This window comes from Diadema antillarum, unplaced genomic scaffold (genome assembly GCF_040938485.1).
Source record: "Diadema antillarum isolate AM-2024a unplaced genomic scaffold, OU_Dant_1.0 seq00001066_RagTag, whole genome shotgun sequence".
NCBI lineage: Eukaryota > Metazoa > Echinodermata > Echinoidea > Diadematoida > Diadematidae > Diadema > Diadema antillarum.
The window spans coordinates 95924-168012 of record NW_027271892.1 but is presented as its reverse complement, the minus strand read 5'-3'; the positions used below and the strand labels follow the sequence as shown (position 1 = coordinate 168012).

Here is a 72089-nt window from a genome sequence, read left to right as displayed (position 1 = left end):
CCATTGGTACACGTTTTTAATTTGTCTTTGTGTAATGGAGTTGTCCCTGAGGATATGAAAATTTCTAAAGTAATTCCCATTTATAAAAATGGGGATAGGGAAGATGTTCGTAACTATCGACCTATATCTTTGTTGACTTCTATATCGAAATTACTTGAAAAAGTTGTTCATTCTAGATTATTAAAGTTTTTGGATATTCATAAAATAATTTCTGATTATCAGTTTGGTTTTCGACAAAACCACAATACATCCCATGCAATACTTACCTTTCTAGATAAAGTTTCAAAAGCTATATTGATCAGTTTCATCATACAATCGGCGTTTTCCTGGACTACTCCAAGGCCTTTGATACCATTGACCATAATATACTCCTTTATAAGTTATCACATTATGGTATCCGAGGAAAGGCCTTGGAGTGGTTCAGGAGTTACCTTTCTAGCCGAAAGCAATTTGTGTATGTTAACGGACATACATCAGTCATGCAAAATGTCAATTGTGGAGTGCCTCAAGGAAGTTTGCTTGGCCCTCTTTTATTTATCCTTTACATTAACGACATGCCGAATTCATCAAGTATTCTTTCTTTTCTATTATTTGCTGATGATTCTAATGTTTTTTTATCACATTCTGATCCTAACATGTTAATTGATGTTTTAAATGTTGAATTGGATAAATTACTTCAATGGATAAGAGCAAATAAATTGTCAATAGATATCAAAAAAACTAAATGTATGATTTTTAGTAACTCTTTGGAAAATGTGCCAAGGAATGTTTATCTGAATGACACAGTTATTGAAGAAGTTTTTTCAATCAAATTTTTAGGTTTGACTATTGACCGTAAACTCACTTGGAATTTACATATTGATTCCATAAGCCGTATTATTTCAAGAAATATAGGTGTTATGAATAAAGTTAAATTCTATTTACCCAAAAACGCTCTTTTAATGTTATATTCATCTTTGATTTTACCTTATTTGAATTATGGTATACTCGCCTGGGGAAACACACATTCTTCTCATTTGGAAAGACTACTTTTGTTACAGAAGAAAGCTCTTCGTATTATTTGCAATGAATCGTGGAGAAGTCACACTGATGTGTTATTTCAAGAAAACAAAATCTTAAAGGTAAAGGATTTGTATTTTCTACACCTCGGACAATTCATGTACAAATTTATCAATAATTCTCTCCCATTTGTGTTTGAGTCCATGTTCACTAAAAATAGAACTGTTCATCTGTATCCTACCCGGCAATCCAACTCATTTCATTTGCCATTAACTAGGACTATGTTTGCTAAATCTATATTTTCCTTTACTTGCCCCAAATTCTGGAACTCTCTCGATGATAGTATGAAACAAGTTTTAAGTTTAAATACATTTACATTCAAATTGAAGAAGTTGTTCATAAATTCGTATATAGTTGAATGAGTTATATCTTAGTTACCCTTAATTTTGAGCTTCCTTTTTATTCGTTATACTCATTCTTTTCTTTAATCTATTCCCTCCTACATTATGTACATATACCTCGGTGATCCATCGCACCATGTACCTCGCGTGTGCTGGTATAGACCCTTCATCATCTTCATCTCTTCTCCTTTCTCGCCTTTTCCTGTCCTCTTGTCTCTTTCTGTTTCTTCCTTCAAAATAATTTCCTCTTCTCCTCCTTTTCCTTCACTGTGTTTTGTTTTTCTCTCTATATCTTTCTCTTTACAAGAGAGGTTGCTTGTGTTTGTTTGTCCGTCTGTTTGTTTGTTTGCTTGTTGTTTGTTTATTTGTATAGGATTGTATGTGTTGCGCACCGTTTATGTCCAGCTAATTGCCTTTCGATGTTATTTAGTCTTTTTGTTCACGAGGAGACTGCAAAATACAAGCTTTGCTTTTTAGCATGTCTCCTCCATTTCCTGCAACTTTAGTTTTGATTCAATATTCTCTTGCTTTTTTTCATGCGTATTATTGTTAACTTCATGTATTTTTCTTTGTTACGACATTGTATTGATGTTGTGTTATTTTGTGTATGAAAATGTTGTTGGAAATGAAATAAATGAAATGAAATGAAATGGATTGGAGTCTAAGCCAAGAACGTTCGGAAATTATCAACTCAGAGAGAGATAAAGTTAAAAGAAAATTTGAATTTTAGGAACACTTTTTTGCTCTGTTGCTGCACTGCTTGCACTCGAGGATAATACATTGCGTTGTCTCAATGCTCTTTCGCCATCAAAATGCCCCCCCCCCTCCCCCCCCCCCCCAAAAAAAAATCTTGAATATCTCAAACCCCTCCGGGATTCATTAGTCGCATCACCCAGAATCGGATTCAGCACCCTCAAAATAGGGTCGCACCATCAAATCTTTAAAAAATTTTCACCATTTATTAGAAAATATAGCTACGGGAATTTTCATTTTTGGTTGTCATCTTTGCAATATCTCAAAATCCTCAAGAATGCAAAAGCTGCATCATTGATAGCCTAGGTATACACATTCAGATTAAGCACCCTCAAAGTATAGGGTTTTTTTTTTTTTTTTGTCGACTACTCAGACTAATCGGCATCTTTATTTATTCGAAAAAAATCCTCCAACTATATTGCATTGTATTCTTAAAGTTACACATAAAATCACCGCAACATAAATCAAGCTTATCTCAAAATGGTTATTTCTACGAAATTTCACAAAATATTTTCACATGTTAGGCCTAGTAGTTAGTTCCCTTTTTAGATTGTGTGTATGTATATCATTCTGTGCGTGTGTGTTGAATCTTTTAATATCATTTTTCCCTGCTGAAAGATTTATTAATGGTTCGCTCGGTACTTAGACGTATACATAATATTTGTGGGCATTATATTAATCGGTACAACATCTTGACCAGCAGTCTGCTAGCTGCTGTTGTGACGTTGGTGTGCCATGGGTGAAAGATGGCGCTTTTCACGATCAGCTCGGTCAGTGCGCTTGATGCCACCAGGGAGGTGAGACAAAACATCTCCCTGAGGCCACCTTCTGTGGTCGCCATTCAGTCTCCTGTGTTCCATATGGATACAGAGACTCCAACTCTCCCGTTTTCGACGGGAGATCTCCCGCCGAAAGCCCATTTTTGCAAAATCTCTCGTTCGAGATTTAATTTCTCCCACCCTGGCTCTGTGTCTCCCGCTTGAAATGATTTCTTACTTGATATCATTGTTTGTTGACAAATAAGCCTTACATAACACGAGAGAGCATCTAGAACCCTAGAGCTTCCAGGGCCCGCTTAAGGGCCCTGGACCCCGGCCGCAAGGAACTTCGCGCTTCGCACATCAAATTGGAGTCTCCCGTTTGCTAGCTAGGGGTCTCAGGCGGGAAAATCTCCCGATCAGAAGGTGCTTGGGGTTGGAGTCTCTGTGGATAACGTTACGCATGCAGGCACTCTGTGTGGGAGAAAGTTGAAAGTTGAAAGTTTGTTATATACACGAGTACTCAACAACTCATATCTTGGGTATCGGAGTCCAATGTAAAAACATATTTCACATTATCTATTCAATAATACAGTGAGTTTCAAATTACTTGAAAACTTAAGTGTACAATGAAGTATACAAGAGTGAAACACGATCGATGAAGAGGAAAAAAAAAAGAAGAAGAAAATGTAGGCCTACAGGATATGAAGAGTTTGTTTGCAAAAACCGATAAGTCAATTTTTGAAGATTTTGAAGTACGGTCTCTGTCATTAAGTACAAAATAATACCTTTTAAATGATATATTGATCACTACATATAAAGGTATATTTTTTAAGTTATGGTCAAAAAAGCAAAAATTTTCTTGTTATTCTCTTTATTTTTCTTGACCTTTGAATCGCAAATATCTCCATTTGACAATAACGTATGGACTTATCGGTTTTCTGCAAACAAACTCTTCATATATATATTATACGATACAAAAAAAAGCAACGGAACGAAAATATGATGAGAGAGAGAGAGAGAGAAGGGGAAGAAATGGAGGGAAGGAGCCGCAGGGAAGAGTAAAAAAAAAAAAAGATGCACAAAAAGGGTGCGAGTGACATGTAAATTCAGAAAAAGAAAATGGGGGAAAAAACAAAACAAAAATGCAAAGATGTACGGAAGTATGTATACTGTATACCTACATACGATAAGTTGAACGAAGAATGACGAGAATACGGAGAAGGCGGCGAGAGTAGAGCACAGAACTCCGTAGAGTTCTGTGGAGTAGAGAGGGGAGAGTGCATTGAGCAAGACCTTTGTTGATACTATGGAACGCCATACTGTGCAAAAATTAGAAATAGAAAGAGGGAGAGGGGGAGGGGGAGAGAGGGAGAGAGAAAAAAAACAACAAACAAACAAACACAGTTCTTGTTCATTGAAAGCGACTACTTAGTATAAACTCCTGACCAGGGTTTGAACTCTGCACTTCAAATGAAACATGAAACTGATGTTGAGTAGTTTTGACTTTGCACACTCTGAGCGTAGATCCCTTATCAGGATTTTCTATCCAAATACACATAGCTAAACCCCTGATCAGTAATTTCATGAAATCATCAAAAGAAATTGAATATCGTCGACATTCACTAACCTTTGATATGAAGAGTCAACATACCTCACCCCATATATATTCATCAGGATTAATGCTGATGATAAACGCAGTAGCCTATATTTTGTTTTGCCATGGAGGGACCCATTGATTCTTTAAAGTCATTTGAATCTCAATGCTATATGGCATTTTACCTGGAATAACATTGATAATGCATGAGATTTGTATACAGCGCAATTATCCACTTTGGTTAAGAACTTCATGACATAACAAAAGAAAAACTTACAGAAAAAATAACAAGAGAATTTCCATTCACAACAGCGAGTGGACACACAGTCATATAGGTTCTCCAAATACAGTATATCCCCTGCAGGGGCGGATTCAGGAATTCCGTGAAGGGGAGGGGCACACACACACACGCACACACACACACACACACACACACACACAATGTATGGTGCTACTTCCAGGGCCCTCTTGCATAAAACCCTTACCGCTGGAGTTACCGCTCCTTTCTAGCGGTAAGTCTTCAAATTAGCGGTAAATTTTATAATCCTTGATGCTGATTGGCTGTGACGCCTAATTTTGACGGTAGTTACCATTGAAATTCAATGGTAAGTTTTATGCAACGGGCCCCAGGTTTCACAGTTTCATTTTGTTCTTTTTATCTAATTTGTTTTAACAAAAAAAGGGGGTCGCACTTGGTGCACCCCCACCAGTGCCGTATATAAAGAGAGTCTGGCCTACTCGGTTTTCGGCTTACGAGATTTGAAGCCTGTGATTGGTCAAAAGCTGGTCCCGTGATCTACAGGCGCCATGTCGTTACCAAAGTCAATTACGCGGGCGCGAGCACAGCTCACACGCAGTGCCCATTGTTCATTACGCGCAGCTACGCGCTAATATTGCTTGCCTTTGGGGATAATTGCCGTTGTCTATTTTACTGAAGTAGAAGGTATACACGAAAGAGATATTTTGATATCTTACCGTCATAAACGACCTGGCTCAAGTGTAATGACGCACCGCTTTCCGACAGATCAAAAAGGAAGGAAAAAGTGAGAAATCAGAGTGCGACGAGAAAACTGGTCAACGAGTAGCAACTCGTTTCTGTGCCAGGTGAGAATCATTATACAGGTCAAAGGATCAATGTCAGGTAAAATGTTGAAATTATACTATCTATTGTTGAAATATCATTACACAGTTCCTTCATATACCTTGGAGATTACCCAATGCATAAAAAACACGGTATATTTGCATGCCACAATTACTCCACAATGACGCGTAGGGAAAGATTTGGGCTATGATGGTCAAAAGTCAAGTGAAATACTAAAATGACGGAATTTTTCCCATAATTTTAAAATGACCGCTCAAAGTATTGTCATGAAAATAGATTGGTCAAAGTGAAAATGCTCAAATTCCTTGTCTTGCTCAGTCTACGAGTCTTTAACAATAAAAGTCTATCCATTCACACCTAGTTTAAGGAAAGTAAACACTCGACGCATTCAATTTTGTGACAAACATGCCATTTTTTTCTGCCAAGTATGTGATACTGTCGTGTAACATTGTCAAGACGTACTCCAGACCTGTTAAGAGAACAATATGGCGGAGGTATAATAGTCGCCATTAGGACATTTTAATTTGGTTTTATTTTTGATTACTTACTTCATATCTATTCAATGGTCATGGTCATATAGTTCTAATTTGGTGTGGATGTCACCGAGGATATCCCTCATAATGTAATCTAGGTGCTTGTGCTTTAGTTCAATTCCAGGTCTTTCTTTTTTAATTATTTTTAAACAATTTGAGATCTTACATACCTTAATACGCAATTGACGTTGTCATGCTGTACAATACATTGTACATAGGTGTATTCCTTTTGAACTACTAGTAGGCAGGCCTTCATGTCAGTTTCATGGGAGTAAATAGGATGGCAATTGATGGTTATGTACGTGCGAAACTACTGTGGAATTCGTTTATTGTCCGTGCACAGCTGGAATTTTACATTTATATATCATTTTGTTGTACGATAATCTTGTTACCTGGACAACTTGCTGAATACAATATAAAGCATACAGTCTAGTGAAAGTTTACGACACGGCATACGGCATTCGTCTTTTATTTTTCCAGCAATAATTTATCAACCCAACCGACACCCTTTCTCTCTCTCTCTCTCTCTCTCTGTAAAAAAGAAAGTAACACAGTGCCTTGCGCTTTTAGGACACTTGCGCGTACACGCTAACCCCCAAGCGCACACGCTACAACCACAAGCGCACTGTACGCTGGGTATTGACATGGCGTTCAATTTATGAGTTGGCCAGACTCTCTTTATATACGGCACTGACCCCCACCAGGATCCGCCACAACCTCCTGTAAAGGGAGGGTGAGGGTGGGCGGGGGGGGGGGGGGGGGGGGGGATTCAACTCAACTCCCCAGCACTCATCAGGTAGGGTAATTGCCATGGTGTCAGGATCTTGACTACTACTTTTTAAATAATGAGGTGTCCAAGAGAACCAATTCTTATGATTCGTGTTTTCAGAAAATCTGCTAATGGGTCCATCTGATGCAGATTTGCTCAATCACACTAAACCAGTTCATAGTAATACGTGTCACTTTGAAAACAAGTGACAGGGCCGGCAGAACCGGGGGGGGGGGGGAGGGGGATCGCCCCCCTTTTTTTTTACCATACAAAGGAATACATAAGGTGTCACCACTTTGGGCCCCCACTTTTTTTTTTTACCCCGGAAGTATACAAGAAAGAAATAGATAGAAACCTCTAACTGTGAGCGCGGTAAGTTTCTTCTTTTCTTTCGCGGTAAAGTTTCTTTATAAATAAGACTTATATATATTTAGTTATACTTATTTTACGGGAAAAAAAAGACTCAACAAACAAACATTTGTATAATCTATCGTACGATTGATGATACCTCGCATACAGTGTACGGCTTATCAATAATTTATAGGAAATTTAACATTAATACCTGTCTCTTAGTTGTATTCTAATTTCTGTAACTACTGTCTCATTTTGTAAATCACAATTATAATTGCATTTCCTTAATTACACCCATAGTGTAGCAGGGAGCTTCCTCTGGTATCATTGCTAATGTTTTGCATTGTTTTTTTCAGTACATGTACATGCCCAGACGTTGCCCATGGCCTTGTGTACCATCCGTAACGATGTTGATTTTGTTTCATGTGTGTTCATATTCGTCTCCTTTTTTTGTGTGTGTGTTTCATATTTCTCTTTACGCATTTCGGTTTCCTTTCTTCTTCTAGGTCTGCATACCCCCATGTAGCTGCTGAGTTAGGTCCAGGCGGGAAGCCAGCTATTAACTCCCGAATGTTTTATTATAACCATGACCACAACAAATTTCGTTTTTAATTCCTTGAATAGTGATGAATTTTATGACACAGTAAGGCACTCTGAATCTGATCATGCAAATATTATTCCCAGTTCGTATGAAGATTACATATCCAATAAATACAATACCTCAGCACAAGAATTTGAATATAATTTTGACTCAAATGATCCAGTTCAGAGTCCAGCATGTGTCTATGACTGAAAATCAATATAAAAATCGTATTATGAATACAGTCGATGAAACATTTTTGTTAGCTCACTTAAACATACGCAGTATCAACAGAAACTTTGACAAGTTGCGTTTACTCCTAGAAAACCCAGATCAAAAATCTTGCTCCATCATGGCTAACAGAAACATGGTTGAACTCCAACATCAGTCATTTATTTTCTTTACCCGGATTTGAATTTGCATTTAGAAATAGAAACAACAAAGTCGGTGGTGGAGTTGGTTTGTACATCTCGAAAAAAATTAAATATATTATACATGAGGAGATTAGTGTTATATATACGAGCGATATACTCGAATCCCTTTTCATTGAATTAATAAATCCACATGGAAAAAACATTGTTATTGGCGTAATTTACAGACCCCCTCGGTCGAATTCGAATGATTTTCTGGCATATTTGCAGGATTTAGTACAAAATCCCATTATACTTAACAAAGATAGGCCTACATTTTTAATGGGCGATTTTGATGTTGATCTCATGAAATGTAACTCCCAAAACAACCCACAAGAATTTATAGAAACATTAATGTCTGCTTCGTTTTTACCATTAATTTCCAAGCCTTATACCCGTGTCGCCAGTCAATCGGCTACCCTCATAGACAACATTTTTTTGTAACGTTCTTCCACTTCCTGAGTCTGGTATCGTCCTCTCAGACATCACTGACCATTATCCTATATTTGCCCAGGTTCCAATTAAATTGACTAAGCATAATAAATATTATAAGCGACATAAGATTACTGCAGATAATCTTACAAGTCTCCAAAACAGCCTAAAAGAAATCGACTGGTCTTTTGTGTACAACACTACCGATGTCAACTTGTCTTATGACTACTTCATAATTATCTACTATTACCTCCGAAATCGATAACCATATTCCCCAGCGTATAACATAAAAGATAGATATAAGCACATTCCAAGACTCCCGTGGATAACCCAGTCTATATGACGATCTATAAATAGGAAAAATAATCTATTTTATAAATACAGATGTAACCCTACTAAAAAAAATAAGAAAAAATATGTTTCATACAAAAACACACTCACCAAATTATTACGTACGCAGAAGAAAATTTTTTAATGTAAATCAGATAAGTAAATATAAAGATGATATTAAAAACACATGGAAAACAATAAAAAATGCTATGAATACACCCAACAATTCATCTAATATTTCTGAAGTTCGATGGGGCAATGCCTCCAGCAACACTCCCGCCGGCATGGCTGAAATTTTCAATGGCTTCTTCTCTTCAATTGGACAAAATCTTTCTCAAAATATTCCTCTTTCTAGTAAAACTTTTAGTGATTTTTTAGATACACCTAACTCCAAAACTATATTTTTTGACCCTACATATAAAGAAGAAATAACAAAGATCGTTGCCAATTTGAAAGAAGGAAAAAGTCCTGGCCACGACGGAATTGACAACCATTTAACATAATTCCCCAAATAGTGGATCCCTTAGTACACATTATCAACTCATCGCTTACAACTGGCCATGTGCCAAATAGCATGAAAATTGCGAAAGTAATTCCTATTTACAAGAAAGGGGAGAAGTATGATGTCAATAATTATAGACCCATATCTTTATTATCTTCTATTTCTAAGATTTTTGAAAAAAAAATAGTTTGTATCCGGACAGTACGTTTTCTTAAAACCTGCGACATATTTTCAAACTTTCAATTTGGATTCAAGGAAAATCACAACACAACACACGCATTACTCGCCCTCATCGACAAAGTCACACACGCACTCGACACATTTTCACACACAATATAGGTATCTTCTTGGACTTCTCCAAGGCCTTTGACACGATTAACCATGGAATACTTCTCGCCAAAGAAAGAAAGAAAGAAAGAAAGAAAGAAAGAAAGAAAGAAAGAAAGAAAGAAAGAAAGAAAGAAAGAGAGAAAGAAAGAAAGAAAGAAAGAAAGAAAGAAAGAAAGAAAGAAAGAAAGAAAGAAAGAAAGAAAGAAAGAAAGAAAGAAAGAAAGAAAGAAAGAAAGAAAGAAAGAAAGAAAGAAAGAAAGAAAGAAAGAAAGAAGGAAAGAAAGAAAGAAAGAAAGAAAGATCAAATAAAAAGGGGCTCGATTTTTGGAACATATGGCGTTCCATAAGATACAAGGTGGTAGTTATTACAGCTAAACCCGTACAACGTTTGCTTTGGTACATACAGTGTACGTACATTTCACGGGCGCTTAGGATTCACACTCACAGGGCTTGCGATTGCTTGCTGTAAATATTCTCCAGATTTGTTTCGTCGATTTTTCATCTATTCTGGTAAGTGAAAACTTGCATTCTTGTTTTATTGTGCATATGATTTTTGCAACTGGATGTTTGTTTACTCGTTGCCGCTACTAAAATGCTATTGATGACATCAGGTTCCGCTTGCTTGCAGCTGGGATTGTGCAGACCGAACGTGATCTTTTCTGCCTGCCTCGGTTCTAGTGGGCGTCAGCTCAGCCACGTCGCTGCATCCACGTACAGCCGGTAGCGTGGCGGGCAGATCAATGAGATCTGACGTAGACTGAGGCACGCCAGCATAGCGGCGTAGTACAACTGGTCAACACCGTTAGTTTTACTGAAATACATGTCTAGCCATTGCACATTCATGAGCAAGATGCAGCCATCTGTTTCTCTGGCTTGTTATACACGAGACGTCAACTCTTCATAAGGTGTACAGGAAACCGATTGAAGTCACAGACAGGTACAACTACAACCACGTCCCGCGCATCCACAGCGCATGACAACTGACTGTCTAGATTATGGTAGAGTCATCTTAGAGAGAAACCCCTGACCTGGGGCCTAAAGTGCTGTTCAATTTCTACTGTAAGACTGAAAGAGACATATGCTGGGAGACCTCAACTCAAACTGCTGATTCTAAGGCCAGGGAGTGCTGTATCTGTAACCTTGTTATCTAATAGGTAGAAGTATAAAATCGAGATCAAGTGAAAAAAAAAAAAAAATGTGTTATTTCTCCTGTTCATTTTGTATTTGAGTGCACTGTGATTCATTTTTCTCTTTTGCAGCTAATATTGATGGTGAGACTCAGAGTCAGCCATAATTGTGTGTTAACTGTGAGAAGTAGACTCTACCATAGATGCAGAATATAGGCCAGTATCTACAAGTTGTAACTTGTAGCTATAGAATGGTGCGATAATAATTACCTCCGCCAAGGCCCAGGGGGGAGGTTCATGTTTTCGTTACCGTTTGTTTTTCCATGTGCAAATAATCAAAAAGTTGGGAACGGATTTAGACGAAACTTGCAGGGAAGGTTGAGAATGACACAAGGAACAAATTATTAAGTTTTGGTAGTAATCCAGAAGCTTTTATGGATTTTATCAAGGATTTTTGATATTTTGATAGGTAGGGTCAATGAACTTAAGAGTTCAAGCTGTGCATTTTTGAGGTTTTCATACACGCAATAAAGTACGTGCTCTAGTTTCTGGTAGGGCGAGGCGTGCCGTGCAGTAGAGGGTTTATGACGTAACAAAGGCTTCTATATGGGGAAATAGGGCGATGGATGTAACTAAGCTGTGTGGATGGAAATCACTGATCACTATAGATGAGCAAGATCATCGGAAATTAGCTGCTTGGCGGAGGTCTGCACTCTCAGAGTGCTTTTCTAGTCGTTGTAATGCAGGAGAAATGGACATGGAGACAATAATATTTTTGCTTATAATTTTTATTGGGTGGAAATTCAATTCAGTGACAGCATGCAGTCACCGTAATCTTATCCAGATCTCTCCTTCGTCCACTGTCTATCAGTGGCTTGGTCACATATAATTTGCTGCTGTGCATTCCCTCCACTTACAAAGGGACTTTGTATAACGTGGACTTGAGAGTTCATACTAGTGCTTGATAGTCCAATGTAGGAACTAGGATTTGCAGTTCACTCTTGGAAAAACAAACAAACAAACAAACCTAATAAACAGTCTGTTTCAAAAGTGTTGCCTATGTTTACAACACTCATGGCCGAATATCCAATTGTGTCCGTTTGAAGTTTGCTCACTTTGTTACTTGTAGACATTGCACAAATATTTATGCCTTTCCACCCACATTTTCCACAGTAAGATACCTCATAAAGGCATACTGTCTACATGTAAGTATCAAATTCCTGTAATGTGCAGCATTCAGGTGAGAGAGAAGAGTTACTCACCCTAGCTTAATATTCGCATCAATGGAGACGTACAAGTGTAGCCTACTGTACATAAGTTTGATGGAATACCATTTTGGAAATTACTGTATGAGATGATGAGAATTGCTTTCAAATTGCAATATTGCATGATCCAGACCCCTTCCAACTGTCGTGTGGTAAATGTTGTGTTCATTTCTACTTAGTAGGCGTAGAATTCTACAGTTTTCAGATGTGTTTCTACTCTGTTTATATTTTCAGGTTCAGGCACGGATCGTGCAGTTGATTAGTCATGTCTACGAGGGTAAGTTACACTGTACCTTACCAAACTTTACACTAAGTCTGAATGTATATGATGTGCATGTAGTTTGCTTCGACTGTCAATAATAGCTTTGTTCATGTTTTGTTTTGTTTTGTTTTGTTTTTTGGCTTTTTTTTGTGGGGTGTTTGTGGGGGGTTAGGCTGGGGAAGATGAGGTTTGTTGTTGTTGTTGTTGGGTTTTTTTTTGTGTGTGTGAACAAGTTTCAAGCCAAACTAACAATATGAGAAGTTAGGTGTTAAATTAATAGAATGGAGATTCAGCTCAGTGTAATAGTAAAATTGTGCCTCTCTACTGAGTACTGTGTGTTGACTGCTTCTGCATATGAATTCCATTTCTGGATCTGGATGTGTAGAGTGCATGACCGTTGTGGTATACAGCATTTTTCTTTCCCCCCACACACAAAAAGACTCAAGCTCTGAAGAGAAAGTGCCAGTGCCAATTTGTTTTTGTTTTTTGAAGCAGCATATCGTCGCTGGGGTGACAAGACCTTGTATCTGCAATTTTGGTGAAAATGACTTTCTTTTGATTAATGGTCAAAAAATCAGTTAAGTGATGTCCTGTTCAAATCCTAAGTGTCTTAACCCAAAAATGAAGCCACCACAGCATTTCCAAGGAAAGGCTATCCCATTCGCTGTAGTGCTTTGGCCGCCATGTTTTTTGGCTCCCCTGAACACTTGACTTTTTTAGATACGAGGTCTTGTCACCTCAGTGACGATACACTTGCTCCTCATCAACAGCCAAGTCTTTTTTTTTCTTTTTTTTTTAAAATCTGTCTGTTTTACTTGAATTTGTTACTCTGCATTGGTTTTGTCTTTCAGTGGTTTTTTGTTTGTTTGTTTTTTTGTGTTTGTTTTGATGAGCTCAGAGATTGCATCTACGCTTGCAATGAATATTTTAGATATTTAGGCAATTTTGAGATCATCTGGTGATTTTGTAGAGTGCATGGAGCGATTGCATTTAGCATGTACATCAAATGGATGGAATTAATTCATTTCAGTGTCACTTTTGTATGAATATTGTAAGGTCATCCTGTACTGGTGCAATTCATTGACTGGCAAGTATGGAGATCTAATAGGCAATAGATTCAATGTATGACATACATGAGACGTCAATTATGTGGCTCTTATAACGCACGCATCATTTTGGCACATAAAAGTAGCTTTTTATGGCTCAGCCATTCTGTATGCATTCAGGCAAATCAGTGCATCTCAAGTAGCCTCCATAAATTTGACACCAGTATGGACACAACAGCCAGGCAAATGGATCTGTATGCTTATGATATATTTATATACTTGCATATCTGTGGCATTGCTTTAATCTGCTTTATGATGACTTTATATCAAAATTGTGTAAAATTTGCTTTGATAGCATTCATACAGGCATAGATATACATTGCAGTACTTGATTTTAACAAGATATCACATTTGAAGATGAAAAATTTGTGGTCATTTTGATCCCCTCACGATGGAATCTTTCTATTCTCTCTCTCTTTTCCATCTTTTAATGAACATGTTAGGAGATGAAGGCTGTCCGCTGCCCAACGGACAAGCTGTCCCTTACCAACAGGGCTGTGCTCTCGGACAAAGACCCCTTCTCCAGATCTGAGTAAGTACATGATGCTCGATTTTTTTTTTTTTTTCTGGTGGATGGATGAAGATAAAAGAGAGAGAGAGAGAGAGAGAGAGAGAGAGATGAAAACATAGTAGGTCAAATCCAGAAACAACACAAAGCAGACCATTTCCCCCCCCCCAAAAAAAAAAGAAAAAAAGAAAAAAATATGAAGATAGTGATAGTTGATGAAGTGTGACATGATGATGAACGTATTATGGCAGTTATTTCATTGTCAAACTATTAATGGTAGTAAATGCGTTTTGTTGGAAGTGTTTTCCATCAGTACTGCAGTGTTTCTGTCCATATTGTATAATTCCTGTCCCACAGGGCATGGAACTGAGGGTGAAAATTAAGTTGTGTTGGATGTCCAAGTTGTCTCTCAGTCAACCTTTTCCTTATGAGATACTTAAAGATCTTCCTGGACTTTTTAAGGGGATTTTTGTACCAGGTTCGTATAGGAAGTGACATAGTTGCCCCATGCAAGTGAACATGAGTCCTCTATAGATTCCCAGAGTATTATGAAAAGTGTTGACTTCCCAGTTTTGCTTTAATAACAAACTCTGAAATTTTTCAGACAGTCACAGGATTTATTTGCAATTCACTTTGTGTATCAAATGTACATATGAAAATCAAAAAGTTTTTGGGCATTGTAGGCTCCCTCTCAGGGAGTAAATGTATCGTTACCATCCATTTTACATTCAATGATTTTGTATCGATGCTACTGGTGTTGATTAGAACTAATTATCTTTATTTTGAATATATGCATACATTGGCAAGTATTGAGTGCCAAATGAACATGAACTAAATGAGATAATGGGGATGTAAACTTCCATAATCAACCTGTTGAGGGTTAGTTCTGGGTGTACTCAGACAGGTGTCTGTGGGAATTGGTGCTGGAGCAAAATTAACTCTTTCTCGATGGGTTAAACTTGCTAATTGAAGTCAATAGGGAAATTCTGTTCAAAGGTTACAGAGCATCTATGGAATTTTAATAGATTTGGGCCGAGGTTATGGTACATGTACACTGAGGAATTCACTACATTGATACCTTGGCTAAGATTATGAACTTGTCACTAGTCATAATTTAAGGTCAAAGTCTGACCTTGTCAATGCCAATTTTAGAAACATTATATAGCACAGTTTTACCAGCTCATGTGTACATGTAGATTCTTCTATAAATGGGAAATTCTTTCTGTCTCTCAGCTGTCAATCTTTATTGGCCAAGGATCAAAGGTTGTCAATATTTTCTAGCATCACAAAATAGGAAGAAATGTATTGTATGTGATGGAATTAATTTTTTTTGTTGAAAAAAAGCCCCCCAAAACACCTTATGTATAATGTAGAAAGGCCTGTCAAGTCCAAATAAGGTGCCTGACCTGAAGGGTTATCTATGAGGAAGTATACAGTGTGCTTTAATATCTGACTTAATAATACACATTTGTAGGTGTATACTGTAAAAGTGGATATTTTTGCGCGACTAATTTTTCGCGCTCGGGTGGGTAAGAAGAGTTTCGCGTGTTTTTAATTCCGCGGAATCACGACATCACGCACAGGAACAAATGGCAAACAAAAATATTCGTGTGCTTTTATTTTCGCGCTAGTTTCTGGTTGCGCGAAATGCGCGAAAATTTCAACACCGCGAAAATTTCCACTTTTACAGTACGTAATGAACCAAAGTTTTTATTGTTCTTATATAAATGTTTTGTTTTGTTTTGTATTGTTTTGTTTTATACACAAACAGGTTCATTGAAGTGTACACAGGTCCTGGACAGAGTTTTGTGTTCACAACATGCTCTTTTAGTGACATCAAACCTGGTGAAATAGGATTCAGCCTGCCACAGGTAAGATAACTATGCCAGTTTTGGAAATTGTGTTAGCTGTGAATGCCAATTAAACTGTTTGTTTGAATTTGTGTGACAGATTGTGCTGATTTTTGATGACTCCCAAATGTTGGGTTGTCAATATTCAACATACTTGCAGAATGCAGGAAAGTTACGTACTGGAAATGTTGTTTTCATACAGTGTATTTTACTTTATGTGTGACAGCCCATTACCTCATACCATAGGTCATGCAATGCTTCCATGCAAAGTATGGTCCTGTATTTAAAGGATACAACAAACAAAACCAGCAGTGCTTAATTGTCGTACCATAAGGATGAATGTTTTAAAATTCATATTCCTCACTGCAGCATGCATTAGATTTTTATATGTCAGAAGTTTCTCATGTTTTGAAGATGTTTGCGTTCATAAGAAGTGCATAAAGACACAAAGATCTCTGAATACACAAGGAGTACATACAGTTGTAAAGACATGTAGATCATGGAATTCAAAAGGAGTACATAAAGACATGAAGGCTTGTGAATGTTGATATTGATTGTGGGAAAAAAAGTATGTTGTGGCTGTAATTGTTATGTATAAGGGTCTGGGAATACAAAATCATTATTTTGCTTTTTTTGTGTGTGTGGATGAAATATGCAAATTTTTAATGGTAATCTCATTAAGGTAGCATGTCTTTATTCACAGTGTCCAGGTACATTCCTTCAAAATTTACCATCTTCCATAGACGACTTGCTCAAAATCTATACTGTCACACTGTCTAATAGCAGCAAGCCCCAACCCAGAGTAGTAGGGGTTCAGCCCAAATGCTTTTATTGAGAGCACAGACATTGCAAAACTAGATGAGAAAGCTGAACAAGAAAGGGAGAGAGAGAAAATAGGGAGATTTAGAGAGGAAGAGATGAAAGCAAAAAAGGAAGAAAGAAAGAAGAAATATCAGTCTATCAAGATCGTGTATGTTGGAAATCTTGGATGGCGTATAGTTCATAAATTGCCAACGGCCAGTGAAAATTACCACACAGCGAAAAGCTCTCATGTCGATTTTGTTTTTGCCAGGGTGTAATCAGTGTTTAGAGACATGTGGTACCTAGGAGAGTCTGCATTTTAATGACTTGGTTTGTAGCCAGTGATATTTAAAAAATCTGTGTTGTTCTGCCTATTGAGTGCCCCTCCCTTATTTTTTTTTCCCACAATGCAGTTTATGTAGTTTTGTCTACTATTTGAAATCAGTGATTATTGGCACATTTTTCATCCTAAGAAGCCTCTAGAGGTGGCTTCTCTGTGTGCACTGAAACAAAATGATGGATATACATCTAGCACAGAATGGCCATCTTGAAGCATACATGTAAATCATAGTCCCATGAAACTATAGATGTGGAAATGTACAATGTACAGCATGTTATGATTCTTATGTATAACAAAACTTTGCAAGCGATAGTTGAAGGCCACATCATACAAGTTGTACATTTAATTATGCATTGATAGAACTAGAAATCTGAGCAAAGCGATTACACACTTGCATCGCTGATGGGTGCAGCAAGTAAAGTATGCATGACTATCAAAAATAGCTTGTGTAGAAATTATTTAAAGACAAAGAAGAGCTCCATGCAACAGTATCAAAGTGCATTGTAAAGCTGTACGTCTTGTACTTCAAATCTACTATGTTAATAGTATAAATTCATCCCCTTCAAAGTACATAACACATCAATTCATGACTACAGGATACACATTGTACCATGCTAATCTTACCAGATTTTGAAGCAAACCTTCTTGAAGAAGTAGAATTTATGATTTCATCTATTATGAGGTTTGCAGATGTACAGATAGTTATTCTAAAAACCAGTGTTTAGCTGTAGATCTGTTTGAATCCTTTCGTCTTTATTGTCATGTTATAATTGTCAGTCCTTCATCTGTATGAAACTATTTAATTGTGTACATTTAAATGTCTGACTGTAATTTGTATTTTTCTTTGTTGGAAGTGATACGGATGAAGTGAAATGAAATAAAATTTGCTACCAATTACCACTATTTTTCATTGTGGTAGTAAAGGTACAAAGTAGCAGTAGTTAGTAAGATTGATACCAGTAGTTTGTACATTGTCGCAGTAGAACTTGAAGTAATGATGATAATGGTTGTTATAATATTAGTAGTGGAAGTAATTTATGATAATAATGTAAAAAATTCAAGATTACTGTATATGACTTTTTGACTGCACCATCACCATAATTACTCTCATTGTCGCAAAGATTTGTCACTACAGAAACAACATTTATATTATTGTCCCCGCCGAACGAGTTCGAGCGGGGACTATGAAACGGGCTCCGTACGTGTGTGTGTCCGTCCGTCCGTCCGTCCGTGTGTCCGTCCGTGTGTTCGTGTGTGCGTCCGTGTGTGATCAAAATCTTCAATTTGCTACTTCTCTGTCATTTATGAGCCAATTTTGATTCTGTTTGCTTTATATGATAGCACTACATGGGAGCTTTGAAACTTCTACACAGAATTTCAGTCGTGACCTTTGACCTTGACCTTTGACCTATATTGTACATTTTGCTACAAAATGCTACTCCTTCGCCATTTCTAACCCGATTTCGATTCCGTTTGCTTTATGTGATGGCACTAGGTGAGGGCTTCAAAACTTCTACACAGAATTTTGACCTTTGACTTCTTTGACCTTTGACCTTGATTTTTGACCTGTATTGTACATTTTGCTACAAAATGCTACTCCTTCGCCATTTCTAACCTGATTTCGATTCCGTTTGCTTTATGTGATGGCACTAGGTGAGGGCTTCAACACTTCTACACAGAATTTTGACCTTTGACTTCTTTGACCTTTGACCTTGATTTTTTGACCTATATTGTACATTTTGCTACAAAATGCTACTCCTTCGCCATTTCTAACCCGATTTCGATTCCGTTTGCTTTATGTGATGGCACTAGGTGAGGGCTTCAAAACTTATACACATAATTTTGACCTTTGACTTCTTTGACCTTTGACCTTGATTTTTGACCTGTATTGTACATTTTGCTACAAAATGCTACTCCTTCGCCATTTCTAACCCGATTTCGATTCCGTTTGCTTTATGTGATGGCACTAGGTGAGGGCTTCAAAACTTGTACACAGAATTTTGACCTTTGACTTCTTTGACCTTTGACCTTGATTTTTTGACCTATATTGTACATTTTGCTACAAAATGCTACTCCTTCGCCATTTCTAACCCGATTTCGATTCCGTTTGCTTTATGTGATGGCACTAGGTGAGGGCTTCAAAACTTCTACACAGAATTTTGACCTTTGACTTCTTTGACCTTTGACCTTGATTTTTTACCTATATTGTACATTGGCTACAAAATGCTACTCCTTCGCCATTTCTTACCCGATTTCGATTCCGTTTGCTTTATGTGATGGCACTAGGTGAGGGCTTCAAAACTTCTACACAGAATGTTGACCTTTGACTTCTCTGACCTTTGACCTTGATCTTTTGACCTATATCGTACATTTTGATACTAAATGCTACTTCCGGCGGGGACATATTTTACGCACCGCGTAATTTCTACTTTTCCTTGTATTGGATGGCTATGAATTACCAGGGAATATTGCACAAGTTAGGGCCAATATTGCGCGAATTGAAGATGAGTGCAATTTATTGACTCTAACGAGTGCAATGTTCCCTGGTATTCCATGAATGAAGACCATCCAATATAATTATTAGCATCTATGCAATCAAGTACAGCATTAGCAACCATGAACTGCACAAAATTACCCAACTTCTACTCGTCTTTGAAGTTGACTCGACAGTCCCATCCCAGCGCTGAAAAGGGGAAGCCCCTAAAACTGCGTATGAAACAAACAACTAGCAAGATGTTTGCGCGCTTGTGAAAAATGTAACAAAATGACGCGCACTAGTAGCAAGCGTTTGCGCATTCAGCAAGCGCTCACGCAATAAACGAGACAGAATTGAATATGGTGTGATCTTGAACGGCAAGTTAGAGGTCGCACTTAACTTTTTTTTTTAACTAGCCAGGCGGACTACTTAGAATCAATTTTGACACTGAAGTAATATTTTGGCTAGCCAGATGGACTAGTTACTTCAGAATTTTATGATTTTTAGCTAGTCCGACATGATTTTGGGTGGCCAATGGCCAGCGGACCATCGCCAATTTCGAACCCTGAAGTAACAACGGTAGCCTATGGGGAAATCAATGCGTTGGTCTATGCGATTCGTTCAATATGCTCTGATATTGAACGGTAAAAATTGAGCGGACTACAATACGCGTTTTTAATGCGCCGCTAAAACGTCCTATATAGATGATAATAGAAGTTTCAGTGAGAATTCTTTGTTCACTGTGACTGATAGGGATATCAAAGGAGATTTGTGTCTTTAAATGGGTATGTGTGGCGTATAATTATGGTCATTTGCAACTTCAGGGTATTTTTACACACATTTGACAAAGGGTCTGCATAATGCAGACTATTCCCAATCTATCTGAACAACTGAGACAAACAGGTTGAAGGCAAGCACACTAGATTTTGACATGAATATCATGTCAGAAGAAAAAAAAAAGTCTGTTGTGTACTAAGCTCTCTACATTTCATGCAGAGATGGAATCTGCTGTTTGTCGATGTGTCTTCCCTTATTCTCTTTCTTTGCTCAATATTCTTTTTTTCCCCCTTTCTCTCTCAACCTTTCTACTGGAACGGTTTCCTAGTCTCATGTTTCTCGATACATTAGCTGAAATCTGCTGTTTGTTGACTTGTGCATTCCCGTATCATTCTTTTTTCCTTGTTCCATATTCTCTCTTTTTTCCTCTTTTCCTTTCTGACTCGGCCCTTCTCTCTCTCTCTCTTTCCACTGTATTATCTTTCTCTCACTGTTTCTCATCCCCTTTATAATACCCTTTCCTTTTTCTGTTCAGTAACCTTTTTTTTCTCTTTCCCTTCTGACTTGGTCATCTTTTTATTTCTCTCTCTCTGTCTTCCCTGTCTCTCCCCATCTCTTTTTATCTTTCTATCTTTCTGTCACTGTTTATTGTCTATCCTTATACTCTCTCATACTTACATCTTATTCTCTATTCCTTTCTGATACAGTCCTTCTCTCTTTCTCTCCCCTCTCTCTCCATCTTTTTTCCCACCTTTCTATACCCCCCCCCCCCCTGTATATAGTTACATGGCTTTGTAGTAATTTTCATCAAGCGAAGTCAGCGCTTCCTGAGATGGAGTAGCTCATGCGTTGCACGGGTCTGCTTGCGTGGATGAAATTATAATTTGACTGACTTCATCCAGCTTGGCATTTCTAGCCCTTTGAGCACCAAATCCCTGTGGGCAAGCCTAATAACATAATCAGCATGCAAACCATGATATCACCCACCATAATAAACTATCAGATATATTTTTCTGTCTCAGCAACTGCAATTGAAACCTTAAAATGTTTTTGGTTTGGTGCTGTATTGCAACTGATTAGAATTTCATGAATTTGAATTGGTGCTGTATATTTTCATTGCAATTTATATAATACATTGTTAGAGTTTTATTACTGTTCTCATTTCACTCAAAATAGTGTTCTTGTTGTTGTTGTTGTTGTTTTTTTTTTTTTGGGGGGGGGGGCAGGGATGATTTTGATATTAATGATAAGATGGTCATCTTTGTAGTCACAAGTCCCAGTCACTCGATGGGCTATAAATTTACATTTGCGCTGATTCTGGATGGGGTGTCTATGACAGGAGGAGGAATGTAATGGTTATCATAGCAATAACTTATCATGGAAGTGTAGCAGACATGCTGAATATCATTGAGTGCATGTACGTTGCAATAAATACTTGTAGGCCATGATGTCAAGATGTGACTACTTTACTCCCGCTGTAGCTGAATTACCAAGTGATCAACAGAGAAAATTATTCTGCAAAAGGTAAAAAGTATAACATACCATTGTGGTGAAATTGATTTACATCTGACAAACTGTTCCTTTGAAGTGACTGTGAAGAGTATATGACATGATTTTAGTGCTGCATAGTTTATTCCTCCATCTTAGAATAGTTTGTGGGCAAGTCCAAGATAAGGTCCCCTCAGAAGGCAAAATTTCATCTTTGCTCAATATTGACATGTTTGGTATCATTTTGAAGCTTATGAGTTGAAGTTTTGATTTCCGTGGAGGAAAAAATGATATTATGTAAATTTATGCAAATTTCAAGGGCTTCATTTGCATATATGTGAAACACAGCGTTACGTATGGGACATTTATAGAAATTCATATTAATTCAAAGGAAAGCAAATACTATTTGATTAATATGTGGACATAAGAAGTTCATCACATAGTTTAACTTGGTATGAAAATTTAGGGATTATGCAAATGATTATGCAAATTAGCTCGTGTCCTATCATGAGGTGTCCCATACGTAACAAAATGAGGTCATTTTTTTAGGTTTTTTCTGAAATTGCTAAGGTTATTTTAATGCCCTTTTGGAAAGTTCTAATTTATTGTTTAGAGATATTAAATACCAGAGAAAAAAGAAAAAAAAGTAAAAGAAATATTTTTTATTAGGCATTGAAATAATGTTACGTATGGGACAAATGCGTTACGTATGGGACATCCTCATACATATTGCATGTGAATGCATGTAGCTAGCTGGGAAGGTCTCTCAGTACACAAATGGTCAATCATCCTGAAGAAAGCATCCCAACATTGTAGCTACTTTTTGAGTTATAGACACTTGAAACAATACATGAACTTGACTGAACAATTTTCAGAAAGGGGGAGGGGAAAATGGCAAAATACACAATGAAAAATCAGCATTAAAGGGATGGTATAGTTTTTTTTTTGTAGAAATGGGGATTTAGTTTTCAACATTTAAAGAGATGATTGGAAACCAATTATATGAATTACTTAACAACATAAAATCCTAAGACTAGAGGAATTCAAAGTTTATGTGATGGAGATCCAATTTGAAATGGTTGTGATATATATAGAAAAAAAATAAAAAGTAAAATTATTTTTTCTATTGCAAGTGATACACAAATTGTCCTTATTCAGTTTTCAGTACATTAGTAGCCACAACAAAATTCATGGGTATACATACTGAGGTGTGACTCAAATCAATGACCTGACTGCTAGACAGACATCATGTGTATCTACTCGATCACTGGGGTTCCACGCACCAGGTATTGCTTATTTATTAAACTTAATATTTCTTGTGTAAAGTTGTTTTTTATTGAAACTAAATGGCAAACTTCCCTTCATCAATGGAAGCAAACACTTTAAACTATTCAAATTTTTAGTAGTAACTATCCTGATAAAAATAGGGCATACATACTCAGGTTGGTCATAAAAAATATAGAATATGATTGAATTTGATTATGATGGTAAATATTTAGGGGATGTTGTTCCCATGACAATCTGGATCAGTATTTGAGTAATTTCAACTGATTCCACCTCAATAATTATGGAAAAATTTGTTTATGGGTATTTTGCAAAATTATTTTGCAAAATACCCATAAACATGCTTCTCCACACACTAAACGAATGGGGGACAAAGGGCATGCATACCCAGGTTGGTCAAAAAAAATATAAAAATATGATTGAATATGATTATGGTGGTGAATATTTGGGGAATATTGTTTCCTTGACAATCTGGATCAGTATTTGAGTAGTTTCAACTGATTCTACTTCAATAATTATGCAAAATACCCATAAACATGGTTCTTCACACACTAAATGAATGGGGGACAAACTGTCCCATACGTAACGGTCCCATACGTAACACGTCATGTCTGTCTTTAATTAGAACCTGTAATTAGACCTTTTTGCCTAATGACATGAAACTTACCTGTGATAATCTTGAGTGTTGTGACTTTCATCACAGTGAGTTACAAGTTGTAGAATGATATACTTTCAGAGAGTTTTGAGGTTGAAAAAAATGTTCAAAAAAACACAATTTTTCTGGTCCCATACGTAACGGCACATATTTTCTCTTCTAGAATATAATTGTCAAGGTCATTTTTCTCAATTTTTTACATGATTATACTTCTCCTAGATATCAATCACCATGATGAAGTTCAATATGATCAAAGGCCATTAACACTATTTTTCAGGTCATATTGGGACTGGGGTTCTCTTTTTTTTCTTTCATTTCATTAGTAACTCCACATGACACCTGCATCCACAAGTTAGCATTCCAATTTTGATCCTCCCTGTTCTATTGATTTCCAAATTATAGGAATTGTCATCATCAGTCATTCAAAATGAACATCAAAATTGTGATTGTGTCTGTTTACAAACAGTTGTGGTGAATACCAAGTGCATATGATACATGGCTAGTATAATGAATCCACATACATGTAGAGAGACTCAGCTGGTCAAGTGGTTGACTGTTATTAAAATAAGCTACGAGGTATTATTGCATCTCTGTAGACTACCAGCTGTTATCTCAATATCAAGGATGAGTTGTTGTTGTTGTTGTGTTTTGGTTTTTGTTTTTGTTTTTTTTGCTAGAAGTTAATTATGTAGACATGTTCTTCTTCGCGTCACACACACTGCATGCATCCAGCTTTACAATCTGGCCGTGTGATTTTATATGTGGAAGGGAGTGGACATTTCTAATGGGCGATCACAAAATGTTTCAGAATTACATTTGATTCTGCTATTTCTCAATAAACCCATGATTCTTTAAAAGAAACAAACTTATTTCATGGATGTAAAGTTGCTTTGTAGAAGTGATACTTAAACAAGAGAAATCCTCTAAAAGCTGAGCACTGCTCTACTGCACGCTTGTAGTGGGAAGCGAGAATTAATTGACATGCATATCATGTACAGTATGTAGCACATGATGATGTACACACTGTGCCAAACAATGATAGATTTCTTTAAAGCATGCTGTAGTCCTAAAGTAAAGCTGAATAATACTTTTTTTTGTGGGGGGGGGGGGGATGGGAGGTATTTTGTTTTAATTCTCCATTGTTGCATGCAGGGCCCAAGGTACCAATTTTAGAGATGCACCTGCCTTTTTATCGGCTTGGCAGAAAAATAGACTCACTTTCTTAATCTTTCTTCCCACTGCCTGCTTCTTATGCCTTCGTATTTACAATTTCGCTTTTGTTCCTTCTTATCTCCACCTACTTTACCCTTCTCCCTTCTTTAAAATAGTATCATCTCATACTTGATTTCAGTAGGTCTTTGATAACATTGTTATTTTTAGATGTCCTGCTCAATGTAGAGCTACTTTTATGCATTGAATCACATTTTGTGTTTGGCAATGAAGACAGAAATTGTGGCCTAACTTTGTAATTGCCATCATCATTAGAGATTACCATTCTAAATTATGCATGGCATTTACACACCATATACAATTGTATGCTTTACTTACTAGCTCCCTACAAAGACATGTGTACACACAAATGAATGAAAACTGTTATACAGTGATCGAATAATAAACTGACTAACATTGTTTGGAGGGTCCATGATTTCTGAGAATTAAAAGTTTTGTCCTGACCTTTAACCCCAGAAACACTGTGCACAAACTTGACAGTATCACAGGCCTGCAGATTCAAATGCACGTGTAATGTTTTACGATCACCTAAAGTAAGTCTTGTATTAAAATATGTGTCTTTAAAAAAACAAAACACTCAAAAAATGGAATGGTACTTTTGCTGATAATGACACTTTGTTTGGCCGCAACGTATTTGATGCAGAGTATACAATGTACCACTGGATGAAAAAGAGCGAACAAACTTTCTGATTAAAGTCATAGTCTTGATTTTGCAATGTGACAACTTCTTTGCATAATTGCAATTTCATTCTCCCACATTTCTCATACTGTAAGAGCAGGTTTTTGAAATTCGCTGAAATTTTGCTGCTGAAAATTGTGTTTAGAAAACGGTACGTTCTATTGTATGCCCTTCAATGACTTCATACAGAGTCTTCGTTGAATTTGTATGTGAGGCAGTCATGTGCTGATCTTAAAGGCATAATTTACCATTTGCAGATGAAACAAAAACCCAGCATTAGTGCTTTGAAGTACAACATGTACTCTAAAATGAGAGTTAGAGATAGAAACAACCACTGTAAAAAAAAATCCCTATTTGAATCGATGTTAAGTCTTGTTAACTACACAAAATGTGAACAATAGTTATAATAAAAATGTTTCCAGACTATTAACCATCTACAGTTACGGTTTAATGAGAAAAACACTGATATCTCCTTATATTTTAGGCTTTATTTCGAAAATTTTATATGGTAGGATGTTTTGTGATACAACAGACCTACACGTATGCATTAAATGTGATATCTTGAACATTTTTTAAATCACTGCTCCCAAAGGTAAACAGGACCTTTAATTAGTCAAGTGTGCTTAATCTGGCGAAGATGTGAAGATAGTAGTGTAGGAACAGGATAATACCTACAGCCTACACTATTTGATGTCAGTATTACAGCACTGTATAGCATAATTTGAGTGGGACTGATAAGGGTGTGTGACAAAGAGATCATGTTGATTTTTTGCTTGTGTAGAGAGCAGTATCTCCTTACTGTAAATACTGGCATGATTTTTTGTGTAGTGATGTGACTGACTTATAAGATCTATTTTTGAACTTCCTGTTCAATGAATTTAATACTATAAGGTTGATGGGCATATCTGTTGTACACAACCATAGAGCTGTATATTGCTTCTTTGTATAATAGTCTTGTTCCAATTCCCAGAAAGCTAATGGAATGAATGTTTCTCCAAACTAGGTTGTACAACCGTAGCTGTGAGCATACAATATGCAACTGCTATGCCCTGAGGTGAATTTTCTCAAGATTTTGAGTACATTTAATCGTAGCATTTCTTCCAAATCTCATAGAGATTTTTAATGTCTTTTTTTTTTATATCCAATCAATGTATGTAGTCTGGAAGGTATGAGTCAATGACATGACAATGGTATTCTAGATTTAAAAAAAAAAGAGTATCAGTCTTGAAATCAAGCTAGATTGCCTGGAGCCCTGGGGAGGCACCATGTCTCGATTGCAACCAGATTGATCAATATCTCCCCCAACAGTAAATGTAAACAGAGGCCACCCTTTTATTCTCGCATCCTACACTAAGTAATGGAATTTTGACTTCTAGCCTTCCTTTCTGGTTGTGCAGCAGTATTCCATGTACTCTACTGTAATACTACACCCCATGTGTACATGCATATTCTGGTGTTGTAAAAAGGTCAGGATTCTGACAAAATGTTACTTGTTTGTAGTGAACTTATATATTGTCGGTTTACGGCATGAAAATGCACAGCTTGTTTTGTTTTTCTTTGTTGACAAACATAATAAAAAACCTTTAATAGTACTTTTGACTTTGTGTGTATTTTACAAATTCCACTCGGTCTTTTACAAGAAAAAAAAATCAGCTAAAACCTAAGAAATTGATTGTAATTGGACTCTAAGCCAGAGCCTAGATGTACAGCTGTATGTGTACAGGTACATTGTACAGCTGCATTAAAAAAAAGACTTGAATTCTGTTTTAGTATCGTGTGCGATTTCAGATGAAACTCTGCATGCGTCAGAACCCATGACCTATATGTTCAGTAATCAGATGAAAAATAGCAATGAGTGACCACTCATTCCTATCTTTAAAAATACAACATTTTGTCATATAAATTTTACCATGTGTTGAACTGTGAAGGTATCATTGTGACTTCTCAACCAATACTGAAATACCTGTATACAATATTTCAACATTTTTTTTTTAAAGTTTACAATAGATTGATTGACAAAGAAAATTGTAAGCATGATGATAATCATTGTTTTCAAGTGTGTGTTATACATTTGTAATTTATACGTGAACAAAATAATACAGATCAAAGCTAGAATTATAAATATCAAGAATGTGCCTTGATAATGTATTGAATTCCGATATGACAGACCAAGGTTTGTTTTAAAGACTTTAAATGCTCTTTGTTGTTCTTTTTTTTTCTCTGCAAACATCATATTGTTTACCATTTTATTTCACTTTTGAATATTGCAAGAGGTCAGCCTATGATGACATATGTGACACTGGTAACCATGGTTACAGTGGATGACACATTTAGATCATTGTGCACTTTATACTGTACAGGTGTATATAGTATACCATTAAAGGTGCATAGTCCCGGTAGTGTAGAGGGCGCTGTTGATGATACCGCCGATCACCGTTAGCATTGATATGAAGATTACCGAAGTTGAGCTGTCATCAAGAGTAAAGTGTGTAGGTGTTGCTAAGTAACGTTGCCTTCGTTGTCTTCTCTCTGCATCGCGCAGTCTGTAGTAATGCCAGGGTGCGTGCATATGTGCTTGTTATTATGACATCACAAAAGAAGTTTGCTAGAGCTGTCATCCCCCTCAGCCGAATCATGAGCCGAACTGTGATCGGACCACGGACTACAGTGAATCGGACTTCTTCGGACTCGGGGAAGTGGGCCAAAGCGTAAGCGCTAAAGAGGAGTCGATAGCGTAGGTCTCTATAGGAAACTTGCACTGTGTGCCCGCGTACACATTTGACTAAAATACCAGGACCATGCACCTTTAAATATATTGCGAGCATGATATGTTTTGATTAGGGACTTGGAAGATAATTTCGTAACATCCGCTTTGTTCAGTTCAAGAAACACGGTGATGAAATGAATAGAATAACAGCTGTATGTAGGTAGCAATCAAATTGGATATTTGGAGAAGTGTATTCGATTTTCGAAACGAAGGTTTCTTTGTATTTTTGTACATGATCTATTTTCAAGAAACAAAGTTAGCAATTTCCACTTTTGAATCAGATACACATTGTATGATATGATGTGTCGTATTTGTTTGTGTGTATTGGCATGCTTTTCATTTGTCAAAATACTGATGAGAATTCATGAAACCACAAAACCACCACAAAACATGGCTTGTAAATGGTATTTCTATATTTTACTTTTGAACGGTATTTGCAATGGATATTGAGCAACGTCATATGATTATCTAAATATCTATATATGTGTGTGTGTGTGTGTATATATATATAATATACCATTCTGTTTTGTTTTGTTTTTTCTTTTTCAGAGGAAGTGGGCAAGACTCTCAATCGACCAAATAGTTCGTGGTAAGTCCTGTTTATCACTCCATGTAATTGTTAGAGCAGAATATCCCCTTTTCCAAAGCATGTTTCTGGGGTACTGTGATTTAGGAAAAAAAAATGTCACCCATGTATTATGGATTTCAATGTGTCAATTCTGCCTATTTCTTTATTCATCTATTTGTTTCCTCTTCATTCCACATTTCATTCATCAAAACAGCTTTTATTCTGTATGATGGCAGCATCCAGCCACACCCATCTAATTGATAATCATTCACAGAGCACAAGACTCGTAGATATGGCATTCATTTTTGTTGAGCCCACCGGAGGTGCGGGGAGACTAAAAGGGATCGCCTGCGGCGTCTGTCCCTCTGTCATCCGTCCGTCATCCGTCCGTAATGCTACAGAAACTTGAATAACTCTTTACTGAGGACTTTAATTTCAATCAAACATGGAAGGAAGAGTGGTTATACAAATTTACACAATTACCAAACATAAAGGGCACCTCAAGGTCAAAGGTCACGGGCAGGGGTCGATGAACTTTATGGCCCAATGTTAAGTTTTTAAGGCGCGTTTCGATTATGGCTTATAACTTTTGATGTATATGTCTGTTTGTGACCAAACTTGAATGGTAGATATCCCTTGGGGAGTTGAAGGTGACCACAAGGTCAAAGGTCACAGACAGGGGTCAACAAACTTTTAGGGCCCAATGTTAAGTTTTTACAGCCTGTCTTGATTATGACTCATAACTTTTGATCCATATGTCTGTTTGTGACCAAACTTGGATGGTAGATGTCCCTTAGGGAGTTCAAGGTCACCACAAGGTCAAAGGTCACAGACAGGGGTCAAACTTTTAGTGCCTAATGTTTAGTTTTTACGGCGCATTTCAATTATGGCTCATAACTTTTGATGTATATCTCTGTTTGTGAAAAATCTTGGATGGTAGATGTCCCTTGGGGAGGTGAAGGTCATCACAAGGTCAAAGGTCACAGACAGGGGTCAACAAACTTTTAAGGCCCAATGTTAAGTTTTTACGGCGCGTTTCGATTAAATGGCTCACAACTTTTGATCCATATGTCCGTTTGTGACCAAACTTGGCTGGTAAATGTCCCTTGGGGAGTTGAAGGTCACCACAAGGTCAAAGGTCAAAGGTGGGGTCAATGAACTTCCAGAATTTAGAAAATGAATTTCTTTTACGTGAGTGGGCGAGACACATTTTGGCACTTGCCTTGTTGCATTCTAAAGAATATACATGTAAAGTAATAAAGTGTTCATATTAATGTCTTGAAAGGAATGCTGTCAATTCGTAACACAAAGTTCCATACACTATGTTCTTAAAGTTTTCAACTCAAAGAGAACATTCAAACTTTCATTCAAAACCATGGCAAAGTGACCAAACATTAAACCATACAATCACATAATTCAGATATTTAAAATCAGATGCTTGCTGTCTACAGGCCCTATCCAAACACAAAATTTTACCCATATAAACTGTCACCAGTGGTCATCAAAATACCCGGAATCATTTCCACTGTATGATGGGATTACTTGCTTTCCAATGTTCTATTAATTCGTTGAGGATGGGCTGATTTTATTATGACACGCATTTCCCACAGTTGCCCAAGTATACTCAGGACTCGTCCTCAACGGGTTAAACTGTATACATGTACTCATATGATGCATCACGCATTACCCCGGGGTACCATGTTGTTTAGCACCACCTAACGTCCACTCGAGGACAGCCGCAGAGAAATGCATGCAAGTGTGTGTGCGTGTACATAGTCATTCCCATGCCACTGCATGTTACACTATGCATGCATGGTATGCTGTGCTAGCAATAGCGTGTGCTTCAGTACCAAAAAAAAAAAAAAAAAAAAAAAAAAAAATCACACCAAAATAATTTCCCACTTATTGACAACCCAGGGTACAACCATAAAAATAATAATAATAATTCAACAGAATGGCTGATTTTTATTTGGTACCCCAGGGTACCATTTATGTCATCATATCTACACCTGTCAATATTCCTGGTACATGTACTGTATTGACTTGTTTGGTACATGTATCTCAACACCTGCATCACAGCAAAACATATGAACATACAGAACCAAAATTTAGAGTACATTGTATTAATTCAAGAAGGGATGGCAAGAGTGTGTAGGTATGATACTTTTTTTTCTCTCTCTTCTCTGACATGAGAATTTGAATGCCTCCCGGATATTGGAAAGATCTTAACGGCCTTTGGGATGCATGTAACACAAATACATTGTACATTGTATCCCACAGTCTCTCACTGATTGCTATGGGGCACATGCCTGATTTGATGTGTATGAATGTTGGCAGTCCTCTTTAACGCAGGCCAGCTGAGCGCACATGACCAAGAGCATGTGAGGTGTACTGTACATGTAGGAAATACTAATGTTGGACAGATCCTATATTGTAGGATCCTCGGTGCACTGCTTGTGATGATCAATATTGCCCTGGTACATGTAATACCGGTACTTGTGATTTATGTACACTGCGCACCATGTATGATGTATTGTGTGTGTATTTTGCATGTGTTTGCGCATATATGTGTGTACAATGTATGTGTATTTGTGTATGTTTGAGTAGATACCGTAGACTGGCATGCATTACAAAGAAGGGGTGTGTACTCGAGTACACTGTACATTAATATGTTTATCAAGTACTGTGGCAAATACATTGTCCTCTATATACCTGAACCTACAGTATTATATGCAGACTTGCAGGCTGTGATAATTTGCCATATGAAGAACAATGCACACTAATTGTATGTAGCTGAGTCACAATATTTTCCTAGTTTTTGTACATTTAGCATACCTTGCTCATAGGTGTATCAAATCTGTAAATGCAAAGGTGTCTGTTAATAGGAAGACAAGCAGAATGTAAACAATGTTGAAATGCATCGCAAGATTGCCTCCCAAGTAGTCGGCTGGGAACCAGAAGGGCTTTATCGCAATTTTGGGGGGTATTTATTGGTATCATGTTGTAGAGCTCAATCTCCTCTACAATTGGTGTCAATTTTAGATTATTTTCATTTTAAGAAAAATGTTGAAAATTCAAACCACAAGGGCACTATTTTACTCTATATTTGGAACAATACTTGTGAATCTACCCTTGTGTTTTTAATTAGAATTCTTTATTTCATGAAAATTAATTATTTTGTTTTTATTTACACTCAAACCTTAGACTGCTATCTAGTGCCCATCTGGTTCTTGGCTGATGAAATATGACCTGATATTGAGAAGAGGGTTACAATTTAGTTGTGCCAGTAGTGCAGGGCACCAAATAGATTTAAAATGGGCGTGATGCATACTACCAGAACATAGGTGTATACCATTTATCGACCACCAGAAAAAACAGGTTTCTATCCATTCTCTCTGGACTGCTGAATTACTCACGGATGTCATTACAAATTTCTCAAGACTATTGTCTATATTAAAATGGGAGACATAAATTATAGGGATATTTGCCATGATAAGTCCGGTGTTTAGTGCAAGATTGATGCAATGTTACAATGGAAGGGGAGCCATTTTGACACAACTCTATACAGTCTGTAACAAACTTGTCAAATTGTCCTATACATTTGATATTGAAGATTTAAGTTTATTGCAAGCTTCTACCCAGCTGTCTATTAGTACGTATGTAAATTAAGATTGCTACACATTGCATTTTGCAAGAGATTTGACTTCAAGTGATTGATGAGTGATATTAAGCCATTGAGGACGAGTCCCAAGTATACTCGGGCAAATATCTATGAGAAATGCGTGTTGTAGCAAAATCATCTTGTTCTCAACAGGTTAAGGTAAAGACGTACACGGTAGGCCTGCATGTACGTTGTCAAAGAGCAACTGAAGGCTCTAACAAGAGGTTTTTTTTTTTTTTTTTTTTTTTTTTTTTTTTGAGAGGGGTATAAATTTACCCCTTGAATATGGTTCATAAACAGAACAAATTATTGTTTATGAAAAAGATGAGCTCCAAAGCACAGAATGTGGTGCCTTGGGCTCAGTGGAATTCAAGCCTGTGTGTTGTCATGTGGATTCAGTATAACATTTAAGATTTTTTTTTTTTTCAGTTTACAATTTGTTCTTGCAAGAGGTGTTGGTCACATGTTTTCAATTGAAAAGCAACAGGGACTCAGCACCATTACAGAGTTGGTGGATATTTGGTTTGATATAAATGCCCGCTGGCCTCTGAAATGACAATTTATGTCGGCGAATGCCCTTTCACGACACAGTCCATGGGTTTGATTGGGAGACTGACCTCTCTATTGCAGTGCCCAGGGCTCTCAAATGTCGTGAGTACGCACAGGATGAGAGCAGAGAGAAAGAAAGACAGGGAGAAGAATGAGATTAGAGAACCAAGTGCTAGTTGGGGCTGTGTTCACACATGTGCTGAATCAATCATCTGCCACCCATGAAGGGGAATTAATTTTAATACATTCAAAGGGCATTTTTAAGAATCAGTATGCCAGTCAGCTTTCATTTTTTGCTCACTTAAAAGAGCAGTTAATGCTAGGATCCAAGATCTATTGGACAGGTGACCTAGATATATCCCACATGAGCCTTAGATGAAGTGTTAGATGCCCAGGGCAAGCAGGCAGATGGGGAGTATGGTACACTGTATTTTTCCTTCACAAAAGTGTCCAGAAGGCTGTGTTCACATCTAAACTCTTTGTCCATGTGAGAGTTGCCAACATTTCTGAAGCAGAGTAACCAACATGTATTGTATGTTATATGTAGGGCTGGTATTTTGATATCTACAATATACTGTACATTGTATGCCATATTATTTTTATAGCAAGTCAAAATTTTCACAACTATCGGAATTTTGCGACAATTTCACAAAAGTGGTTAAATTCGCGATCATGGAGTAGGGTTTATGAATGTACTGTTACATGTGCACGTCTCTTTTATGTCGGTATCAGAATTACCTGTATAATATTGAGATTACGATTCTCTTGTGTCTTGTTCAATTCCCAAATGTACGATATGTAGTAGCACCCTACTCATGTAATTTGCAAAAATGAAGACCTCATGAAATAAGTATAATGATATAGCGTTACAGTAATTGTATAGTAGGGCTCAGAGAGGGATAAGAAGAGAGTGGATTGAAATCCTGTATTATAGGATCTGTTCACATCTAAAGTAGATCATACAAACCTGCTGTAAAGGTTACCCAGTCACATGCACTGTGACTGTTCTCTCATTTCCATTGAAATATGTCATGGCAAAACTTGTAACAGTTGAAGTGGTCTTTAGTACAGTGTACATTACAATATATGTTTGTTTGTTTTTTACTACAAAACACAAATTTACCTACACAATGTACACAGTTGGACTGTATTGCATAGATTGCCAAATATTGGGAAAGAGTAAATTATTTAATAGATTCTGTGTTCAGTGGTACACCAGTACTTTGTTCTAATATGAGAGACAATACTTCATTCCATGATGCAGAATTCTAGAATCAATTTGGTGACTAATGATTTCTCCATGGAAAAATCAAATTGAAACAACTCTCACATCCTCTCTCTCTCTCTCTCTCTCTCTCTCTGTGTCTCCTTCCCTCTCTTTCTCAAACATACACACATGCACACACACGAACATTCTTTTTGTCTGCTTGTTGAATTTATATCACTCACACTTCGTCACAGAAGACAAAAAAAAAAAATTAAATGTACAGTTGTACGCATTTTCAAATTACATATGTATATGACCCAAAGGTCGCAAATCCGAAGATGGTTGGAAGTCAAAGCTGTCAAACATTGTAGTTTTCCTGAAAGTTATCAGCTCTTCGGATTCATCGTGATGTCATCTTCATAAATATGTTAATGATGTTGAAATATCCACTGTATACCGGAGTGCTGTACATATCGCATCTCAGCTTTAATCTGTCCAAAATATAGGAATAACAGGACAGAGGGACGACCTTCCTTTATAGCTGCAGAGAGGTACATGCGATAATAACCTCGCTGTTGTCAGTGTCGATGCATTTTAATTTGCGCCCAGCTCACCAACGAGAAAACCCCCCTTTATACTGCCTTCTTAGAGGCATGGCAGGGGGTAGGGTAAATTGTGCATAATTGGGTTTAGGGGGCATATATTAGTGTGGCGCGAAGTCAAATTAGTGCGAGCACCAGCTCACCCTAGCCTGAACCTGGCAGGCATTTGGGAGGCAATTGATGACTTTCAGAAGCAATCAAGAAATATTTTGAAGAAGCATCTTGTGGTGTAAATTCGTATTGATGCCAGAAGACATTCAATCACTGAATTATCGTATCCAGGCATTTTTGATGAAATTATTATGAAGGAAAAGAAGTGGGAAATTACTTGCAGGGGATCATTATCATAATGCTGAGTGGGGAAATACTCAGGACTGCATCTGCAAGGACTGTGCTCAGAATTTTCCATTTATGATTTGATGAGGATCTTGCTCACATATATTGCCTAAATCCTGTCAGTGCAATTTGTATGCATTCATATTGCTCAAATTAATGCGTACTTGATATCTGTCACGTCTATATTTTTGACACAGGGCTATCAGCTGATGTCATTATATTCTGACAAATTTTCATGAAGCAAAAAATTACTTCCCCATTTACAATACTGTGAAATATGTCACTAATTTTATCAAATTCCATCAAAATGTTTGGATGGTCCGTGCAATTTGTCTGCAGAAAATGAGTGGGTTGTTTTGGTTTGTCAGTGAGTAACAATCAATATGATGTGGTACATGTATGTCTGTTGAACTTGATTTTGAAAAAGAATAAAAACAGGAGTGATGCCCACCTTCAAGGCATCTATCTTGGTATGCATGGTATGCGTGCATCTACCTTAAACAATCATATTAGGCGCGATCAGACTTGCAAAAGATCGAGGAGTTTAAGACGGTGATCTTCAAGATCTCAGTGTTTTGCCGGTGTAACCGCAAACTTCCCACGAAACTTTCCACAAAACTTCCCACTCCAACTAGGGTTCCCTCAGCCCCGCCAAACATCTCAATCTTTTGCCAATGTGACTGCCAGAAATGGAAACTTCTTGATCTATGTCACATGACCAGTCCACCACCTGTTTGCGGGCAGTGCCTCTGAAGCGCACAGCTATTGTGTTTTACAGGTGCTCATTGTTACATCACAGTCACTAGCCATCGGATGGCACAATCTTTCTTCTTCCTTGTGCACGAATGACCCAAACTTCTTGATCCAAAGATTATGAAGTTTGGCTGCCAGTGTGATCAGAGGACAAAAGATCGTGAAGACTACGCAATCGTAAACTTCTCTATCTTTTGCCAGTCTGACTGCGCCTATTTTGTTGTTGCAGTGTTGTGCATGCATGTACAGTATGAAGTTGAATGCTCAAGGCATGGGTATGGTCATATTCTTATCTTATTTCTGTTTAGCAAAAGAGGCTGCTGAAAACTGCTTAATATCCAATAGTGGCGAGCTAATGGAGTAAAACGGAGTCAAAAGGGGCCTGAGCTTACGATCCTAGCCGAATCTTCGTCAAAGGCAAAATGTTTGTCATTTTGCCTCTGACAAAGATTCTGCTAGGATGGAAAGCTCAGGCCCCTTTTGACTCCATTTATTTCTGCTTAGTTTAATATAAATGTTTACTTTGTGTTTGTTTGTTTGTTTGTTTGTTTCAGTGAGCCAATACAGGTTTGATCCAAGCTGCCAGTTCCTAAGCACCATAACGCTGGAAGTTGATTTCCTACAGAAGAAGAAGTAAGGGAGATCACACCACAGTTAGACTGCAATATCATTACAGAGCAATTAAAGTCTACTTACATGTATGTAGCCTATCATTTCCTTTTAGCCGAAAAAAGTTTTCGATCAGCAGAATGTAAACCCTTTGTTCTCAGAAAAAGGAGACTGTAGGATAAAATCATAATGCTGAATGTAGTGAGGAGGGATGGATATAATGTAACCTTGGTTGTGTCACAACAGTTGAAAACAAATCAGAAGGGTAAACAGAAAATGATGCACAATGTGCTTATAACACAAATTTTAAAGGAATACAGTATGTATGTAATATGATTTTGGGTTGTGAAGTTTGTGCCATAAATGGCACAATCGCAAGATGTGGCAAATAAAGGTGTGTAATTTTGGTGCAGGATATAACCAGTTCTTTTTTTTTTCAGTGACAGAAGAATGAGCAGGACACCATTTAAGCTGGGGAAAATGACAGATTGAGTTTTCTTTGAACATATTTTAGATAGAAACTAAGATTTACACTGAAAAATGCCTTCCTTTGAAAGAAAATCGAAAACTCTAATCAGGCTGGGCTTTTTTGGCTATGCCAAAACTAGAGGGGGCAGATATCTTCTGTATCTATTTGTTTTTTTACTTTCGTTTTTTTCTTTGTTTTGTTATGAGAAATTTGTCACTGACCATTTTTCTACCATTATTAGCATAAAATTGATCAATCAAAGTGATTAATTGTAAAAATAATCAGGTTTTTATGAGTTTAATGACAGAGCAGTGTTTTCCATAGGAAATGTACACAAATTCACAAAATTGTGCCTGTTTTGGGGTGACATGCAGAAGGTTACAAAAATGGGCATGGCTCTGCAAAAGTATGCACGGATGTTGCAAATTTGGTCTCAAAAGCTGTGTGAGACTTGAACAAAGAAAGTCAAGAAGCATCATAACAAGGCCTTTAATCGTGTTACAAAATTATACTGCGAAACATTGAGGGATTCTGCCCTTGGCCCTTTTAGGGTTAAGTGTAGAGTTAGCTTGTCAGCTGTGTTTCAGAAATATTTAAGCAGTGTTCTTATTCATATGAGTCATACATGTGTTATGGATAGTTGTCCAGTTTTGAATTCAATCATTGGAAAAAAAAAGTGCTGAAGGCAACATTGTTCACAATATTTTAGTTCATGTAGCTGTGTACATCAAGCCAAGCCCACGGGTAGTGTAAAAAGTAGTTGATACTCCTCTCAAATGCTATCACTTCCAGTACCATGTGTTTCCCCTTGCTCCCTATCTCCGAACAGTGTCACCACAGAGGCGTTCGACTCCGACAAGATGGTGCTGGACTTTCTGGCTGCGTTTGACCGCATTGCTTTCACCGTGGAGCAGCAACTCGTGTGCAGCTTCTACAACAAGAAGCTCATGGGTCTCGTGGTCAAGGGGATAACTGGTGAGGAGTTTTAACCCCTAGTATGCTCTGAGTGCTGATGGACACAGAAAACTCCATAGCATTGTACACACTGTCCTAAGTCTCTGGCACAGGAAAGGTTAAAGGGATGGCGTAGTTTTGGTAGAGGTGGTGATTCAGGTCTTATCTTTTTTATGAGATAATGAGAAACCACTTATATGAAATATTGCAGAGCATATGATTCTAAGAGGAATTAAAAGTTAATGTGATGAAACTTGGTTTTGCAATAGCTGAGATATTTTAGTACAAAGCCAAACAAAGCAGTGCTAATCAAAGATGGGGCCCATCTTTGCTTTGTTTTGTTTTTTGGATATCTCATGGCTATCTCAACCATTTCAAAACTGATTTCCATCAAATAAACTTTTAATTCTTCTTAGAATTGTATGCTCTTTGATATTTCATATAAGTGGTTTCTCATTATCTTGCAAAAAAAAAAAAAAAGATTAAACCTGAATCACCATCTCAAGCAAAACTATATCATCCCTTTGTTAAATACTCATCACATTTTTTTGCATGCACCACCAGGGGGGGGGGGGGGGGGGGGGTGTTTCATAAAGCTGTTCGTAAAGTTACGAACAACTTACGAGCGACTGGTGATCAGTTCTGATGTGCTATACTTATCAGAATTTCCATAATTCAGCACAAGAATTGATCACCAGTCGCTCGTAAGTCGTTCGTAACTTTATGAACAGCTTTATGAAACACCCCCAGATTGTTTTGTAAAAGTGGCATAAGTGTATGATGCATTCATTTCTCCTCCCCCCACTTTCACTCTCTCTGTATCTTTCTCTCTCTCTGTGCTTGTTTTCACAAGTTGCAGAGTGCTATTGTTAGAATCTGTGTGATATCAAAGAAGTACATCACATGACCAAAGATAAATAAACAAATTAATACAAACTGTACCATTTGTTGCATGTCATACTTGTATATTTTATTGATTACATGAGGTCTTCTGTGCATGGTCTTGCATCATGGGGGGGGGGGGGGGGGGGGGAGAGGGGGACATGGGGAGTATTTGAGAACATCTTCAGGATCACTTTTTGCATGAATTTTTTTATAGCTCTGGCAAAGCTCTGACAAAGTGGGGGTCTTGTAGAAAGAACAAGAATAAAGAAAATCACCAGGATCAATCATAATATCAGATGATTGGACTTTACTCTCACAGTTACCAAGATTTGATTTAGAATGTGTTAATTTTGACCTGAAGCTGTGAAAGATATGTGCTGCTTAGTGATTTGGTTGATATGTACTTGCATGTAGATTTGCAATGTACAATTTTGTATTTCAACCCTGTAAAATGCAAAGTGCTAAATTATCTTGTAAGGGTTTGTTGCCACTTCACACTCAGTTTTGGGTCCACCACCGCCGCAGCTTACGAGGCCAGACTTTAATGTGTCTTTTTCTATGTTTTGTTTCAGTTGCCGATGCTGCTATTTTGAAGGGAGGGAAGGCGGCCAAGCCAGCTAAGGTAGAATCATGTAAATCTTATATGTAATTTAGACTTGAAATTAACCTCTCTGGGTTCCTGAAAGATACAGATATGCTGTGATGCCATTTTGCTGACCTCTGTTTTTAAAAACTTAAACTTCCTCTTGTACATAGGAATTTCAATATCTATTGTACATGTGGCCCATTTCATCATGATTACAATATTACTTACCCTCACAATTTTTTAGCCTCTAGCCCATTACAGAATGCCCTTGCAGGTTCTTACCACAAGATTAGTATGTTGACACACTATCTGCAGAAATTGATCTGATAGTAAATATTTACTACAAAATTAAGTTTTCCGTTGGTGCTGTTAACAAATTACCCTCTGCTGACATTGGTAGGAAGAAGAATCATAATGTTTAGAGCTTTGGGAGAAACCATTAATAACTGCATACAATGTATCATCCTCTGAAATTGATTTGGAAAAAATAAAGAGCAAACACTTCTTCACCCAAGGGACTGCAGAGTTATAGCATGTGGTCTTCTTAAAAATCTGAGACAGTGTAGGAAAATTTGATCTCAAATTTCATTCTCAATCTTGGCAGACAGGAGATTGAGTGTTGTTTTCTTGATGCAATTTCAGCAAATTTTAAAATGAAATAAGGCATGTATAAACACACTGAATCAAAAGAATGCTCTCATAGTCATATCTGGAAAAGGAAGGAACAGTGTGCAAAAGCACATTCATTTTGAGCATGTCTGGAAATGGAATGGAAATTTTCATGCATTATGTGCATGACATGAGATTCACGCAAGAATAAAAGCGCACAAATCATTTGCTCGTTATGTGTAGTATTATTTGATTTCTTTGATTCTGCAGAATTAGAAACACACCTTAATTTATTTTCCCTGGTTGTGTGAGAAAATTTTCACTGTAAGAGTACATTGTTATGTCAAGAATAAGGAGGAGCAAATGAAAACAGCGGAAAAAAAGAGAGAGGAAGAACAGGTAGATTGAGGAGATAGAGCACATGCATTTAAAACCAATGACATCAAATAGTAATACAGCCGTTGATGTAAGGAAATCTGCAATGCACAGTATGTCTTTCCCGACTTTGTAATCTTTGTCATTCTCTGTTACAGTTTTTTTTTTTTTTTTTTAATTCTTATTTAAATCCTTGCTCAGGATGTGAGGTGTGGTGTGCTGATGCAGAATACTCAGGTCATTTTTGAGAAGGCGGACGAATCTCCTCTCAACCTCATTGGCAAAGCAAAAGGGTGAGTCAGGCTGAAGGAGGTTTTCACAGTGAAACTGTATGGCAGGGCTGCATACTAACTTATTTTTTCTACTGGTCTGACCTGTCTCTCGGACTAGCACCCAGTTTTTCCGTTTTTTTTTTTTTTAAACTGGTACATTCCTGAGAAACTTACTGGTCCAACAGTAATTTTTACTGGTCAAGGACCATCATACCAGTGCCAGTGTGCACCTTTGTACATGGAGATAGTAAAATATATATCTGTCCTCTCCAGCAGAGTACTGTATATGTCATCTGGCAAGTCTAAATTTTTCATGAATCAGGACTTCTTGACAGTTGAGTCTCGCGAGTGTTTAAATTTGTGATCATGGAGTACTGTGTGTTCTTGCTCCTTGTTCATCTGTCACATTTATGTCTGGATCAGGGTTAATGTTTTCGCACGTTCTTAAATTGCGCAAAGCGCACAATGCGTGAAATTTGCAAAACTAGAAACCCTGCTAAATATATGGTGTATACAGTAAATTGTCAAACCACTTGTAAGTTGTGAGATAATTTAAACAAGTGGAAAACTAGCAAGTAGCAGTAATAGCATCAATGCTTGTGAGCACCTCTGCTTCTCATTAGATTTGTTTAGTCACAATGCAGACCAGCTGTGTATCCCTATTTCTGTGAGAGTCTTCCTGAAAATAATCAACTCTATTGTCATGCCCTAAAAACAAAATATGAGGTAAACAAAAAAGAAACCCTTCTATGGATTTGTGCATTATTATCATCTTTTGATGTAAATGTAAGAAATAAATAAATATCTTCCTGGTAGCTGTTTTGGAACCTGCCTGATTTTATTGTGTGACTGTTGGCTGCCCTGGTGGCAGAGTGCAATGACATTGGATTCATAAAGGCACTAATATGTTTCTTTCGGACAGAGTTCAAAGGTTACTTGCCAAACAGAATTGAGAACATAGAAAAAAATTAATAAAAAAGAAAAAAACAAATCTCAGAGACATAGTTAAGAGGAAATGTATTGAAGACACCAGTGTGTTGTATATGGGATTATGGTTTTTGTTACCCTAGAGTAACAAACAGAAATTGACCACTTTATTGAATTATTTTATCTTCATTGCTGTACACTGGGTTATTAGCAGGGTGCCTTTTTATGGCAGGGGCACTTTCATTCATCAATAAAATAGCCAATGAACATCATGTGTGCTTAGTCCCACTTTAGAACACAAGCAGGAGTTTCTTGCAAGTGTTGTGGGAAGTGACGCCTGATTGGGCCTTTTCATCAGTAAATGAAATGGCCCCTGCCACAAATACAGAGCTGCCAAGTTTCCCCGATTCTGCAGGAGTCTCCCTGAAAATGTCAAATCTGTTCATGTCTGAATCAGAGAATATTAAAATCTCCCTGATTTGGGAATTATTTTGCCCATTGAAATGCATTAACACACAGATATCTCCCTGATTGCTGTGTGGAATCTCCCTGATTTGGATGTGGGAATGTTGGCAGACCTACAAATAGGCTCCTTGTACAAAGCCTTCCAAAAAAAGGGTATTTTACTCTATTTCTCGTACCCCTTGTTTTCACTCAGTCATAGTGCAAGGCAATCCATCATCAACCCTGACTGGGATTTCAGGAGGATGGGCATCGGTGGCCTGGACAAGGTAAGAAATGACCATTGAATCAGGCTTGTGTACGTGTATCTACTTACTGACTTAAAGGGAACGTAAACCCAAAGAGCAATGTGGATTGAGTGAAAGCAGCAACATTAGTAGAACACATCAGTGAAAGTTTGAGGAAAATAGGGCAATCGATGCAAAAGTTATGAATTTTTAAAGTTTTGGTGTTGGAACCGCTGGATGAGGAGACTACTAGAGGTTATGACGTATGAGTGGAAAACAATAGTAAGAAAATATAAAGGAAATTGAACAAAAATTCACTTTTCTAGCCTTATGAAAGGGCACTTGACTAACCACTTTCAGAAAGCAGGGGGAATAATTGCTGCCCTTAACATTATGTCAGTATCAAGTTGATGGAATTTGTAATTTTCATGAAAACTGAGTTTTTGTGGAATTTTCTTTATATTTTCTTTATATTGTTGTCCACTCATACGTCATAACCTCTAGTAGTCTCCTCATCCAGTGGTTTCAACACCGAAATTTTAAAAATTCATAACTTTTGCATCGATTGTCCGATTTTCTTCAAACTTTCACTGATGTGTTCTACTAATGTTGCCGCTTTCACTCAATCCACATTGCTCTTTGGGTTTACGTTCCCTTTAAGGTCTTGGAACACCCAGCATGGTAACAGCAACGGTCTGGTTTTTTGCTGTGATGCGCCAAAAGGAACCTTGTCTGGTTCTGTTAAAAGACTCAATAGTTTGATACAAAATCACCCGCAATTTTATTCTTATGTTTTATTATTATCTTCTATTCTTATTCTTCTTAAACTATATTTTATTGTGATTAAATCTGCTTGTAATTGCATGTCAAACTTCACACTAAATGGTATTATGATATTAATTACCACATCCATTTACTTTTCTCAAATTATCCAGGAATTCTCAGATATTTTCAGGAGGGCCTTTGCTTCAAGAGTTTTCCCACCCGAGTTTGTAGAACAAATCGGTAAGTTGATAAACAGATCTCAGAAGTTTCCTTCCATGTTGACAAGCGAAAGTGGACTTTGATCTTTTGAATCAATACCTAGAAAGGTGTGCCTGCATTGATGCAATATTAAAAGACCTAAAAAATGTCATCTTGTCACATATTTTATATGTGAAGCAAACAATATTTTTCTTGTCTTCATATATCTGTTTGTCTTTGAGATGGATCCATTCTTTGAGAAGTCTTTTTAATAGACAGTTGTTCATTTTTAAAAATTTTATATCATAATCTATAAAATTATGTTTGAATATTGGCAGATATGTCTGTGACTTTTCCTTGTTTAATATTGTGTTGCTGTTCGTGTTTGATGTTCTCCATTTTTAATACAGAGCACTCCCGTTATAACGAACATGGTTATAACGAAATTCTGGTTACAACGAAGTAAAAATTCAGGCCGCAACATTATCCACTTTATGTACTTTTATTGTTTATCTGTTCGCTTACGACGAAATTTTGATATAACGAAAGGAAACTGCCGGTCCCAAGGACTTCGTTATAATGGGAGTCCACTGTAGTCTTTGCAAAAGCAAAGAGGTTTGAATTTTGTTTGTAATCTCTTTTTTTCTTTCTGGTCTGTCTCTTGACAGGTGCCCAGCACGTGAAAGGAATTCTGCTGTTCGGACCACCTGGTAAGATTTCAGAGCCAAGCCATGCTTGTTCTGGTGAAATGTTTAGCCATTGTAGAGCAATGTTATCTTTGATTGGCTGCTGTGAAACAGAGGCAAAGGTTTGGCGAATATTCAATGATCATAGTAATTACAATATTTAAGTATTGCCTATCTATACTCAATAAGTTGCAAGCAACTCTTGCTACAACAGCTGCTTTTGTTTTCAGTTGTTGTTTATTTTCCCCAGATTATTGTTGTTATACAAGAAAATCTTGTCTTTGTGAATGAAAGGGTGATATATAAGGATTAAACTGCCATTGAGCAAACTCTCAAGTGGGAATAGTTTTCTCTTAAAGGTCCTGTTTACCTTTGGGAGCAGTGATTTAAAAATGTTCAAGATATCACATTTGATGCATACATGTGTAGGTCTTTTGTATCACAAAACATCCTACCATATACAATTTCAGCAATAAAGCCTAAAATATAAGGAGATATCAGTATTTTTCTCAATAATCCATAACTGTAGACGGTTTAGTCTGAAAACATTATTAGTATAAATACTGTTCACATTATGTGTATTTAACAATGCTTAACATCGATTATACGGATTCAAATTTTTACAGTGGTTGTTTGTATCCCTAACTCACATTCTAGAACTATTTTAAAGCGCTAATGCTGGGTTTTTGTTTCATCTGCAAATGGTAAATTATGCCTTTAAATCTCTCTGCGGACCATCATGGCTTCCTATCATCTGTCGATCCTCGACAGGTACCGGCAAGACGCTGATGGCGAGAACCATCGGCAAGATGCTGAACTCCAGAGAGCCCCAGATTGTGAACGGGCCGGAGATCCTCAACAAGTTCGTCGGCGAGTCGGAGGCCAACATCCGGAAGCTGTTCGCCGCTGCAGAAGAAGAGCAGAAGAAGGTAAGGAGCCGTAATTTTCTCACAACTTGCTAACTAATCATCGAAGGTACCCTGTCACTGTGTAAGGTAGATGGGATATGAAGAGATGATAATTTTTCGGGGCGTGGCAAAAATGGGAATTTGTGAAGCTTTCTAGGCATGACAAAAATGAGGTTCTACCACTTCTTTTTTTTGGGGGGGGGGTGGAGGGGTTTATCATGCAACATTTCATCATATTCACTAGATACCCTCTAAAACTTATGATTTGTGATTAGTCACTTGTAAATAGTTTATTTGAGGGAGATCTGGGCCCCATTTCATAAGTAAAAGATGTTAGGATAGCAAGTCTTGCTAGAATGGCAACATCCCATAGCAAAAGCCAAGCAGGAAGCTGAATTCTTGTCAAACCCATGACAATTGCCATTCCAGCAAGATTTGCAATCATATCAACTTTTTATGAAGTGGAACCCTGGATTGCTGTAAGATACACAGTCTGTTTCTCATTAAAATAATTTCGCTATCAAGTTTTGCTGATCTGTTCAATATCAGATGATGCACAGCCTTGTTAGCATTAAAGCATGTCTTCCTATATCACAGTCACTTTTTTGTTAGCTACTGGAGGTTCAGTGCCTTGACTGGAGAAAGTCTGTGTCAATGAAGCATGGTATACTACAAAAATAAAGCCAGTTATAGTCATCTCAATACAGCGAGAACCACTTGTAGTACATTCATTGTTTTGGAAGGTAGTGAGGACCACTCACTATCACATCCAGCTGGGAATATTCTGTCATCATGGGATGATCTAAAGCTCTTTGAAGCACTCAACTCTGCTTGCTGCAAATCAGATATGTCAGTGTGTTTTACCTCTCCAATCTCTCTCTCTCCTGTTTAGCTTGGTCCAAACAGCGGTCTCCACATCATCATCTTTGATGAAATCGATGCCATCTGTAAACAGAGAGGATCCATGGTGAGTTTCAGTCCCTTACTGTCACCCTGCTGCCCCTAACCACCCGCCGACGCCCCACCGACAAAGTTAATCACTGAACTGCACAAAGCTATCCTTGCGTGTGTACATGCGTAGGTGGGTGGGTGCGGTGTGTAAACATTTTTGTTCCTTGTCTTTGCCTTCTTCATAACTTTACTTTATAACCCTACTTGGCAATTATTTAATCTTTATAAATACTCAAATACTTTGTCTAATTCCATGTAATATGATGTGAACTTTTATACTCTTCCCTCAGTCAGTGGAGGTTGGCATCTCAAGGAAAAAAAAGGCCAAAAAAACTTCCGTTTGTAATAGTTTTAAGGTCATTGATCCCACCCCTTCTGTTGCCATGGCAACTTAAGGGGTAGCACGATTTATAGTTATGTGTAGTTTGTGAATGGATAATTCTTTGTCTGGTTTCAGACCGGTGGTACAGGCGTGCACGACACCGTTGTCAACCAGCTCCTCTCCAAGATTGACGGTGTGGAGCAGCTCAACAATGTCCTTCTCATCGGTAAGTCAGTTGAGGGACGAGGACATTATCGACGGCGATGCTAGTGATGACTAATCGTCGGCTGAGAATGATGAGGGTGTTAAGTTGCCACTACAGCCTTAGTGTTCGAGGAACCTTTAATAACGCCCTTATCATTCTCACCCAACGAAATGATCCTGATTTATCGAATAGGACTGTGATAATGATGATGACAGTAATGTTAGTATTATATTGCTTGTTACCATGGTGATGAGGATGGCCAGGACTAATTATGATAAATGTTGTGATACAGTATACGTGTAACTGCTATGATATTGGATAGAACGATACTGTGGCTTATACAGAGATGACTGTGATTACACTGCTGAGATTAAAGCTGTCCATTCCAATGATGATGGTTGTGATTAAGCTGATTATATTACAGTTTCATCATGGCAATGGAAATCATGACAGCAGTAATTATGATGATGATGATGATGATGACAATCTCGATATCACCAATAATGATGAGAATGACGACTTGGGGAATGATAAAGACTACTGGTATAATATGACGTTAGTTTAAGTGATAATGGTGAGAGTGGGTTTGTTGTCCGTACTGATGATGGTGTCGATCATCTCTGTGACGATTTTGCAGATGAAGATGATTCTTTGCAGCAGTTCACAAATTTTATCAAAAGAGACATGTTATTTCTACCTTCAACATACACTCTATTGTGTAACTAGAAGCTAGCGCGAAAATAAAAGCACGAGAATATTTTTGCTTGCCATACCCTCCAGTAGATAGTGCCTTGATTCCGCGGAATTAAAAAGAAGAATTCCCCTTACCCGGCCGAGCGCGAAAAATTACTCACACGAAAATATCCACTTTTACAGTATATATTTTTAACATGATATAGTCATGTATATATGCATCTCAATTGTTGCTTTGCTCTGAAACCAAATATGACATGCTGGCCATACAGTGGTATTGGCATGGATCTGTAACAGTTGGCCCTATGTAATGCATGCTAGTTGTACAAGTTGTACATGGTCGATATGACCTCGCACAAACTCTTCTAGTCAATGTGATCAATATTATACTTGATCAGTAGATACAAGTGTATATTTTCACTGTAAGAATGCAGACTGTGACGTTAACTAACCACTGACCTCTGACCCTTGACCTTTCCCTCTTCCCTTTTTCCCCGCCAGGTATGACCAACCGAAAGGATCTCATCGATGATGCTCTCCTACGACCCGGCAGACTGGAGGTCCAGATGGAAATTGGTAATTCCTTCATCATCTGTGCAACAAAATTTCTACATGTGGGAAGATGACAGTTATGGTGAAAGTAAAAGTCAAGAGCCTCGTGATCACATGTCATGCTATAATAGAATACATTTCCAATCCGTATGCTGTGATTTCTCTAAAGAGCCCCCAATTTTATCAATCCCAATTGTAGCATTTACTTGCCTTGGTATCTTGGTATTTACTTGCTTTCACAAATTAGTCATATCAGGATATTTTCTGAGTCAAGGTTGATCTGAATTGTGCATGTTATTAATTGTTACTTGAAATATTTAGGCTTACTGACCTGTGCTGCTAACAAAGGCAATGACAGTCTCCCATTTACTTTGATATATAAGTTGCCCATGTTGAAGAATTATTCTGTGTTGTAAGTGAAATAACATTATCAGCTAGGCAAGGATGGATGGGTCAGTGTTGTTCTGCCGCCTTGACTTGCATCACAGGTCTGCCGAACGAAGAGGGTCGCCTGCAGATCCTGGAAATCTACCTGGCCAAGATGCGGGAGAACAAGAAGCTCAACGCTGACGTCAACGTCAACGAGCTGGCAGCGCTGACCAAGAACTACAGCGGGGCGGAGATCGCGGGGTTGGTGCGGGCCGCCCAGTCCATGGCTATGAACAGCCTCATTACGGTGAGCATACTGTAACAAGACAATCGTGACATGGTTGTTTCATCTTCAAACTGTAACAAAGAGTCCCCTTGAGTGGTGTCTCAAGTCTCCATACCACCCATCCCCCCCCCTTTCCCCTGGTAACTGCCCAATCCAAACATATTCACACAAAATTTGATATGTTGGTGGCAGTGTTTTAAGTCAAAACGTATAATTATGTTAGTGAAGTGCCAGGTCTTGTGTGGTAGGAAGTAAAATGGTTTACACTGCTCTGTGTGGGAGACGCATTAAGGGCTCCCATGCTTTTATTTTATTTTATTTTTTTTTTGTGGTTTTACCGAAGAATTTATGCCCTTAGAGTTACATAACTTCCCAGGTTTTAATCAAGCAAAGAATAAATCAGTACTAGTAGTCTTAAACATGATTTCCCCATGATGCATTGCAAGCTAGCAGCAATCCATCAAAATGAATATCTGAGTCTAGTGATTAAACTTGCTTACAGTATTGGAATGATGCCCTTGTTATTCATGTTAATACTCAACAACAGGTTTTTTTTCTCTATTTACGTATTTTTGGAGCTCAAGAGTTTTAGGAGGTTTGTCATGTAATATATAATGTTCTTAAAGTTGTTGTGTTAACATACTAAGTGTGAATGGTTGTTGGATCCAGGCAGCAACCAAGGTTGAGGTGGACTACGACAAGGCAGAAAAGATGCAAGTTAGCCGTGAACACTTCATGTGTGCCATGGCCACCGACATCAAACCAGTGAGTTCTTTTTATTGTCCAGTTCCTTTAATTAAGTGCATTCAACACTTTCTATTGCTGCATGCCTGTGTTGTGCATTTGTACTATTCATATATCTTCTATGCTCTCTCATTAACTCTCCCCTTTCTCTCTCTCTCTCTCTCTCTCTCTCTCTCTCTCTTTCTTTCTCTCTCTCTGTCTCGCTCTCTATCTCTGTGACTTTCCAAATATAAGATAAACATGTCTGAATTGTTACTGGAATCTGAAATCCTGCAACTTCAAATGTCCTGGTAGAATTTGAACCAGTTTTTGAAATATTTTATGCACATGCTATGCATTCTTTGTTCTGAAAAGTTGCCCTCAATAACCACCATACTTGCTTGAGCCTTGCCCCACCTAGCAACAATCAAGTGAATTCCTGCCTGAGGAACATGATTGGAGAGAGAAGGTGAATGAGATGGTTTGTTACTGGCCTGTAGGAAAGGAAACATCCCTGAATTGTTATGTATTACAGAAACAGTCTATTTTACTCATGAGATAGTTGAGATTTTAAACAAAAATCTGTTTTGGTTTGTTTTGTTTTTTTGTCATTTGAATCACACTTGTTTTACAAGTTTCTTACCTTCATTGTCTGTGACTTAAAGGCCAGAATTCACGAAGGTGGTACAATTGAAATCATGGTTTTAACCATGGTTTATGCAAATTTCTTCTTTCGTAAATGCGATTGACAGATTGAGTACGCCAACAGACGTCCAGTAACAAACTCGTATTGATACGCGCATGTCAAAGGTTCACCTATTTCATGCTTATTTTAGACCATGGTCTAAATCTGTACCATGGTCTATGTTTAAACCACCTTCGTGAATTCAGGCCAAAGAGGTGGCATGGAGTTGCATCACATTATTGTGTATTTAAAGGATATCTTGTCTAACCCATGCAGTCCTTTGGTGTGAGCAGTGAGAACTTTGACAAGTACATTCTGAACGACATCATCAACTGGGGAGAGCCAGTCCAGAGAGTGCTGGATGACGGAGCCCTGGTGGTCAGACAGACTAAGGCCAGTGACCGGGTACCTCTGGCCAGCATGCTTATGGCAGGTAGGACCAAGCACAATTCCTTAACTCTTCAGATTGATGGTTTTCCACAACCAGAAAGGCATGAGCATTATGGCATGGTGGATTCTTTAAACTTGATTCTTATACTTCATTCCTAAACTTGATTCTTAAAACAGGATATAAGTGTAAAACTTTTCCAGTAGAGTACATGCATCTGTGAACAAGATAGTCTACCTGCAAATTCCCTACCCAACTCGGGCATAAAAATGGGTATCTGGTTATGCTGGGGTGATGATAATGACAGGGCCCTCTATCAAGGCCACTACCAGGTAATACCAAAGAGGTTTCATAATACGCATATGTTCAGTTCTCATTGATTGTAATTTATCCTGTCCACCATAGCGATAATAGTAAAGCATCGGCTGCACACATATTCATTCATCGTGTGCGCGATTAGCACACTGGGCACATGCAATGGCCAGCGATTTATTGCTCTATGTTGCATTACTCACATCGAGCGATATATTGTTACAGACTATCAACCCGGCAAATAATTGCATGAATTATCTTTTTGTGGAGTCAGTAGGAATGTGGAGATGAAAATATCTGTGATATATACCTAGGGGTAAGATATGTATCTGTCTAGCAGAAATAAGGTCCTTTCCCATAGATATCATGCTTTACAGTACCCTTTGATAATGGTGAGAATTAATACAGCAAGGGCAGTGCTAACCTTAACCCTTTGAGGACGAGTCCAGAGTATACTCGGGCAGGTGTCTATGGGAAATACATGTTGCAAAATTTAACCGCCCTCAATGGGCTAAGAGGCTACCATAGGTGGAGTGTCACATGTGTAGAACGATATAAAGATAATTCAACATATTTTCACTTTTCTCGCATAATAAAAGAACACTTGATTTGCTTCTTTCAGAAGGAGGGGGATTAATATTACCCTTAACATACGCCAGTGACAAGTTGAGGAAATGTACACTTTTAATGAAATTTTTCTGAACCCACACCCACAGGCCGTCCAGGCAGTGGAAAGACTGCACTAGCAGCAAGGCTAGCCTTGGAATCAGGCTTTCCCTTCATTAAAATCTGCTCACCGGAGGACATGGTTGGATTTTCTGAGTCGGCAAAATGCCAGGCAATCAAGAAGGTAAGTGTGCTATCATTGACAAGGAACTTTTCAGTCACACTATACCCTACATGCTTAAGAAGGGAGTGTGGGGCGGTGTAAAGAGAAAAGAGTTGCTACAAAGCTGTTCATCTTTAGTGAATGGTGGGCTTTATGTGACAAATTTCTCATGAGGTTTAGCAGTGAAGTTATTTTGATGATATCACAGCTATAAAAAAGTCAAACCTTGTGTTATTGTTCAGCCTTCTAGTCCAATTCCATCATGATTGTTTCTGACTGTTAGATAAGCGTGCATCAGTTTTATTCTAGTGATGTGTCTCACACGTATCAATTATTGAGCATGTCATCACTTCATGTGTACATTTCATCATCGAACTCGTGCTAAATGATCAGTAACTTCCATGAAATTCCACAATGTTAATCATGTTGTGACATCAAATACAATCCAGTATTCAGAACCAGAAGGATATTGTCTTTGGAATTGTAGAAGAATCGTAAACCTCCCTTTTCCATATCTGACCCATATTGACCCATACACAAGTGCATAATTGTGATCTGTCACTGAGTTTTAAGTTTTCAGCCATTATTCAGTTTCCTGCATTGCCATGTCGTAGATGTCTAGTTTTCTTCACATAACTTTGTCACATGTTCTGCCTTGTAGATCTTTGAGGATGCATACAAATCTCAGGTCAGCTGTGTGGTGGTCGATGACATCGAACGACTTCTGGGTAAGTACTTTGAGAATTGACGGACAATGTGTTAACTCTGCTAGAGGTAATCTCCCTTTCTAATCACATCTGTCTACTGCCATTCTTAGGTGGTATGTCGTGTTTCCATTATGTGAAGTGTTCTGGCATTTTTGCACCAAAGTTATTTGTTCCTCGAGATTGATGTTTGTTTGCTTGTGATATCAAAAGCCTCCCTGGTATGCCTTAAAGGGTGTGTACAGTTCTGGTCGAGGTGAAGATTTAGCTTTTAAAGTTTTGTGAGATATTCAGAAACCGCTCTATGAGATGTCAAAGAGCATGCAATTCTAAGGGGTATCAAAAGTTTATTCAATGAAAATCGGTTTTGAAATGGCTGAGATATTCCAAAACAAGGTGAAACAAAGAGACACTAATAAAGTTGGGGCATGTCGCCTTTTATTATTAGCACTTTTTTTGATATCTCAGCCATTTGAAAACCAATTTTCATCAAATTAACGTTGAATCCTTCTTAAAATTACATGCTCTTTCATATTTTATAAGAGGCTTTTCATCACCTCACTTAGGAATGTTTAAAACATGAATCCCCAGCTCAACCAGTACTGTACAGTCCCTTTAAGAAGAAACCATTTAGTTTTTGCAAGTTGAATTCACCTGAAAGAAAGAAGGAGACATGTGAAAGGACTTTGATAAAAAGAAAATAACACATCCTTGAAAGCATGACCACAAAACTATAAGTATTGTTTTATGTCTTTAAAAAATGCATATATCTATTTGAGTTATTAGACAATAAAGCTACTTTTCTACTTATACATGTAGGTCATCCAATTTATGTGTTATTACATATGTATGGTTGTCATATGTATCCAGGGCTCGTACGCGTCATGGAATTTCTGGAAAGTCAGGGAATTTAAAGATACTTTTTCCAGAAGCAAAAAGTCAGGGAAAGTCAGGGAATCCATCTATTTCTTCTGGAAAGTCAGGGAAAATCATTTTTCAAGATATTTGTTAAAATGGTATTTGATTTCTCTTATCAACAAAGGAAAAATAGTTTGTCAAATTTGTGGTTTCTCGTATGAAGACCGTTTTCGTAATAGACTCCACGCAGATATTGTGTCTATTGCGTCCTTCATGTGCATGTGCACGTGTACTTGTGTGTATGACTATCGACTTGCAGTGGTGTAGGTGCCGTGGTGCCTTTGTGTACACGTACATGTATGTGTGACATGAGCGCTGCTAGTGATGTGATTGGCATTAATTGCGTGCGTGATCGAAGCGTCAGTCATCTAATGACAGGAATGAATGATTACTTTTGGATCGAGATAGTGCTTTGATTTTTGATATAAAATTTGAATTAAAGCATTTTACCGCAGAATATTGACAACACAATCATTTCAGTGTAAATAATTTTGCATCATATGCCACTCATGTGTTCTTAAGAACCTCTCAAAAAATCGTGTCTGCTTAGCTTACTCGACGGACGATATGGCAACCTCGCGGTTGCTTATTTCCTAAGGCGCAATTATCGCAGGTCCACATTTAGGCTGCGCATTATTTTCGTGATTCTTTCTATACCTATCTCTTCCTCTTGTGTTGAACCATTTTGAAAGATTTTTTTTTTTTTCGTTTGTGAAATACAGTGTAAAGTGATATCAGATTGTATAAAATGCGTTTGTTAAGTTTTTCTAAACACCAGCGCAAATAGAGTAACATATACATGCGTTCTTTACCGTTAACTTGCGAGGTATTTTTACGCTGTTGGTGCCCAGCGGGAATGCGATGATTTCATGAATCATTTTAGCTGTAATCTTATACAATGTATGATCGTTGCGTCCGAAGGGATTAAAAATGCGTTCTTTATTTTCTTCCGAAAATCTCTTCGTGTTTTGTACGTCCGTTCTTGAAAAATATGCGACAGGATTGAATTTGGAAGGTTAAGATCCTTTTTTGATACGCAAATCTACCTGGTAGACCATTCTGAAAGAAAGAAAAATCTTCATTGTGAAATGCAGTGTTCAAATTGTGATTATGAACAAACCCAGATCTATTCAAACTAATAAAAGCGTTTGTTTCTTTTTCTGATTTAAGTTAACATGTGTTATTTAACTATTTTTACGCTACTGTCACCTGGCGAGATCGCGATGATTTCAGAGTAACATACATGCGTTGTTTACCGTTAACTTGCGAGGTATTTTACGCTGTTGGTGCCCAGCGGGAATTCGATGATTTCATGAATCATTTCGGCTGTAATTTTATACAATGTATGATCGTTGCGGCCGAAGGGATTAAAAATGCGTTCTTTATTTTATTCCGAAAATCTCTTCGCCTTTTGTACATCCGTTCTTGAACTGTTAGATGCGTTTGTTTCTTTTTCTGAAAACCGATTAAGTATAATACTTAGTAGGTTAACATGCGTTATTCAACTATTTTTACGCTACTGTTACCCGGCGAGATCGCGATGATTTCATAAATTATTTCGGCTTTAATCATACACACTCATATTGAAATTATCATTCTTTGTTAAATGATGATGGACAAATCCAGATCTATTCAAACTAATAAATGCGTTTGTTTCTTTTTTCTGATTTAGGTTATTATGTGTTATTCAGTTGTTCAACTATTTTTACGCTACTGTCACCTGACGAGATTGCGATGATTTCAGAGTAACATATATGCGTTGTTTACCGTTAACTTGCGAGGTATTTTACGCTGTTGGTGCCCAGCGGGAATTCGATGATTTCATGAATCATTTCGGCTGTAATCTTATACAATGTATGATCGTTGCGTCCGAAGGGATTAAAAATGCGTTCTTTATTTTTACCGAAAATCTCTTGCGTTTTGTGCATCCGTTCTTGAAAAATATAAGACAGGATTGACTTTGGAAGGTTAAGATCCTTTTTACGCAAATCTATCTGGTAGACCATTCTGAAAGAAAGAAAAATCTTCATTGTGAAATGCAGTGTTCAAATTGTGATTATGAACAAACCCAGATCTATTCAAACTAATAAAAGCGTTTGTTTCTTTTTCTGATTTAAGTTAACGTGTGTTATTTAACTATTTTTACGCTACTGTCACCTGGCGAGATCGCGATGATTTCAGAGTAACATACATGCGTTGTTTACCGTTAACTTGCGAGGTATTTTACGCTGTTGGTGCCCAGCGGGAATTCGATGATTTCATGAATCATTTCGGCTGTAATTTTATACAGTGTATGATCGTTGCGCCCGAGGGGATTAAAAATGCGTTCTTTATTTTCTTCCGAAAATCTCTTCGCCTTTTGTACATCCGTTCATGAACTGTTAGATGCGTTTTTTCTTTTTCTAAACACCGATTAAGTATAATAGGTTAACATGCTTTATTCAGCTATTTTTACGCTACTGTCACCCAGCGAGATCGCAATGATATTTTCATAAATTATTTCGGCTTTAATCATACACACTCATATTTGAATTATCATTTGTTAAGTGATAATGGACAAATCCAGATCTATTCAAATGCGTTTGTTTCTTTTTCTGATTCAGGTTAACATGTGTTATTCAACTATTTTTATGCTACTATCTCCTGGCGAGATCGCGATGATTTCAGAGTAACATACATGCGTTGTTTACCGTTAACTTGCGAGGCATTTTACACTGTTGGTGCCCAGCGGGAATTCGATGATTTCATAAATCATTTCGGCTGTAATTTTATACAATGTATGATCGTTGCACCCGAAGGGATTAAAAATGCATTCTTTATTTTCTTCCGAAAATCTCTTCTCGTTTTGTACGTCCGTTTTTGAATTGTTAGATGCGTTTGTTTCTTTTTCTGAACACCGATTAAGTATAATAGGTTAACATGTGCTATTCAACTATTTACGCTTGTCACCCGGCGAGATTGCTATGGTTTCATTAATTATTTCGGCTTTAATCATCCACACTCATATTTGCTAACCAGCAAAAGAACTGGAAGGCGGAACTAAAAATGGAAAGGATATAATGATGAGTTGCACATGCATTCCAATTGTCCATTTTTGGTCACAAGTGTCGCTACATGAAATGTTTTTGAATGCGTTATCTTTTTTTTTTTCGTTACGGTATGGTCTGACCTAATATCACGCACGCGTATACATTGTATCTCGCGAAAAAGAAAATCGAATGATTATGATCAATAATTTAGTAGGACCATCGGAAGGCATTCCTATGTTTTATCGCGTTTAGAAGAAAACATGGAAGAAAACAGTTCCGTCCAAAGAGGGCAACATACACAATTTTGCATAATTCTTGTTAGCAGGTTATCAAAATTTGCTCAACATTTTACTGCTGGGTTTCTAAAATTGTTTTCTACTCACCTAATCCACATTGTTGTTTGGGGAACATTCCCCTTTAAGGAGCTGCTTTCAGAACAAAGCATAAGTGTGTATCATGAATCGAGTATTTGCTTCCTAGTATTATGATGATGTATTTTTACACACTTTAGAGTAAGATGTGTACATCGTGTAAAATGGTCATGGAAATTTACATTTTCTGCTCTGGAAAGTCATGGAAAGTCAGGGAATTTTGAAAATGTGAAAGTGTATGAACCCTGGTATCTCAAAACAGTGCTCTGTGAATGTTTTGTCTCCTACTTATAGTCTTTTGGGAGAGAGGGAGTGGACAGTGGCTTGCTTTAGAACAACAGAAAATGCTACTCTTTTGTATACATTGCAGTTTATCCAAAGCAGACATGGCTTAACTCTCGTTTATTTTTTTTTTTTCGGTCCTTTCTTAGACTATGTTCCTATTGGCCCTCGCTTTTCAAATCTTGTTCTACAAGCACTGCTTGTCCTGCTCAAGAAAGCACCTCCCAAGGTAAGAATCACTCTTCTTCAATTCATCTTTTTGCTGTGTGGTCCAACGTGGGCAATCTTAGAAGAATGGTGCAAGACACCATGTACAATGTACCTGCACACATGCATGGCATCAGCTGTGAAATTTTCCATAGTAATCCTTATACTTCATCTTTGCATTGTTTTCTTATGGATTTTATACCTATATTCAGAGGATATAAACAGAATTTACATAGCAGAATACACACAAAGTGCAAAATAATTAGATGAACACAAACTTGCTATGATATGTCATACTTGAATGAATCAATTAGCCCTAGACCAACGCTTGGCATGGTTGGTTTGCAGTCACCTCATGTATCATACTAAAAGATTATGTTTTAGAAATTCTCATAGAAGATTTTCTGGAGGAGTTCAAGAACTATCAGAATATTAGAATGAGCATTGTCAAGTAAAAGGGTACTGTATACACCATGTATTTAGCGAGTCTAATTCTTTTGCAAATTGGAACTTCCTGACAATTTCATGAGTGGTTAGATTCTCAATCATGGATTACAGTAAGTGAACAGAGACATGTATGCATGCCCATCACATTATGTCAGGTTAGAAGTTATATTTTTGTGTGTTGTTAGATTTGCGAATAGCACCCATCTCACGAATTTCCCAAAATTAAAAACCTTACAAAATATATGGTATATACAGTTATTTCCATCACTAGAAAGTAGTACCAACATCTTTCATTCCAATCTTACTGCTGTGTCTACTGATAGTTTATCATATTTTTCTTCTTGATGACTCTTCATGCTTCCAATTTTGGGTCCATCTATGCATATGCCACCCTCTAGGGTCGAAAGTTGCTGATAATCGGCACCACGAGTACCCACGACGTGCTGCAGGAAATGAAGATGACGGACATCTTCAACACACACATCAGGGTGTCCAGTCTCTCAACGTCCGAACACCTCTGCAAAGTACTTGAGGTAGGTAGGGGCTCCCATGTGATGAGACCCTTTCCATCTGTTGTTAAACATCATGAGGATTAGAACCAGCACTTGCTGTTGAGTGAAGCTCGATCGTCTAGTGGATAAGATGCCTGTCCAGTGATCATGAGGCCGTAGGCAGGAAACCTGCTTGAGTATGCATGCCCATGATTTCTTTTGTCATGGCTGCTCCTAAAACACTGATCAATGCAGTGCTTATTTTATGTCGATGTAGGGCAATTTCTCAATCAGTTGCAAGTTTTGTAAAGTAGGAAATGACATGAGGTGTAACAAAACTCATATCGGGTGCTCTCCAGGATCGTCAATACCGCTAGAATATACTGGTGCTGTTAGTATAATTGTTTATTATCTTTTCATGGGTGTGCGTTGTTGCTTTTGTCAGAACAAGACCAGAAAAGGCATCAATCTCCCTGAGGATTCCAATATTGATGATACTACTTTGAAAACACATGCCCTCTTCGCTCCTCATCCCCTGCCCCCCTCCATCCTTTTAAAAGATGGAAACAAAAAGAGATGACAAGTTCAGCAGTATTTACAAATATCTTGAATGTAATTTACCCATTGGAGATTGGAGAAGTAGTGGAGCTCATCAGTTCATTTTGCATATGTTTTGAATTCAAACCTCTATAGGAGCTGCAAGTCTTCACCCCGGAGGAGCGGCAGAGAATTCGGACCAAGACGGAGGGGAAGTCCCTGATGATTGGCATTAAGAAACTTCTGGTCCTGCTGGAGATCGTCCGGCAGACGGAGGAGACCTACAGAATACCCAAATTCCTCAGCCTCATGGAGGAAGAAGGAGGGTGTGTAAATTAATTCAGACATCGTCATATTCTTCCTCCTCCTCCTTTGTCATGGATTGTTTCTTCAACATCATCATCATCCTCCTCTTTTCATCATCTTGTTATTGTTACCATAATTATCAATCTCCTCATCCTTCTCTTTCTCTTCCCTGTCGTTATGAGGCAATTACATCATCCCTCTTTACATAATTATTATAGTTGACATTTGTGACAAACATGTCATTTCAATTTTTTGCCAGTCGTATGAAACTGTCGTCACACATTGTCGAGATGTACTATAGACCTATTTAGAGAACCATGCTTTATGGCAGAGGCATACCAGTAGCCATAGCGACATTTCTAGTATTTTTTTTTAGAATAGTGTGATTAGGATACTGTCTGAGAGGCTCTTTTCATTAAAAAAAAAAAAAAAAACACTTTACACACGCTTTACTTTCAACTCTCATAACCTTTGAAAGGATGATGCTACTGCTCTGAAAGTTAGTATTAGTCATTAATAGACTGTGCTAATAGAGTGCTAAATTCCAGCACAATCTGATAATCCCTTCATTGAGGTTGTTACATTGTCTTAAGTCCTGTCTTTTGTCCCATTCGTTTCACAGAGGACAGCATGTTATGGTCAAGTACTCAAACAGACTTTGAAGCCTCTTTTCTCTGTAAACACTTTTCCAGAGTGTGTACCTTCATTCCATTATTTATATAAGTTAGGAAAGCCCATTTGTATTGAGTTATACATCATTTTAAAGCTTAGAGTCTGCTCAAATTCAGAATCTGTGCTTTCGTAAAGATTCATACCTGGCGACTTTTTGTCGGTTTTGTGATGCAGGGTCACATGTTTTCTTGTGTTCCTATCAATATGATTTTGCCAAAGGACTCATTTTCTCGCATTCTCTCATTTCTTTCTGCAGACTTGAGCTGTGAGGGGAGACATGGGGAATTAAACTTGGTAGTCACACACATTCCTTGCCCGGCGTCTATCTACTGTTCTCCTCCCATCGTGTGAATCTCTGAGCTGCGCTCCGAAAAGAGACAGGACACAAGCATTGGAAAAGAGATGCACGCATGCAACTTTACCGTTGATCTGATGTCAAATGCAATATGTATTTAGTCCCATGCATAATTCGTCATATTTGGTATTATGTGAAAGATCAGTCTTTTTGGGGGCATCCCCCCCCCCCAAATGGAACATTTTCTCAACCAATGTTTCCATGGAAAGTTTGCTGTCCCCCCAGAGGAAAAAGTGACCCTCCCTAGAGATTGCTTTATCTTCAAGCTGCGGGATCCACTCGGTTGCATGATGTGTGAATTCTACAAGTTTGCTGATGAAATGGGTGCATGATACTGGAGCTTTTTCGTTCCCAGTCAAGTGAAATAGAATTGTGTTTAAAGGCATAATTTACCATTTGCAGATGAAACAAAAACCCAGCAGTAGTTCTTTAAAGTAGTTCTAAAATGTGAGTTTGGGATAGAAACAACCACTGTAAAAATTTGAATCCGTATAATCAATGTTAAGTATTGTTCAATACACAAAATTTGAACAATAGTAATAATAAAAATGTTTCCAGACTAAACCGTCTACAGTTATGGTTTAATGAGAAAAATACTGATATCTCCTTATATCTTAGGCTTTATTGCCAACATTTTATATGGTAGGATGTATTGTGATACAACAGACCTACACATATGCATCAAATGTGATATCTTGAACATTTTTTAAATCACTGTTCCCAAAGGTAAACAGGACCTTTAAAGGAAGATAAGAAGACCAAACTGTTTTGGGGCTTTGCCAAAAATAGAACTACCCCTCTTTTGTCTCGGGTTGAAGATGAGATACAGCATACAATTTTATTCCTTCAGTAGTTCATGCATGCAATGCAAGAAGTGAGGGATGTATTTCGAGGATGAAACTACCAAGGCAGAATGAGTTGCAGTCAAGGAATTATTTGTGGCAAGAACAGTTGACGTCAACCAGAATAATTACGGCTTGTAGCTTTCTCGAAAGAATTTGACCTACCAAAACTTGCAATTTGAAAGTTGTAGCTGAAACTGCATATGTACTGAGCAGGTAATAATGACTTTTTGATTGTGTCGACGTGGCCGCCAGTCTCGTACGAGAGCGGCTCCTAATGGCTGCAGTCCATTCGTCACGTCTGTGGTGTTATCAACCCATTTTGATTTTCAGTACACGCCGTTCACGACGTACGGCTATGACGTCGGGGCCCCGTCCCCTCCAACGAGCTGGCGATTGGTTGCACCATGCGATGCCGTCATCACATCGTGAATCTTGGTGGCCATGAAATCCCTCGAAGACGTATTAGAGATTCTGGCATTGGACGTGCTGGAGCACCTTGAGCATGCACAGTTCCTTTAAATGACATCATTTCCGCGACGGCCACGCTCGGGAGGTGAAATCGAAAAGTCCCTATTGGTTGTCTTTGACAGCATTGATGTCAAGAGGTTTTTGAAAGTGAAAATGCAATGCTCTTTATAGTGTAGTATGGAGGTGATGTACAATGCATGAGATTAGACATGCCAATTTTCTGTAATATGTGTTCAAGCATTATAATCATATAAAGGATTGAAATCACATTTCAATTCAAATACACACAGTGTTGAGAAAACATATCTGAAAAAATAAATAAATAGATGAAAATGAAAATAAAAAAGAAAGAGAAACTACTGTCTTAAACATTATTTGTCTTTACCGAGGTTGATTTCCCTGGGAAGCAATGGTCAAGTATCATCATAAGTAAGGTCGAAATTTAACTTTGATGGTGCCATATTTATAACCAGGGCTTTTGTTTGAATTTGCTAATCTGTGCAAGAACAGTACATGGACTATTCTGTGCTATCAAAAAAAATAAATAAATAAAAAATAAATAAATGAAATAATAAAGGCTTATGCATAATATGGAGTCATAGTAGTTGATTATTATGTTTTTCTTTTTTCAGCATTTAGTAAAATGAAAGATAAAAAGCATGCATACTTGTTACTCATGTGTCAAATACAGTTCCTGTACAGGGATCCATTTATTGGAGCTTTGCCAAATTGGCAACTTTGGAATCTGAATGATACTCTCAGACAAGTGTTATTTGTAGGAATTGATCAGTGAGCAGTTGTAGTACTGCCTAGTCAAGGAAGAAGCAAAGGTAGTACTTATAGCGATTGGGATGATACATCTCTACATGTAAATGTGAAACATTGTGCAGTGTAGCCCACCAGTTACCCAAGATATTATATTTAATCGCCGAATACCACATTGTTTTTGACCTTGTGTAATGTAATTCCTATTGTATGGCTATCTTATCCCATTATCCATATATTTGTATGACAATGTCTTTTTTTTTAAGTGTTAGACATAAGTATTGTTTAAATAAAAAGTATGTGTCAAAATATTTATAGAAAAGTATAATGTACATATGTACAATGTACGTCAGAAAAAGTATCGAATAGAAACTGTAAAGGCCACAGTAGAAATGTCTTGTATACTTAGGTTGTTTTGTTACCAACATGAATGTGATATGCATTAGAGCATGTGACATGCTCTCCTTCCAGGTTCTGTTTAAATGATGATTATTTGTATTTTGTTGTTTTTTTGTTGCAGTTTTGTCTTGACGTTTCGCTCATAGAGCTGTTACCACACAAGAGAGTGGCTGTAGATTTGCAAATGGTTTTCATCTGTCACGATGGTTGAACGGAGAACAATGTTTCTCCGTCATGCTACTGGCATTAAAAGGAAAATGGAACCCAAATATGCTGTACTTGTGGGTTGAGTATATGCAGCAATATTAGTAGAACACATCAATGAAAGTTTGAGGAAAATCAGACAATCCGTTCGAAAGTTTATGAGTTTTCTAAATTTTGGTGCAGCCATCGATGAATGAGAAGACAACTACAGTTTTTGACATCACGTATGAAGAACAATATAAAGAAAATGTGAACAAAATTCAATTGTTCTGTACATGTAACAGACAAGACCACACTTTGTTTTTCGCAAGCAAACATTCAAAGGTATATCTCTAGGTACAGATTAGTGATTTTTTTAACCTTTCTATTACCTTTCAGGTCTTTCTTTCTCCTTGCAGCAGATGGTTGTATCTGTTCACAGCCAGTAAAACCAACTGCAGAAGCAAGTGTCACAATGTCACATGTCATATCAAAATTTTGATATGATTATTGTATTATATTGGTGTAAGCAGACCATAAACAAAACATAGCATGATGTAAAAGTCATTGCAATACTTCATTCTTTGTCCTTCAAAATGTCTTTTGACGTCATTCATTGCTAGTCAGAGAATACTGTATACGCCATATATTTCGCGAGTCTAAATTTTTGCGAATCGGGAATTCCCGACGATTTCGCGAGTGGTTAAATTCGCGATCGTGGAGTCTTGTAATGAACGGAGAAATGTACATGCGTACATCACATCCACATCGGGATCAGAGCTAATATTTTCGCGTGTTTTTAATTTTGCGAATAGCACCTGACTCACAAAATTTGCGAAAATAAAAACCTCACGAAATATTTGGCGTATACAGTAAGCAATACCTTTGATAGTCATGGCAAGGTTTGAAATGATCTGTTCCTGAGATGGCAAAGAGACACCGTAAAGGTATGATTTTGCAGACAGCCGGACAGTAAGCTGTGTGACAAGATTTTGAAACGTGAGGGCTGTAGAATGTCAGAGTGGAGAATCATTTTGTTTTCTGAATGTCGCCCCATTCTGAAAAAAAAAGCTTGCAGAAAAGGTAGTGGCAATGTCAGCTCAGTAATCTATGAACCAGGAGTTTTGAACTGTTGCAGGAGACCAGCCACTCTAATGAAGCAATTGGTGAAAGTAATGGCAGCTTTCTTTTACTGACAATACATTGATCTACAAGTTTGCGGAGAAATATCTAGATAAACTGCAATGTGTGAGGTGACAGCTATTATAATCATAGAAAATCTGTGTTATTTTGTCTATGGTAGTGAAAAGGATGAAGGAAATGGAAAAGGTCCCTAAACTCGTTGTGGTATAATTCACTGAAATCGATTCTCGAAGGAAAACATTCAGTTTCTATACTTATATTTGTGTGATTGTGCATTAATTTCTGAGGTATATGTTTCATTTACGTCCGTTACATCATTGAAAATATTTACCCTGGAAGAGATTTCTGAAGCCTGAATGCAGAAATGTATGAGCAACTGCACAGGGAAAGTTTGAACAAATTCAGCACATACAAGTTATAACCCATCATAATAACGGTGAGGGGAACCAGGGGTACCATTTATGAATTTTGTAGGGACTTACCACACCTCAGATGTACCAAATGTCCCATATTCTACATAACATTTGTCTTGACAAACTGTCCTCAAAGTGTAGTAAAGCTATCAGATCATATTGCATAACCAAGAAGATAAAGTCTTTTTTTTTTCGCCTTTAAAAGCAGAAAATAGTTATATTGATTGATGCCTGTGCCAAACATTTGATGATGTTATCACACAAAGCAATATGATAGTCATGTGATGTCGAAGACACCAAACTGTTGTATCTATCATAATGTTCTTATATTATTTGTCAGAATTTTTGTTCAAACTGTTCCAGACATGTTGGAGTGATTTTATGCAAGACATCTACCAGATCATTTCTTTCTTTTTGTTTTCCTTTTTTTTTTTGTCTTTCTGTTAATTTTTGAAGTACACCATGTACCTGTATGGCCACCCTATCATTTGTTACTAGTTCAGCGGTAACATGGCTACAGATCACGATGGACTCTGAGATTTACATAGCACATGATTGGAAGACAGGCATAGTATTATACTAAGTAGATCTGGTGCTTGTAATCCATTGGTTTTATCAAGGAGGTTCAAATGAATGGAGTCGCAACTGTCGTATTTCCTTTGCTAGATGTTCGATGCCGCCGCTCAGAAATATTTGAAGCATGTGCCAAACAGGATCTGCCACGCAGATAGGAAGACAATTGACTCGTGTCTCATTGCATAATCACCAGCCACTTTCTAAGGAAGATATGTCTTTGTGATGGTAATTACTTTTCGCTATCCCTTCTTATGCAAGGTAGGTGGTACAGACACGAGGATGTGCGAATAGAAATTGCGCAAAAAATGCTGAAATAAAGATGAAAATTACTCGACTGGGCATACCCGGGCACTAATCTGATATGTCTATCAATAAAGAAGTATATTTGAAGATTATTCCAGGTCAGTTTTATTTGTCGGAATTAAGCGGAAAAGTGATAAAACCGGCTTTCCAGTATGGTACAGTTTTAAACATTTTTACATGATACAGCTCTGATTTACACTTTTGCACAAATTTCTGCACGGGATTGATTTTTGTTTTACATGCTTTATCATTGAGTGAAATTTCATTTCATTTGATAAATAAATAAGCCAAATATGGCCAATATTATGTTAACGTTCAAAATGAATCTTCAGATTGCTCAGCAAGACGGCGGCTTCGAACATCGATCATCAAAGGCACAGATGCACCTGTGAAATTCTTTCGTACATCAATAGAAATCTGACAACTGTTTGAATAATTACAGCCAGTTGGAACTCCAACTCTTAAACCTCCTTGGTTTTATGTAAGAAATTTGACATATCTTAGGTCAGTTGCAGTTGTGTGATATCCTCGTGTATTGCTGTCAAAGATATTGGCTCAGGGGAGCACGAATGTCGATGCATTATCAGTTTGTATTCAAAATATTGTCATGGTACAACTTTTAATGTTAGTTTTCTGTTACATCCAGGTAAATGCTTATACATTTTGTACCACTCCCTCAACCTCTTCACAGAAACATTCCAGTATTTGTGGGAGCTGTATGTTATGATTCACGTGCAGCTCCTTTTTGCAAGTACCATGTGTGATGACTTTTATCAAAGCAGCCTGTCATCGATCCCGTGTTAGTGTTATGTAACCCAGCTCGTTCCATTGTGAGATTCTCAGTGCAGCTGGTAACAGTGTGCCACCCATATATTATCTGCTTCTCTTTTGTACTGTGTGCAATAGCATAGGAATGAGATTAAACTTGGTCAAAAAGAGAACCACACACATTCAGCTTTGCTTGTCTCAATTTTTTTGTTTGCCAATTCTGCATGCGCACAAAAAAGAGGAAGAAATGTTTATTTTTGTTTTTGTTTGTTAATTACATTTTTATGCCTCCGCCACGAAGTGGTGCCGGAGGCATTCTGTTTTCGGGTTGTCCTTCCGTCCGTCCGTAATGAATTTTGTGGACAGCGTAACTAAAAAACCTTTTGAGGTATCCTAATGAAACTTGGCATGTATGTGTATTAGGGGGTGAAGTTGTGCCTATCAACTTTTGGGTGCACATGCTCAAGGTCAAAGGTCAAGGTCAAATGCTTAAAATCTCACTATTTCCCCCATATCTATGCAATGCCTGAAGATATTTTCTTGAAACTTAGTGTATACATGTATTACCCAATTAAGATTCTCTGGTGAAAGTTTGGGGTCATGAGGTCAAAAGGTCAAAGGTCAAAAGGTCAAGTAAAATGTTAGAATTTCACTTTTTTCTCTGTATCTTGGAAATTGTTCAAGGTATCTTCATAGAACATAGTATATATGCATGTACTGACTGGCAGTGGTTATCTAGGGAATTTGGGGTTCATGGGGTCAAAGGTCAGGGGTCAAAGGTCAATGTCAATACTTCAAAATTTTACTATTTTCCTTATATTTATGCAATGCCAGCAGGATTATTTTTTTTAACTTTATGTATGCATGTATAACCCAATAGAGATTCTCTGGGATTTTTTTTTTTTTTGCCAAGAAGGTCAAAGGTCAAAAGGTCAAAGATCAAGTGAAAGTGCTGAACTTACTTCTTTCTCCATATCTCGGAAGTGGCTCAAGTTATCTTGAAACTTAGTACATATTTATGTATGTTCTGCCTGACTGTGATTCTCTTATATTCTGTTATAAATCAAAGGCCAGATGAAAATGATAACAATTTACTGTTCAATACAGAAATTGCACGTTTTCCACATACCTTGAAAATTACTCAGAGCATAAACTTATGGAAGGGTCAAAGTCAAGTTAAAGTTCTTAAATCATCAAATACATGCTCTCCTATTCATCCAATTAAACATAGGTCAAGGAAGGTGAACATTCAATACATTTGTGACAAACATGTCATTTTGATATTTTGCCAATTTTGTGAAAATGTAATCACACATTGTCCACATGTACTACAGACCTATTAGGAGAATCATGTATTATGGCGGAGGCATACCAGTCGCCATAGCGACATTTCTAGTTATTATTTCAATTCCTTTGTATTATATTGTTTGCATATAAATACATGTATGTATAGATATATGTGTGTGTGTGTGTGTGTGTGTGTGTGTGTGTGTGTGTGCACTTACCCATGGTGGAAAACGAGGACACACACACAAACTTTACATTTAAACTGAGGACACACAGAGAACCGAGGACATCCTCGCTTTGCACACCATTCCAAACGGTCTGCTTTTGCATGTTGGGGTACGTGTTTGTAGGTCCTCGATTAGCATTATTGTAATAAGTACTCGGTTGGATGGTAATAAACGAACGAGTCCTCGGTTGACAAGAGTCCTACTAACGCACAGGTCCTCGGTTATGTGGTAAAATTCTTGTGGGTAAAACAGGTCCTCGGTTTCCACCATGTGTGTTTGTGTGTGTGATTATGTGTTTGACTATCTGTTCATAGTGCATGTTGTTATGACTGGGGACCAGCAATTTTCTTTCATTTTATTGTCCCCGCCGAACGAGTTCGAGCAGGGGACTATGAAACGGGCTCCGTACGTGTGTGTGTCCGTCCGTCCGTGCGTCCGTCCGTGCGTCCGTCCGTGCGTCCGTCCGTGCGTCCGTCCGTGCGTCCGTGTGTGATCAAAATGTTCAATTTGCTACTTCTCTGTCATTTATGAGCCAATTTTGATTCTGTTTGCTTTATATGATAGCACTACATGAGAGCTTTAAAATTTGTACACAGAATTTCAGTTGTGACCTCTGACCTTGACCTTTGACCTATATTGTACATTTTGCTACAAAATGCTACTCCTTCGCCATTTCTAACCCGATTTCGATTCCGTTTGCTTTATATGATGGCACTAGGTGAGGGCTTCAAAACTTCTACACAGAATTTTGACCTTCGACTTCTTTGACCTTTGACCTTGATTTTTGACCTATATTGTGCATTTTGCTACAAAATGCTACTCCTTCGCCATTTCTAACCCGATTTCGATTCCGTTTGCTTTATGTGATAGAACTAGGTGAGGGCTTCAAAACTTCTACACAGAATTTTGACCTTTGTCTTCTTTGACCTTTGACCTTGATTTTTGACCTATATTGTACATTGGCTACAAAATGCTACTCCTTCGCCATTTCTAACCCAATTTCGATTCCATTTGCTTTATGTGATGGCACTAGGTGAGGGCTTCAAAACTTCTACACAGAATTTTGACCTTTGACTTCTTTGACCTTTGACCTTGATTTTTTACCTATATTGCACATTTTGTTACAAAATGCTACTTCCGGCGGGGACATATATTACGCACCGCGTAATTTCTACTTTTCCTTGTTGAAATTTCATTCTAGCTGGCCAAATAAAGTATATAAAGATAAATAGGTAACAATTTTGGGAACTGATGTTGTAACGGGAGTGCAGCGTATTGCAATTTAAAAACAAATACACAAATATAATATTATCTCCACACTTCTAGAGACAAAACTTTGTTTTATGTCCCTTTACAGTACAAACACTGGATGTACAAGAACAGTATATCGTCGCTGGGGTGACAAGACCTTTATCTGCAATTTTGGTGAAAATTACTTTTTTCGATTAATGGCCAAATAATGGGCTAATTGATGTCCTGTCCAAATCCAAACTGTCTTACTCCAAAAATGAAGCCACCATGGCATGTCAAAGGAAAGGCTATCCCATTCGCTATAGTGCTTTGGCTGCCATGTTTTTTTGGCTCTCCTGAACATTTGACATTTTGTAGATACGAGGTCTTGTTGCCCCAGCAACAATATGATATGGACATTTCCAAATTGAGTACCAGAAGATTGATAACATCATTGAGAGTACATTTTCTTTGATATCACAGTTTCAATGTGTTTGCCTGTTTATGTTTTTTTTTGTTTATATTTTAAGGGTCTCCTCGATTCCACCATTTTCATTCACAATAACTTTGTCTCTGAAATGACCCCAACTTATTTTTCCAAACTTCAATCCCGTGCTAGTGGCTCCAATTTCTTGCTTTGAACTGGAATGATATTGATTATGATTTATATTTTGTATGCATGTATGTATATATATATGTATGTCATATATATATATATATATATATATATATATACATACATATATATATATTGACAGCAAATCTTGCACATATAGACGTGGCTGGTGTTGGGTAGCACCCCTTTAATCATCGAGCTTTCGGGCGAAAAGCCCTTCTTCAGGATCTACATAGTCAATGACAACAACGTATAGATAAAATCAACCTAGGTATAAAATCATACTAAACTTAACTAACCTCATATACTATACATTTCAAAATATACTCAACATAAAACATACCTCTATTCAGCACATTTTGTAACAAAAAACTAATCAGCATACTATTACTAAATACAATCTCAAAACAAAACTTATTGTGTTGGTGCTGAGTGTGGTCTTGCAGTGTTGTCTGTGTGAAAGTTATGGTCGGGTGTATCTTATATGTATTTGCGTATATATGGGGGGGGGCGTTCCTGTACTAAGGCTCGTTCTCATTTAATCAATCATAAACTACCAATACTCACATTTTTTCACCATCCAACAATATAAAAAAACTTCCAAATTACCATTACAATTTCTACATATTAATACACCTCTTATAATACATACAAGCATACATATCCGCATACATAATATAATTCATACACATAAATCTATTTATCCAAATACTTACATACCTACACCCACATTACTTTAACTACAATTCAACTATCCCAAAAATATATATACCATTATTACATTTTTATACCTATTATATATCTACCTACATTTACATCAATCACTAATTCTATCTAACTAAAATATATCTAACCTTCTCAAACAATAACATATTTATCATATACTAACATTCAAATAATCTAACAAATATTCTAATAATCTCAAAAAAATAACATATTTGCAAGATTTGCTGTCAATAGATATACTGTCCTTGCAACTCCCCGCCATGTTGTGGTTAAGTCCTTTGATGTCAGTACATATATATATATATATATATATATATATATATATGTATATGCTTGAGTGTATGTACATATTTTTGAGTGTAGGCCTACGTATGATATATGTACATAAATACATATACTAACATTATTTTCAAAATGCAAAAAGACATTTACATTTGTGAGTTTAGGTGTGTGTCTGCATATGAGTATATTAACAGTCTACCTCCACATACAGTTGTGAACCCTATATGGCTCCACTTGCAGGCCTGAGGAATAAGTTCTTCATTTTGTAATAATGTATTCAAATACATACTTCTAGCATGAGAATGATGTTCTAAATAAGATGTTACTGTACCATGCTCTCCTTTGCATAGACTATTATACCTGAGCCAAACTTTAAGATAAATAAATAAATACATACAAACATAAATAAAGAATCAAATAATTGCATAAATGAATATACATATGAATAAACAAATAATTGAATGAATAAATAAATGAATAAATACATACATACATACATACATACATGCATGCATAATGAATACATAAATACATCAAGGAATATATTAGAAGTTTTGATTAAAAATATCTTGTATTTTCTTCTTATTTTCTTTTTTTAGCAGCTTTAATCACAAATATCTCAATGTAACAAGAATGGAGTTACCTCATTTTGTGTTAAAACTCTTCAAATAAATAAAAAGATAAACAAATCAATAGATAGTCAGATGATTACCTCGGGGAGGTGAGTCTCACCTCCTTGATTCAGACCTCCACGCCACTAATGGATCTGTAATGTTAATGCAGGGGGTGAGTCGCACCTCTGATTTTTTGGAATGGAGCAACTCACCGGGTACCACCGCTCGCCACTTCTACTCAAGTATCAATAATTACCCCCAATGGCTACGTGAAAGGGCGCCATCCGCTACCAGCCGCCGCTGGTAGCTCTGCTTGTGTTATTATTGATGCCACCAATGTTTGACTGCTACCACCACCTGCGGCGCATCACGGCGCCAGAAATTACAGCGCATTGGCAGACGGCATTCAGAGGGGTGTGTTCTACTTCCCTCGTTACTCCGTATACCATACACACCGTGGTGCACCCAGTACGTTGAGTAAACGAAGAGAGCGATCCACAACCCCTGGATATGCTATGTGTGTATCCTTGCTCCGTACATCAGCGCGCTTTTCGAAACAGCCTCCAACAATCGACGAGTACTGAAAGTGTTGTGACAGATCTGCTGCCAACAACCATTAAAACCTGAAGTGACTTAACAAATGGTGAGATTTAATATCATGTGTTTTTCTTGGAATTTCGTCAGCTTCATTCAGTTTGAGAATATACTCGCGAAGAACGCTTACAGTGACAGTGTATGTAGACTAGAGACTGGAGTAATTATTGCATGTTCCACCATTTTTACAAATCGCACCGTGTTTGTTTTTAGCAACACTTGTAACTGGTATGAGTTCGTTTGTGTTTCTCTTTACGGTTTTGCTTGTGTGATAGGGTATTTGTGGGTGTTGGTTGTGGGCTGCTGGTTTCCGTAATGACAACTGACAAACTTGACAATGACAAACTGTCTAGACTATAGCTTTTAATGATAGACACCTGTTGGTATCTGAGCTGGACAAAATTAGCTGTACATAACGGGGGGGGGGGTGATCTAGGGCAAGGGGTGTGAGTTACTGTTACTGACACAACTGTCAGCTTAGCATCATTAACCCGTTGGGCGTTGAGGACGAGTCCCGAGTATACTCGGGCAGGTGTCTATGGGAAATGCGTGTTGTAGCAAAATCAAACTGTCCTCAATGGGTTAAAGGACAAGTTCACCTTCATAGACATGTGGGTTGAGAGAATGCAGCAATACTAGTAGAACACATCAGTGAGAATTTCAGGAAAATCGGACAATCTGTTCAAAAGTTATGAATTTTTGAAGTTCCTGCTCAGTCACAGCTGGATGAGAAGACTACTATAGCTTGTGATGTCACATGTGTACAACGATATAAAGAAAGAATAAAGAAAATTCAACATATTTTCACTTTCCTCTCATAACAAAAGAATACTCTACTTCTCTCTTTCAGAAGACAGGGGGAATGATATTACCCTTACCGCTTAACATACGTCGGTAACAAGTGGAAGAAATGTGCACTTTATTCAAAAAGTAAAGTTTTGTGACA

The 72089-nt window shown here is 37.5% G+C and overlaps 1 protein-coding gene across 1 annotated transcript; it reads left to right on the top strand.

Moving 5' to 3' along the window:
- The first annotated feature begins 12468 nt into the window (after nucleotides 1–12468).
- Nucleotides 12469–59618, top strand: LOC139743291 (vesicle-fusing ATPase-like). Its single transcript, XM_071653785.1, has 24 exons — nucleotides 12469–12516; nucleotides 14051–14139; nucleotides 15887–15986; nucleotides 29012–29051; nucleotides 36693–36771; nucleotides 38046–38191; nucleotides 39628–39677; nucleotides 40827–40918; nucleotides 42483–42555; nucleotides 43449–43518; nucleotides 44145–44186; nucleotides 44934–45091; nucleotides 45963–46037; nucleotides 46479–46569; nucleotides 47743–47817; nucleotides 48282–48469; nucleotides 49118–49213; nucleotides 50133–50289; nucleotides 51273–51406; nucleotides 52047–52113; nucleotides 56839–56918; nucleotides 57742–57876; nucleotides 58528–58697; nucleotides 59606–59618. Exons 1-24 carry the CDS (start codon nucleotides 12505–12507, stop codon nucleotides 59616–59618), a joined length of 2232 nt encoding a protein of 743 aa, XP_071509886.1. The 5' UTR covers nucleotides 12469–12504.
- The last annotated feature ends 12471 nt before the right edge of the window (nucleotides 59619–72089 follow it).

What these genes read in the sequence shown, in the direction of transcription:
- LOC139743291 (XM_071653785.1), top strand. An exon ending in TGACATCGAACGACTTCTGG is followed by an intron (nt 52,114 to 56,838) that starts GTAAGTACTTTG and finishes GTCCTTTCTTAG; the next exon opens with ACTATGTTCCTATTGGCCCT. An exon ending in TCAAGAAAGCACCTCCCAAG is followed by an intron (nt 56,919 to 57,741) that starts GTAAGAATCACT and finishes GCCACCCTCTAG; the next exon opens with GGTCGAAAGTTGCTGATAAT.